Source organism: Canis lupus, chromosome X, assembly GCF_003254725.2.
Source record: "Canis lupus dingo isolate Sandy chromosome X, ASM325472v2, whole genome shotgun sequence".
Lineage (NCBI taxonomy): Eukaryota > Metazoa > Chordata > Mammalia > Carnivora > Canidae > Canis > Canis lupus.
The window spans coordinates 101,386,562-101,447,509 of NC_064281.1; the positions used below are offsets into that span (position 1 = coordinate 101,386,562).

Genomic DNA, 60,948 nt, shown 5'->3' on the forward strand with positions numbered 1-60,948 from the left:
CCAGCCGCTCTGCTTCTGTATCCGTGGTGGTGTTCACACAAGGCCATGCTTCCCCAGAGGCTATTCCTAGCCAATGGTTAAGTCTACCAGGGACACCAGTCTCAGCCTGTTCCTGCAACATGGGACTCCTCTGACAGGCAAAACTTGCTCAGGGATTTCCCATCAATCTGGCCAAGACTTTCCTCAGAACTGTGCTGCAGTCAGAGACTCATCCTACCCAGGACTCCTTCCTTGCCCCTCTCTTGTCTCAAGTGTAGTCCCACACGGTGGTAGGAAAGCTTTCCCTGCCTACCCCTGCTTCTGCCCTATACCCTTCACAGGCGTTCCCCCTTATAAATCACTTGCACCTTTAACCACATCTTGACATTTGCCTCTCAGAGGGCCCACACTGACACAAGGAAAGATTATGTCGGTGGGGACAAGTAGCCTAATAGATACATAGCCCCCCCCCCCCGCCCCCCGCAGCCCAGAAAGCCTAGGACCTGCCAGCAAGAGAGCACTGTTTTCCCAAATCTGGGGAAGGAGGATGAGCATGGGCTCCTTTCTGATGGCCTAGAAGGGATTCCAGCACTCACACAGCTAGCTATGCCCTGCTGAGGAGAACCTGTACCAGCTCTCCCTCTCAGCTGAAAGGCCTCCAATTTCCTTAAGTAGAAGTCTTGGAAAACTCACTCCCAACATGTCAAAATATTTTTTCATTTGAATTCATAAAAGAAATCCAGATGTACCTCACTTTACCCAAGAGCTGTGTCCTTAAGAAGTTGAGAGCAAATTAACTTTGGGGGAACCAGATTCCCCCATGGCTATTGTCCATGCCCCGGGAAATTCACCATTAAACAGAACTCTGCAGTACATCAAAATCAGTCAGCAGGCCACATATCTTAGTTGACAGCAAAACTGACAGTCAAGCTGACCAAGAAGGCTCTCCTTTGACCTGCCCCAGGGCATTTTCCCAAGGTGGGTAGCCTGTCGAGAAGTCGAGCAATAGTAATTGCCACAGATCCCTGGCCTTGGGGAGCCCCCAGCCCGCTGGGGAGAAAGACAGCATCCAAATGGAGAACAATAGGCCACAAAGGATGAATCTGAGTAAGATCTGCAAGGTGACACCATTGTCAGTTCCCTAGTTCTGAGAAGCAGGAGTGAATTTGGGCAAGAATAGTCAGGGAGGACCCTGAAGGTGGGCACATGGGACTGGGCTCCAGGCATCCCTACCGCCACTCTCCAGCCTTGGCCCCTTCCTGCTTCTCTCTGTCTATCCCAGTTTCTCTGGAGTCTTCCTACTCTGCTCCCTGGGCCTGGCCACATGGTTGGCTGCCTGGGGAGGCCCTGGCACGGTTCCCAGCACCAGAGGTGGGGGTGAAGATGTGTGGGCTGGTTGGAGCATGGCCAGTCCACAGGGCCCAGCTGCAGGACACGGAGCCAAGTTCACAATGCTAGCCTGGCAGAGACAGAGTGGCAACTGCTGCTGTTGCCTACAAAATAACAGTTGAGGTTTTCTGCTGCTTTAGGGTTTCGAAACTATTTCCATTTTGATTATGTCTTTGTTTGTTCTAGCTTTCCTTTTCTTTGTAATAATGTTAATGGCTGTGCCTGGAGGTGAGGCAAGGAGGGCAGGCAGGAGTCAAAAGAAGAGTGAAGGCAGGAGAATGTGTCCTGGGGCCCCACCACTTCTCTTCCAGCAACTTGTCCTCCTATCCCAAGGATCTGTGCCTCCTCATCAGGCCCTCTTGGCACTTATTCTCCATGGATGAAGACCAACAAGGCTCTTACTCTATCCTATTTTCTCTCCCATCACCACTTCCCTAGACACAACTTCCCTAGACTAGCATCTAGCCCATTGTGGCCATTGACTCTGTCCTGAACCACCTTCTCCTCTCTTTAGACATCCTCTCCCTGGACAGTCTCACCCATTCCCATGGCACAGTTATCATATATATGTCATAAACTCCAAATTTATTTCTCCAGTCCCCATCTCCTCTCTGAATCCCAGATCTACGTATCTGATACCCTCTTCACTTGGGTAGTTCATAGGCACCTCAAATTCTACATGTCCACAACTGAACTCACCATCTCCACTCCACCCATCCATCAAATAAGCAACACATCCCTCCAGAAAAGAAAAAAAAATCTCCTGCTCCAGTCTTAGTGAATGGCACTAGTATCCTTTTAGTAGTTCAAGTCAGAAAACTGGGGGGGTCATCCTGAATTCTGCCCTTTACGTCACCCACTACCCACATCTGATCTATCAAGTCTCATCAATCTCACCTCCTAAATAGCTTTCAAATGTTTTCACATCTCTCTAGTCCCACTGCCTCTCTTTTAGTTAAGACCATTATCAGCTCATTCAGAAACAACTTAAATAACCTTTTTAAAATTTATTTTTCTGCCTCAGTATTTACCTCTTGTGCATCCAAGGAATCACCAGGTGGCCATCAGCTTTTCCTTAAAAACAAATATGATCATGTCTCTCCCCTGCTTGAAAAATCTTTACTGTGACTTCTGCTTCCAACCACGTTAGAGTAAATTGTATCAGACTTTGTCTCCTGCCACCAAAAAAACCTGGAAAACTGAACAAAATATATGAAAGATATATATGAAGTTTTTAGACATTGACCAACAGTCAGTGCAGGACTGTGATCCATGAGAAAAGAGGAACAAATGAGATGAAGTTTATGATAGCTCTTAGATTTTGCCTGAGGCACTTTCCAGACCATGGTATGACACCGGGAGACTCCACAAAAGCATAGTGGTCTCCCTGAGTTAAAGAGAAAGACATTGCCAATAAAAAAATATTTTAATTAAAAAAAAGAGAAAGACATTGGAGTTTAGGGGACCTAGGTATCTGGTATTTGCAGGGCAGAGTTCTGGAAAAGAGGGAGCAACACAGAAAAAGAATTCCAGAAATCCACATAGGGATCCTCTTGATAGGATTGCTGAATACTAGGCTGTATATATGTAGGGAGAAACTCCACAAAACAGGCAAGAACTACCAAAAAACAGTAAGCTAAAGTTCCCAAAGCTCTCACAGGTTTGGGAGACCTTTAGTTTCTTAAGATCCAGAGAAACTTTATGAAAACCCAAGGCAGGGGCACCTGGGTGGCTCAGTCTGTTAAATGTCTGCCTTTGGCTCAGGCCATGGTCCCAGAGTCTGGGACATCAGGATTCCTGCTCAACAGGGAGTCTGCTTGTCCTTTTCCCTCTGCCCCTTCCCCCTCCACTCTTGCTCTCTCTCTCTCTTACAAATAAATAAAATATTTTTTTAAAACAGAAAGAAAAAAGAAAACCCAGGGAATTCAGTAGAAGCCCTGAGAAAAGTCATATCTTAGCAGTAGGGGTAAACCAGCCCTAGAATAAATGCTACTCTAGACCCGTTCTAATGAACCTTAAAAGTCTGGAAAGGCTCCTGGTGAAATGCAAGTAAAACTGTCATCCAGAACATAATTAAAGGACACTCGACAATGAAGCATCACAATATCTAGGATTCAATAAAAAATTATTAGACATATAAGGAAACAAGAAAATGTGCTTCCTATAAACAGGGAAGGGGAGAAATTAGTCAATAGTAACAGCAAGAAATGGCAGAGATGATAAATTAACAAAAAAGGATTTTATTTTTTAAAAGATTTTATTTATTTATTCATAGAGATGCAGAGAGAGAGAGAGAGAGAGAGAGAGAGAGAGAGAGAGAGGCAGAGACACAGGCAGAGGGAGAAGCAGGCTCCATGCAGAGAGCCTGACGTGGGACTAGATCCAGGGTGTCCAGGATCACGCCCTGGGCTGCCGGCGGCGCTAAACCGCTGCGCCACCGGGGCTGCCCTTAAAAGATTTTTTATTTATTTTTTTTTTAATTTTTATTTATTTATGATAGTCACACAGAGAGAGAGAGAGAGGCAGAGACATAGGCAGAGGGAGAAGCAGGCTCCATGCAGGGAGCCCGACGTGGGACTCGATCCAGGGTCTCCAGGATCACGCCCTGGGCTGCAGGCAGCACTAAACCGCTGCGCCACAGGGGCTGCCCAAAAGATTTTTTAATTTAATCATGAGAGATACAGAGAGAGAGAGGCGCAGAGGGAGAAGCGGGCTCCATGCAGGGAGCCTGACGTGGGACTCGATCCCAGGTCTCCAGGATCAGGCCCTGGGCTAAAGGCGGCGCTAAACCGCTGAGCCACCTGGGCTGCCCAACAAACAAGGACTTTTAAAACAGCTATTATAAATATTATAAATATGCTGAGAGATTTAAAGGAAAATGGGAATATAGTGAGGTACTATATATACCTAGGTATATATACATCAAATAGAATTTTTAGAGGTGGAAAATATAATATTTGAAATCAGCAATTCACAAGATGGGCATAACAGCAGATTAGGCAATGCTAGAGGAAAGGTCAGTGAATTAGAAAAAATAGCAAAAGAAGTTATTCAAAATGGCTCACAGAGGAAAAAAAAAAGGCCGATAAAAAGTAAACAAAATAAATGGGTAAGCAAAGATCAGTACACCCATACAATGGAATATTAGTTGTCCATAAAAAGTAATGAAGCACTAACGTGTGCTACCCCATGGATGAACCTGGAAATATTATGCTAAGTGAAAGAAGCCAGACACAGAAGACCAGAATCTATGATTCCACTTATGTGAAATTTCCAGAATAGGCAAAACTATAGAGACGGAAGGTAGATTAATGGTTGCTTAAGGATGGGGCAATAACTAAAGGGGGGGCTTTCTTTGGAGGTGATGAAAATATTCTAGAATTGACTGTGATGATGGTTGCACATATCTATGAATATACTAAAAGCTGTTGAATCGTGCTCATTAAATGGGCAAATTGTATGGCATGTGAATTATATCTCAATAAAACTGTTATTTAAAAAAATTAACAGAGCCTCAGTGACCTGTGATTCAATATCACACAGTATAAACATATGTATCATTAGAGTTCCAGGAGGAGTTGGAAGCAGAAAAGAATATTTGAATAAATAATGGCTAAAATTTTGACAGATCTGATGAAAACTACTAATTACAGATCCAAGAATCTCAACAAATCTCAAAAAGGGTAAAAATGAAGAAAACTAAACTGAGGCACATCAGGAGAAAGTTGCCAAAAACCACAGATAGAGAAAACACTAACACCAGCCCTAGAAAAAAGATACATTATATATGAGGGTGCCAAGAGAAAAATTATCATGGACTTCTCAACCAAAATGTTGCAAACCAGAAGAAAACAGAGCGATGTCTTTAAGGTAATCAAAGACCTATGCTACAAGAAATTTAAAGGAAGTTCTTCAAGTTGGAGGAGAATGATCCTAGATGGAAACTCAGAATGTACAAAAAGCAATGATAGACACCAGAAATGGTAAACATGTGGGTAAATACTAAAAAACTACTTTTCCATTTTAAAATTTTTCTATAGGGATCCCTGGGTGGCGCAGCGGTTTGGCGCCTGCCTTTGGCGCGGGGTGCGATCCTGGAGACTCGGGATCGAATCCCACGTCGGGCTCCCGGTGCATGGAGCCTGCTTCTCCCTCTGCCTGTGTCTCTGCCTCTCTCTCTCTCTCTCTCTCTCTGTGACTATCATAAATAAATTAAAAAAAATTTAAAAAAAAAGATAATTGACTAATGGGGTGCCTGGCTGGCTCACTTAGTGGAGTTCATGACTCTTGATCTCGAGGTTGTGAGTTTGAGTGCCACATTGGGTGTAGAACTTACTTAAAATAAAATCTGAAAAGAAAAAAAAACCAACAACAATTGAGTACTAGATGTCACTGAATCATTCACTTTAAAATGGGTAATTTTATGTTCTGTGAATTTCACCATAATAAATTATTTCAAAAAATGTAAAAGACTATTTAAAGCAAAAATAACACCAATATATTTGAGGGTTTATGATATATGTAGAAGCAAAATGTATTACAACAATATCACAAATGACAGGAACAAAATCAAAGTATGTTGTTTTAAGTTTCTTGTATATGAAGTCAAATAATTGTATTTGAAGGTAGGTTGTGATATGTTAAAAAAAGGCTTTTTAAAACCTGAGAGCAACTGCAAAAAATAATAATAATAATAACTAGCTATAGCTAAACAACTGATGTTGAAGATAGAATATTAAAAGATTTCAATTATCCCGATACTTGTCCCATTAGGAGGTGGAGCTTAATTCCTCTCCCATTGAGTGTGGACTGAATTTAGTGACTTGCACATAACAAATATAATTTGAAAAGGGAAAAACAGGAGTTTACAGTGGAGAGATCTGACAGACACCACCTCGACCAAGCAATCAAGGTTAACATCACCAGTAAGACATGTTGATGTCACATACCCCCTGATAGGATGGGGTAACAAGGACACATCACCTCAGTGGTATCCATCCCCAAAATCCACAACCACAGACTAATCAAGAGAAAACACCATACAAACATAAATTGGGACATTCTACAAATACCGACTAGTATTCCTCAAGACTGTCCAGGTTGTCAAAAACCAGAAAAGCCTGAGAAGCTGTCTCAGCTAGGGGAAATCTAAGGAGACATGATGACTAATTGAAATGTCGTATCCTGGATGAGACCCTGGAACAGAAAAAGGCATTAATGGGAAAATCCAAATGAAGTCTATAATCTAGTTTTTTTTAAGATTTTATTTTATTTATTCATGAGAGACATAGGCAGAGGGAGAAGCAGGCCCCATGCAGGGAGTCTCATGTGGGACTCGATCCCGGGACTCCAGGATCACTCCGTGGGCTGAAGGCAGCACTAAACTGCTGAGCCACTGGGCTTTTCCATATAATCTAGTTATATTATAACAATGTGAATTTCTTAGTTTTGATAAATATGCCACATTTGTGTAAGATGTTAACATTAAATAAAATTAGATAAAAAGTATATGGGAACACTCTGTACCATCTTTGTAACTCTTCTGTAAATCTAACATTATTTCAAAATAAAGTTTCTAAAGGAAATAATCCAAAAGAGGGAAGAAAAAGGAAAATTGGTGAAGTTATAGATGGGAAGAATAGAAAACAAATAGAGAAATGAATGATATAAACCCAATATCAATAACTACATTAAACGTAAATGTACTCTAAGCAGTACAATTAAAAGTAATAGATTATCCTAATGTATGAGAAACAAAATTAGCTTCAAATATTTTTTTTGCTATCTATAAGAAATATCTTTTAAGTATAAAGACACAGGTAGTTTAAAACTAAAATGATGGATAAAGATATCCCAGGGCAAGGGGCGCCAGGCTGGCCAGTTGGAAAAACGTGTGACTCTTGATCTCAAGGTCATGGGTTCAAGCACCATGTTGGAGACAGAGATTACTCAAAATAAATAAACTAAAAAAAAGATATACCAGGGATGGTTATATTAATTTTAAAGTAAGCTTCAAAAAAAAGTAAGCTTCAAGACACAGATTATTACCAAGAGTAAGGGCATTTATAATGATAAAAGAGTCACTTCTTCAGAACAATATAACAATCTTAAATGTGTATGTACCTAAAAACAAGCTCCAAAATACATAAAGCTAAAACTGACAGAACTAAAAGAAGAAATAGACAAAGTCACAATTATAGTTGAAGAGTTCAACAGTCCTCTCCCAGTAACTGATGAAACAAGTAAACAGAAAATCAATAAGACATAGGAGACTTGAACAACACTGTCAATCAACTTGATCTAATTGACATGAATAGAACATTATACCCAACATCTGCTGAAATCTTCTTAAGCACACATGGAATATTCACCAAGAGAGACCATATGCTGGGCCATAAAGCGAGGCTTAGTGGGCAGCCCGGGTGGCTCAGTGGTTTAGTGCCACCTTCAGTTCAGGGTGTGATCCTGGAGACCCAGGATCAAGTCCCATGTCAGGCTCCCTGCATGGAGCCTGCTTCTCCCTCTGCCTGCGTCTCTGCCCCCCTCTCTCTCTCTCTCTCTCTGTCTCATGAATAAATAAATATTTTTTTAAAAAGTGAAGCTTAGTAAATTTTAAAGGACTGAAATCATAGAAAATATGTTTTCTGACCTCAACAGAATTAAATTAGAAATCAACAACAAAAAGATGTTGGAGAATCCTTAAATATTTAGAAATGAAATGACACACTTCTAAAGAATCCACAGGTCAAAGAATAAATCAAAAGGGAATTAGAAAGTGGTGCCTGGGTGGCTCAGTCAGTTAAGCATCTGCCTTTGGCTCAGGTCATGATCCCAGGTCATTGAGCTCTACATCTGGCTCCCTGCTCAGTGGGAGGTCTGCTTCTCCCTCTGCCCCTCCTCCCACTCATGCTCGCGTGTTCTCTCTCTCTCAGATGAATAAATACAATCTTTTTAAAAAGGAATTGGAGGGCAGCCCGGGTAGCTCAGCAGTTTAGCGCCGCCTTCAGTCCAGGGCGTGATCCTGGAGACCCAGGATCGAGTCCCACGTTGGGCTCCCTGCATGGAGCCTGCTTCTCCCTCTGCCTCTCTTTCTCTCTCTCTGTGTCTCTCATGAATAAATAGATAACATACTTTTAAAAATAAAAAATAAAAAGGAATTGGAAAGTATATTTAAATGAAAGAAAACGGAAACAAGATATAGATATTTGTGGGATGCCTCTAAAACAGTAGTTAAGGGAAGCTTATAGCACTCAATATCTATTAGAAAACAATGGTTTCAGATCAATGGACTCAGCTTCAAATTTAAGAAGCTAGAAAAAAAAAAGCAAACTAAGGCCAAAGTAAGTAGAAAAAAGGGAATAATAAAGGTAAGAGCAGAAATCAATGAAATAGCAAAAGAGAGAGAATCAGTGAAACCAAAAGCTGGTACTTTGAAAAGACCAAACTCACTGAATTTCACACTTTCAATGGGCATATTTTATTGTCTGTAAATTATACCCAAAGAATTTCACAAGGGATGACATACAAATTGCCACTAAACACATGAAAAGATGCTTAGCATCATTAGTTGTCAGTAACATGCATATTAAAACCATCATGAGATACTAGTACACACCCACAAGAATGAAGCTGAAGCCTTTAAAAATAACAATACCAAAAAAATAAAAATAACAATACCAAGTAGATATGAAGCAATAGGAACTCTCTTACATTGCTGATCAGAGTATAAATTGGTGCAAACATTGTGGAAATCTGGCTAGTTTCTCATGAAAGTAAATATAAGCCAAAGTTTTGGCCCAGTAATTCCACTCCTAGGTATTTTTACCCAAGAGAAATTAAAGCATATGCCCACAAAAAGCTTCACACATAAATATTCAGAGCAGCTTTATTTATGAAAGCCTCACACTAGAAATGGCCCCAGTGTCCAGCAATGGGTGAATAAATAAACAAATTGTGGTGTATCTATATAATGGACTAATGGTATATTAATACAATGGTATATCAATATACATTATAATTTGTAGCAATATGCAACAAATACCATGGTATATAAGTAAAATGGACAGTCAATAACAAAAAATCTGCTAACAAAATGGAGAATCTCATAAGTTTTATGCTAATTTAAAGAAACCAGATACAAAAGGCTACATACTGTACCATTCCACTTATTTGAAATTCTAAAATACGTAAAACTAACCTAATAGTGAAAGATAGAAAGATGATAGTAGTCAATGGTGGGGAGTGGGAGTAAAATTGGTTGCAAGACTCTTCAAGGTAACCTTTTGCCATGACGAACATGGTATAAATCTTGATTGCATGGGTGGTCTTAACATATCCAGCCACTCATAGGGCTCAGAACCTGGGAAACTGCATTTTATGTGGCCCCTGCTTACAGGCACTATTTGAATCATCCAAAATCACTGTGTCAGTATCATTCTCGTGACCCAATTTCATGCAACTGTGTCAAAGAAATACTGCATTAGCTAGTGGAGCAATCCACTTGCCACACTGCCCTCTTAGAACTAGGTACCAACCAAGAGTCCCATAGGTAAGGGTCCTGGAGTTATTTGGAACACCTGATGGGCCCCAAGGAGGGTGGAGGAAGAGTCTAGAAGCTCAAAGAGTGCCTTGAAGGGAAGAAACATGAATCATGTCCCATATCAACCTGGGACCCATTCTGTACTATGGGCAGTTGGCCCTGTCTGCTCCCAAGAACTAAAAGGGAACTTTGAAAATTTTGAGGAAGGTGTTACAAAGCACAGGATACCAACCACCACCACCACCACCACTATCACAAGATGCAGGCCACAGGGCAGGAGCTCCATTTACCCAGGCCTAAGGTGATACTGATTCCATAAGTATATGTATTTGTCAAAACTCATTGAATTATACAGTTACAATGGGTGCACTTTTTTCTTTTAAAAATTTTATCCATCTGTTTGAGAGAAAGAGTGAGCAAGAGTGAGAGAAGAGGCAGAGGGAGAGGGAGAAGTAGACTCCCCACCTAGCAGAGAGTCCAACATGGGGCTTGATCCTGGAACTCCAGGATCATAACCCAAGCCAAAGGCAGACGTCTGACTGAGCCACCCAGGCGCCCCTGGGTGCATTTTTATTGTATATAAATTATACCTCAATAAAGCTGAGAATAATTACTAACAATAAAAAAAAAAAACTCTATCTCAGGACCGACTTCAGATAAAATCAGGTGGTTTTTTGTCTGGATACTCTGGGAAACCTTTATCTGTCAGTTCTCATTTCCCTATAGGATCACACCCAAGCCCTTCAGGTTGGCATACAATGCACTTCATAACTCAATCTTGACCTACACCATCAGCCTCAGCTCCTGATGCTCCTTTTTCTGTCCCGTGCTCCAGACACACTGAACTTCAAACCATTCCCTATCACTGAACTTTGAACCAATCCAAATCACTCTCCTTTGCAATCTTGTGCATATACACATTAAATTTCCCCTGCCTGAAATGTCCTTCTAGAGCCACACCTTCTCCATCCAAGGAATTCTTTCAAGGTCCATCTGGCACGTCACTTTTTTCTGTGTAGCCTTCCTTAACCCCCAGAGCTGGATGATCCCTCCCCAGTACCCCAATGAGTCTTAGGACACAGTTTTGATGACTATGATACTTGTCAACAATGGACTTTCAGTACACTTCTTGGGGTTTGTCCCATACCAAATAGCAAATTCCTCCAGGGTGGAACCATATCTTCCTCAATTTAGCACCTAGCACAGTGCCTCTCACTCAGTAGATTCAATACAAACTGCTGAATGAATGAGTGGATCAATGAGCTAATGATTGAATCTGTTCCTTTTTGGAACTCTTTAATGGGAGGTTTTGTTGGAGAGTGTCTTTGCCACAAAGAGTGACCTATAAGCAAGAAATTTTAAGAGCTGATCCAGTCCAGAGAGGAGGAGTATTTGGTCAAGGGTCCATTTTTACCGCTCAGATTATGTCAGGGATGTTTATGTCAGGTTGTCCAGGACCTGTATTTGGGAGATGGCCAGCATTCATTAGATACCCACTGTCATCACCATCATCCTCACTGTCCTTTAATGGGTCCTTGTTACATATCAGGTGCTGACACTTTTTTATATTATCTCATTTAATCTGCACAAGACTCCTGGGAGAAAGGGAGCTATTGAGTTGAACTAATATCAAATTGCCAATATTCAACCTTCTTAACTTACAAAATAACATTTTCATGTGGTTCAATCCAATATTACCATTCCTTTTTTGGAGGTGAGAAAATCAGGGTTCAAGGTGAAGTTCCTGGCACACGTTTGATTATCTAACAAGTGACTGAGCCCAGTGTTGAATGTCCATGCATTTGACTCCAGAGGCCCGGGCTATTTCCCTGACACTGCTCGCTTCCATCAGCTGTGAAATTCCTGCTTTGTCGGTGCACAGAAGCCAAGATGTCAGACTGCGGGGGCGGGGGGGGGGTGCCTGGCTAGGGTTTCAAATGCTCTTCTTCAGGGGAGATGAGCTGGCTTGGCCTGCAAATGTTAGCCTTTCAGTCAGTGGCCATGTTTCCAATTTCTTATCATTTTCTCTGTCCTCCAGAATCCATCTCCTCCACCATGTGTGCACGTGCACTCTCTCTCTCTGTCTCTCTCTCTCTGTCTTCCTATCTCCCCGTTTCTCTCTCCTTGTCTCCCTGTCTCTCTCCTGTCTTCCTGTCTCTCTCCCTGTCTCCCTCTCCTCTCTCTCTCTCTCTAGGTGAAGAGCCAAGCAGCTGACTCACACTCCACACCACAGTTGCCTTGACTTTGTTCACGTACGCTCAGCCTCTGGAGACTCCTGCCCTAGCCTCATTGCTATCATTTGGCACCCACAGAAGCCACTGTATTTTCCCCTCCACATGGAGATGACCAAGTGCTGTTGCCTTAGGGAAAAACACACACAAGAGGTTGGCAGCAGCTCAAGTCTGAAGTCAAAGGTGATACCGGCATCTGAAAAAGCATAGGCAGCAGTCGGGGAAGTCCAACCAGCTGAGACTTCGGGCCTTGGGCAAAATCGGCAGCAGGCGGTATAGACCTCAATCCCGCCAACATCTCCCCTGCTCACTTGCCAAGCCTCGTGAGCCGCCTGCTGGGACCATAGGCTTGGCAGTGGTGGGGGCTGGGGAGGGAGAAGGATGCAATGATACCCACCCACCCCCTCCAAGAGAGGCTTGCAATGATCCCAGTTCCTGATGTGATGGCAATGACAGAGCATTTCCTGGGGTGGAGTTGGGTGGAGAATGGAGACCAAGGCATTAGAGACTTGGGCAGAGCCTCAGGCATGAGGTGAGCATGAGATGCCAGGCTGGGGAACGGAGGCAGAGGCTGGGAGTTCAGGCAGATCCCCATGTTGTTCCACCTTGGAATGAATGTTGGTGGTTGGTGGGGGAAGTCAGGCTGGCTGGGAGATGATCTGGGACGACAAGCCTTGGGCCACAGGAGGAGGGAGGAAACCAGGACTACCTCCAAGAACCTTAGAAACCTCTGGCCTTTGCTGGCATAACTAGAAAGAGAAGCAGACTACCCCCAGGATCTTAAAAAAATATAGCTCAAGGCTTGACTTCCTGTTTCCTCTCTCATGTGGGGGATGCCAGAGATGCCTCAAAGTGTCCTGGGCCAACAGTTAGAGGCCTGAGTTCTAGTCCCATCCTTGCTTCCGGGAGCCTTTCCCTTTGTGGGCTTCAGTGTCTCCATCTGTATAGGGGATGGGGCAGGATGGGTAGAATGAAGTTAGACTTTTCAAACTTTTTCAGTTTGGGAGCACTTTCTTGAAACAAAATCTGATGTGGTAGCTCAGCATGAAAGGCAGATGAAAATAGAACTGCTTGAGCCCCTTCCCCTCCACAGGAGTTTCCCCAGAATCTTCACCTCAGATCCCTGGGCTAAAGGGTTTTTTAAAAAACTAAATTCAATTAATTGACACATAGTGTTTTATTAGTTTCAGAGGTAGAGTTCAGTGATTCATCAGTTGGGGTATCACACCCATTGCTTATAACAGCGTGTGCCCTCCTTAATGCCCATCACCCAGGTACCCCATCCCGCCACCCACTTCCCCTCTGGCAACCCTCAGTTTGTTTCCCAGACTTAAGAGTCTCTTATGGTTTGCCTCCCTCTCTGATTTCATCTTAAAGGGTTTTAAAGATCACCAGGTTAGAGCAGCAGTGTTGTCTTGTGCATGCACCAGCATCCCCTGGAGGGCTCGTTAAACCACAGATTATGGGGATTTCTGATTTCGTGCCTAAGGGATGCAGCTGAGAATTTGCATTTCTAAAAAGTTCCCAGGTGACGTTGATGTTACCTGTCCAGAGACCACACTGTGAGAACCACTGGGCCATATTACACCTACAGGACTTTTGATGATTTAGGCCGTATCATTCGATATTTACATTAATCTACCTCAGATGCATTTTCTATGGTATTCAAGCATGGGAGAGCACCTGGCACTGTGCCTGGCACAGAGTAAGCACTCAGTCAAAGCTGGTTGGATCTAATTCTACATGTCCTGCCTATAAGTCTCTTTAGCTATAAAGCCATGCTAGTGACTGGTCAAGGGATAGATGGAGGCAAAAGCCTTTCCTTTAACGAATTTACAGTCTGTCACAGTCCCTCTATCCTCCACAAAACAACACCCCAGCTAAATCCACCAGTAGAGGTTATTTCATGTTAAGCATTATCCTTCCAAGACATTCTCTTTTTTCCATGTAAACTCCCTGTGAAAGGACTAGCAATTTGACCCCTCAGTGTTTCAATCCTTTCTGAATTCTTCAGGGCAAGGACTTTATCTGTACCATTCTTCCCAGCATTCCCCATGGCTCCTAGCCCACTGCCTGACAGAGAGGGCCCTTGATACAAGTTTGCCAGAACAAATGGACCAGAGCCCCGACTGGACCCACCCCATGCAAGCCACACCAATTCTCTTATGGTACCTGGCTCAGAGGCCCCAGTCCCCGCCTCTGGTCAAGGCTGCTCACCTGGGGACGTGGGAAGGACATATGGATAGGGGGCTTCTTCAGCCACATTCACCTTGCATTACGGCCCCAGGGGTTTTGTGAACTGGCTCCAGGAATGTATGGGGCCTCCGATTCCCCACATCCTCCTTTTCAGCCTTGCCACTTTCTTAAATAAGTTGGCACTGACCCTGATGACAGACTTGATCATTTCCTTTTGCTTCGTGATTGTGTTAAGTGACCGCCAAAGGCCTGTTCCTGAACAGTCAGCACATTCCTCAGGACAGCGAGTGGGAGCCCATCTGCTCCCGCGCTTCCTTTCCTTTATTGTGCTATTTTAGCTTCAATTTCCCATTTGGACAGGAGTGTCTTCCAGCCACTGGGGAAGGGGAGAGGGTGGGAAGGAGAGCCACGGTTTTCCTTCATTTTTCATTCATCTTCCTGGTTTCTCTGGAAATAAATCAACAATAATCATCCTACGTGCTGGGTGCTACTTGAAGCTCTCTACAGGTGTTCACGCACTTGGTCCTGACAATATCACTGTTGAGGAAGGTCCAGATAGGACCTCCATTTCCCATGTGGGGAAACCAAGGCACAGAGAGACAAAATGACTTGCCCAAGGTCACACGATATATGCTAGAGCTGGAACTGTACCCAGGTGGGTCTGGCTCTGGAGGCTGAATTCTTCCCCATCAGCCGTACCACCTTGTAGGGCTTGGATTCTTGAGGCTCTAGACCTGGGCCCAGTGATATCTGAGGCCATGGCCTCTTTCCCTCTTCACTGTCAGCAGGACCTGAGATCACTTGGTTAAAAGTGGAATTCCTTGCATAGTAAAAGGTGTTCCCCATCCCTTGCCAATGACCCACTCATTTACTGTCTGACCTCTCAGATCCTAGGCAACAGGAGAATGAGGACTATCCTAGGGTTAGTTTCATGGGGCTAATGTAATAATGCATTTGGAATCAAGTACTCACTGTGTGCTCTCCGCCTTGTGCATGGCCTCGATGTCTCACGGGGACCCTCAAGCAGGTTTTAGGGAGGAGCTGAGGTTAAAGAGCTCCCAGCCAACCGTGGACCTACTGCTTATGCATTTCCTTGCTACATTAGATGTGAAAAAAGTAGGTAGCATTCACTGAGGGTCAAGTGGTATCTAAACATTCTCTGGCATTGATTCATTCAATCTTCACAAGAGCCCTATGAAGTGGGTACTGTGATTACCCCAATTTCCCTATTCCACGGATGAAGAAACTGGGGCATGGAGAGGTCAGGTAAGTGGCACAAGGTCACACAATAAGGAAGTGGTAGATCTGGAATTTGAACCCAGACTGCTGACTTACACTGTTGGACCTCTGAAGTATGCCCTTAACTACGACACTATGCTACCTCTTGGCATCAAAGCCACCCCAGGGCCCTTGAGGTGCTGTATTACCATACCCCCCTCCATCTCTTCTTCTCCATCTCTCCACAAGTGTATTTCCAAATAACCATAAATGGAGGCTCTGCAGTCAGACAATCTGGGGTTCACATTGCAGCTCTTCAATTCACTAGTCATGTGACCTCTCTTTCTCTCTGTGCCTCAGTTTCCTGACCTGCAAAGCAAGGATAATAATGGTAATGACCTCACAGGGTGGTTGCCAGCATTTAGGTCAAATAGGGTAGATTCTCCCATCACCACCACCACCTCCTCTTCTGTAGACCAGCTCCAGCATCCTGCAGGGGGAAGTGGTGCTTCACGCCCTCACACTTATCACTCTCACCCTCCGTGTCTGTCTCTTCCTGTCCAAAATGAAAGACAGCCTTCAGTTACAGATTCCCCAGGCTTTTCAAAACGTGTGATTACAATTCCTCCCAGGAGATCAGAGAAACCCATTTCCCTAGCATTCTAAGCAGGAATTCTATTGTCGTTTGGTAACTCAAACATGGCCAAGGAGTCCAGCCCATCTCCTTTCCTCCCCACCCTTCATATAGGCAAAGAAGAGACACTTCACTGAAACATAATCAGCAGCATGCCATGACCAGAGTCTCCCAGAGAGAAATTCACAGCAAAGAAAGACCCCCATTTCAAATATGTATTCAGAATCCAAGAATTCCTTGCCACACCAGTGACTGTGGAAGCAAGCTTCTCCTTCTTTCCACACTTTACAGAAAATGTAGAAGTACTAGGCAGGGAATACGAATTATCCAGTATCTTTCCCCACCTTCCTCAATGTCTTCATCCTAGAATTCTAGTCTTTTCTAGTTGTCAAGTGTCTTGTGCCTTTAGCTCAGTGGGTAGGGCAGAGTGGCTACCTATGAGCAGGCAAGGCAGTAAGGATTAGAAAAGGAAAGCCCCTTCACTTAGTTCTTAGTTCTGACCCTGGCCTTTGTCCTGAATCTTCTTCACAGGCTGAGTACATGATTGCAGGATGAGGTAACTCAAACCTTGAGAGAGAAAGCAACTTGGGCTGTATCACACAGAAGCAATCCTCCAACCCAGTCATATACTGACCATGAACCTTCAGCCCATGTCTTTTGGCCACAGAGGACAGACTACAAGCATGTGGATGTATCAGATGTATCAGTCTTAGGAAGCCCTAAGACTAAGGTCCCAATTCAAGGACAGGTGAGTGGACACCACATTTTTGTCTCTGAGGGAGAGCCCACTATTCTAGTTTTCTAGAGTGCTGGGGCTGTTAAAAAGAATTCTTGCCTAGGAAGGGTGATTTGAATGATGAAAGAAATCAATAAATTGTTATTGAATGTAGTCTAAGCTCACTTACTCAAACTAATGGAGGTAGCCCTTCAAATTAGTAAGCCATTTGTATCATAGGTTACTTGTAAAGAAATGAAACTTTATTGCTTTGAATAATTCACAGTTACTCCAAGTAGGCTAACAAATTGTAGCCTAATCGAGACTTACCTTAATGAAAAAAAAAGAATCCCCAGCATCAATCATTTGTATGCAAATGGTACTTCCAAAGGAGTGACAAAATTTGCTGCCTGGGGTATGGAAATACAGTATATGGAGTCTATTTATTCAGATGGCTCTTTCCGCCAAGAGTGGGCAAAGTAGTGCCAGGTAAGGCCTAAGCCTCCTCATGGTACTCATGGAGTGTCTTCTAATGAGGTTTTACTGAAAAAGGAAACGATCGGAGAGCGATCCTAGATGTAGCAGGTGCAATCTGTCCACTGATGGAATAAAAGATGGTTTTGAAATACTGTCACTTCCTTTCATTTTTTTCCCCAAGAAGACATTAGGGAAAAAAAAGTTATCAAGGCAAGTCTAGTACCTTAGTGTTTTGTCAAAACCCGGAACAAACATTAAGGGGAAAAAAATCTGAAGGTCGCGGAAGGGAAATAAACAAGAAGAGTAAGTAAAGCATGAATCATCCATTACCACCTGATGGCTCCTTAAAAATAAAAATAAAACCATGGAAGGAAATAGAGTCCATACCACAGTTTGACATTTTGCTAGAGGACCTGGCACAGACTCTGTGCCCTTTTATCACACAGAAGGAACTGGCTTTTGCCTGATGACTTGGATTGCCTTTTCCTCAAGGCCTCACAGAGCTCAGGGTTAGGTGATGCTTGCCCAGCGTGGCACCCACTTCTGTCTTGGACACTGGGAGGGAAGATAGGAGAAGTGCATTTTACTTGCATGTATTTAATTTCTTCACCTTGTTTCCCAAAAGCTTGCTAGTGGCTTACAACAATAAAATAATGATAAAATAAGAACATAAGGTCATGACCGGGAGAAATAGCAATAGAACTTTGAAAAATCAAGTGTAAAAAAACCTCAAAGGTCAGATAGAGGTGAACTACAGGGAGTTAAAAAAAACAAAAGCAGAATTGAGATTCAGCGAAGCTCAGTCTGATGGACCATCTCCTGAAAGAGCACAGACTCCTCAGATGGACCTATCTACAGGTGTGATCTTGGGCCAGATATCTAACTTCTCAGCCTCAGTTCCTCATCTAAATAATGGACCTAATATTAGATATTATCTATTCCATAGAATGTTCTGAGAATTTAATGTCTGTAAACCATTGATCTCCACTATCTGACAGAAATAGTAGTGATAGATATGGTACCAAATGGTAGACATGAAAACTGATATGAAGACAACCTTACATCATGTGATACAAAGCATTTGCCCATGATGGCATCTTGTTTGATCCTCACACCAGCCAGGATTTGGGCCCACAATCACAGGGAAGGAAGAGCGGAGGAAGGAGGCAGTCTACTGGAAAGCTTCCAGTAGGAGATGGTATTCTGAAGGACAGATAGGATTCGAGGAGATAGAACTCAAGGACAAATTAGGAAGGAGATGGCAGTGTATAGGAACAGTGAAAAGACCTTTCCTACTAGAACAGAAGGACAGGTAGGAAATAAGGGTAGAGAGGGGAAGATAGTGCAGGATGGGCTCATAGAATTGCTTGACGCTAGCCAGATGGTGAAGGAATTTGGACCTCGTTTGACAGGAAATGGAGAGTCATTGAAGGATTTTGAGCAGGTTGAGCAGGGGAAGGATGTGACATGTTGAAAGGGATGTTTTCAAAGGTGGAGTCTGTCTGTTGCTGTCTGCTATGTGCAGGCTGGGGGAGGAGTTGGGAGGAGGCAGAGACTGGCAGACCAGCCACAGTGACTCAAGGAAGAGACAGATAGTGAGAGCTCAAGCTAAGGCAAAGGGGATGGAGAAGATGGGAGATTGCCCGAAGTGGCATTCAAGAGGCAATGATTTCCTTCTAGACTCAAAATTCCCTGAAGCCAGGAACTGTGCATACCTCATTCATCTCTGTGTCCACCAGGATTTAGCATAGTGTTTGGCACATAGTAGGTGCTCAAAAAGTGCTAAGTAAATAAATGTATTCACTCATGCCTCCATGCGGACAAACATTAAATAAAAAGAATGGTTGTTTGGTCAACAAAAGCAATAGTACAGGAAAACGAGATAGAAGATTGCCCCCCCAAATCTCATTGCCTTAACTTTCTTTCATTGTCCCTGGCCCCACACTGACAGTATGGTGTATGTAGGAGGGCAGCCCAGAAAAGAGCCAGAGCAGGCTGGGAAAAGATGACCCCTAGCACAGAACACATAGGCATGAATGCTCTGTAGGAAGCTCACCAACCACACACCCCCAGATGGTTCACACAATATTGGAACATCACAAAGCAGGTAAATTATGGTTGAGAGGAGGTTCCTTTTTTTAAATGGAGGTATTTACCTTACAAAAGAATTAACTGAAAATCCATTTAAAGTAGCAAATTGCCTTGCTATTATATTTAATTTGGAACCAGGATTTGGTTTACTGACACTGTTTTTCCATCCAACACAATGTAGACTAATAAAAAAAACAAACAAACACGGTGCCTTGGTGGCTCAGTGGTTGAGTGTCTGCCTTTGGCTCAGGTCGTGTGCTCACTTCGGCAGCACATATACTTTGGCTCAGGTCATGATCCTGGGGTCCCAGATAGAGTTCTGCATCAGGTTCCCCGCAGGTAGCCTGTTTCTCCCTCCACCTATGTCTCTGCCTCTCTCTGTGTGTTTCTCATGAATAAAAAAAATCTTTAAAAAATACAGAAAATCAACCCTGATTTGTGAGTCTGGAGACCCAATCCTGGGTCTAGGCTAGTAGCAAAGAATACAGCAGTTAATAGTGCAGGCACTAGAGTCAGGCTGGTTTTACAACCTTGTGCACCTTGGACAAGTGGCTGAGCTTTTCTGAGCTGCCATTTCTTCATTCGTAAAATGTTATGATACAACATCCAATTCTGCCTCATAAGGTTATTGTGAGGGCTAAGTGGGGTATTGTATATAATGTGTTCAGCAGTACCCAGAAGGTTTCAGTAAGTGTTGACTTTTACTTTGAATCCTAACTATGTGACTTTAGGCAAGTCATTTCTCCTTCCCTCAGCCTTGGAGTCCTCATGAACCTGAGGCCTTTTGCATTCGTACCTTAGGGACATGTCCCTTACCTGTACTACAAATTCATCATCGAACATTCATAAGGGTATATGTCCACCCTTTAGGGTCCCCAGTTGATAACCCTACCCTTAGAAAGATCATTGGGACTCTGAGAAAAGAGAGAAGGCCCAAACATACATAAGGCTAGGACAGATGTGTTTTCCTAGATATACTTTCTAAATATCGCAACTCACTCAGCTATCATCCCTAAATTCTAGCCTTTCTGCTCTCCCCAAGCCTCCAAACTTCCTTAATCACCTCATCCCAGGCCCTAAGGGAGAGAAAGCCCCAAGAGTACTCCTTGCTCTGGACAGCTTCCCCAGCCGAACTTGCATTTGGAATTAGGACCCCAAGTTCATCTTGTAGATTTCTCTTCCCCACCCCACCTCACCCCCCCACACACACACCAACCCAGAGAACAGCAATCACATCAACCTCTGCTGCCCTCTGCTGTCTGGATCCAGACATGCTGGCTCCAGTTAGGTCACAGCCACTTCCCAGCACCTACCAGTTTCTCCAGCCCCTATCTGCCTCCCTGACATTGGGAATAAAATGCGATGTCTTCAGCAACACTCACACTCTCCCCTAATCAACACAAATACACACATAGTCATCCATATTCAGATCTAACATACGGAAGCCACAGCTGGTGTGGTCCATGAGCGTGGAGCTGTTGTCTTTAGCAAAGGTGAGCTGCTGGAGCCAGCCAGATTCTAAGTCTCCTTCTTCAACATTCCGCAATCATTTATTGAGCAATTGCTGTGTTCAGGGCACTATACTAAGTATTGCACGTGCATTATCTTACTGAATCCTAGCAACGACCTTACAAGTAAAGGAAATTATTATTAACTCCACTTTCCAGATGAACTGAGACTCAGAAAAGTGAATGTCTTGCCTGAGGTCACAGAGCTAATGAGTGGCAGAGATGTGATAGTTGTCACAGACCCTGGCTGGTTTGTCTGCCTCCATTCTCTGCTTACGAAACCTGCCCCCACACCATGGCCAGTGATGAAGAACACAGACTCTGGAGTTAGAGAGAGCTGGATGGCTCTAGCAGCTCAACTTCTTCAGTGAAGCCAACAGCTCCAAACTCACGGACCGCACCAGCTGTGGCTTGGATACAATGCGTCTGAATAGGAAAAACTGTGTGTGCATTTGCATTGATTAGGAGAGAATACGGATGTGGAAGATACCCATCATGATCTTCAGATGTACTTAGGAGGTGGATATGACAAAATATGGTGATCGATTGCATGTGAAGGCAGAAGAGAGAGAAGAGTCAGAAATAACTCTCAGGATTCTGGCTTGGACAACTGCATGGATAGGAATGCCAATCACTGAGATAGAACACTGGAGGTGATTGGATGAGGAACGTGATGGGCTGTGGCAGAAATGAAAAGATGAGAGATATCTTTTGGCCATGGTGGGGGTGAGATATCCAGGTGGACATGGTCAGTCAGCAATTGGTTTTATGAGTTGAGAGCTCAGGAAAGAGGTCCGGGCTGGCATCGCCTTATAGATGGGAGATTTTCCAGGGAAAGTGAGATGCAAGAGAAAGAAAGAGGGCCAAAGCCAGATCATTAATATTTAAGGAGAAGGTAGAATAAAAGGAGTGAGGGTCGAAGACTAAGAAGCAGCAGCCATGGAGAGAGGAAGAAAACCAGGAACGACTGTCAAGGAAGTCAGTGAAAGAGAAAGTTTCAAGGAGGAAACAGTTCTACCAGATTAACTACAACAGAAGGGTCAGTGCCCTCAAAATGGTCCTTTATTTTTTTATATTTTATTTATCTATTCATCACACACACACACACACACACACACACACACACACACAGAGGCAGAGACACAAGCAGAGGGAGAAGCAGGCTCCATGCAGGGAGCCCGACGCGGGACTTAACCCCGGGTCCCCAAGACCATGCCCTGGGCTGAAGGCAGGCGCTAAACCACTGAATCACCCAGGGATCCCCCAAAATGGTCCTTTAGATTTTGTCATTCAAAGACTGTTCTATTGCTATGTAATAAAAAAAAAAAATGTCACCTTAAAACTTAGGGGCTTCAAACAACAAAAATCAGTGTATTATCCTATCATCTCTCATGATTTCTATGGGTTAGGAATTTGGTGGACTAGGCAATCTGGCTCAGAGTTTCTCATGGAGTGGCAATCAGAGTGGCTGAAGCTCAAACACTATGGGGAGGGAGGTGGCTGGCACAGCTGGGAGCTGCCTGAACATCTCTCTCTCTCTCTCTCTTCATATGGTCTCAGGGGCTCTCCAAAACACCTCTCAAATGGGCTACTTTGAGCTTTCTTAGTAGCCTGGAGGTCTCCGGGTAGGCGGACTGCTTACATGGCTGCCAAAGGTTTGAAAGTGAGGATCTTATGTTTCCATACACCAACAACAAACAAGCCACTGGAGCTCCAGTTCTTTGGTTCTCTAAAGGACCATTTTGGGGCATCCCTGGGTGGCTCAGAGGTTTAGCGCCTGCCTTCGGCTCAGGGTGTGGTCCTGGAGACCTGGGATCAAGTCCTGCGTCGGGCTCCCTGCATGGAGCCTGAAAACAAATTCATTTATACTAGCATGCAAAAGAATAAGATATCTAACAATAAATATAACTAAGGAAGTGAAAGTCGTCTTATATACTGAAAGGTACAAAACTTTGCTTACCGAAACAAATTAAAAAAGACCTTGGAAAGCCATCCCTTGCTCATGGACTGGAAGACTGAACATTGTGAAGATGGCAGTATTGCTCAAAGTGAGCTAAAAATTCAATGTAATCCCTATTGAAATTCCAATGGCCTTTTTTGTGGAGACGAAGCTGAGCATCAAATTCTTGTGAAATTACAAGGTGCCTTCATGCCCAAAACAATCTTGAAAAAGAAAAATAAAGGTGTAGGATTCACACTTTCTGGTTCCAAAACTTACTACAAAGCTACAGTAACCAAAATAGTGTGGTACTGGAATAAAGACAGGCAGAAAAACAAATGGAATAGAATAGAGAGCACAGAAATAAACCTTAAATTTTTGGTCAATTGATTTCTCACAAGAGTGCTCAGGCCATTATACAAAAATTAATTCAAAATGAACCAATGACCTATATATAAGAGAAAAAAGTATAAAACCCTTAGAAGAACCCTCCATAACCTTGGAATTGGCAAAGGATTCTTATATATGACTCCAAAAGCCAAGTGACAAAAGAAAAAAAGTCGATAAACTGGATTTCATCAAAATGATAAACTTTTGTTCAACAAAGGGGATTATCAAGAAAGTGAAAAGATAACCTACAGAATGGGAGAAAATATTTGCAAACCATGTCTTTGATAAGGGCCTAGTGTCTAGGATATAAAAATAACTCTCACAAATCAACAATCAAACCAATTTTAAAATGGGCAAGGGAGCTGAATAAACATTTCTCCGAAGAAGATATACAAATGGACAAAAAGGACTTGAAAAGATGCCCACCATTATTAGTCATTAGGAAAATGCAAATCAGGGGTGCCTGGGTGGCTCAGGTCCTGGGATTGAGTCCTGCATTGGGCTCCCCACAGGGAGCCTACTTCTCCCTCTGCCTATGTCTCTGCCTCTCTAGGTGTCTCTCATGAATAAATAAAAAAATAAAATCTTTTTTAAAAAAGGAAAATGCAAATCATAACCACAAAGTACCACTTCATACCTATTATATGGCTATTGTTTTTAAAAAAGGAAAATAATAAGCATTGGCAAGGCCATGGAGAAATTGAAGCCCTTGTACTTTGTTGGTACGAATGTAAACTGGTGTGGAAAATAGTTTGGTGATTCTTCGAAAAGTTAAACACAGAATTACCCTACAACCCACCAATTCCACTTCTAGGTATATATTCCAAAGAATTGAAAACAGGTGTTAAAACAAAAACTCATACATGAATGTTCATAGCAGCACTCTTCACAATGGCCAAAAGGTAGAAACAGCCCAAATTTCCCATCAATTGACGAATGGATGAACAAATTGTGATATATCCATATAACCGCATATGATTCAGCCATAAAAAGAATGAAGTACTGACCCATGCTAAGACATGGATGAACCTTGAAGACATCACACCAGGTGAAAGAAGCCAGACACAAAAGGTCACATAGTGTATGATTCCATTTATATGAAATGTCCAGAATAGGTCATTCTACAGAGACAGAAGGTTGATTAGTAGCTGCCAGGGGCAGGAAGAAGGGGGAGGAAACAAGTATGAGGTTTCATTTTAGAGTGATAGAAATGTTTTTGTAACTAGACACGGGTGGTGGTTGCACAACACTATGAATATACTAAATGCCGCTGAATTGCTCATTTTAAAATGGTTGATTTTATATCACGTAAATTTCACCTCAATTTTTTTAAAGGGGTATTTCAGCAAGGAAGGTAGGAACTGTACCGACTTTTCTGATCTAGCCTCAGAAGCCACATGGTGTCACTTTCACCATATGTTATTGGTCAAAACAGTCACAAAAAGCCACCCAGCTTCAAAGGGAGTAGACATAGCCCCCCATTCTCAAAGGGAAAACACCTCAAAGGTCGTTGCTGATCCTAACAAGAGCACCTGCGGTGGAGTCATAGGGGCTGAAATCAGGCCACAGTGAGTGAGGATCAGGATAGAAAGTTTGACAGAAGGGCATAAAATATCTGAATCAATGAAGAGATATGATATGTTCCTGAAAAAAAAAAGACCCAGTCTTATAAAGATAGACATTCTCTCCAGATTAATTCATACATTTAATGCAATCTCAACTTGCATCAAGAACAGCATTTTGTAGAACTTGAGGAGCTGAAGAAGAAACTGCAATTTTGACAAAGAAGTATTTGGGTTTTTGTTTCATTGGTTTTTGCTTTTGTTTTACCATTTGTTTATTTCTAGAGCATGACTAGAGGCCCCCCCCTCCTTATTTTTAGAGAGAGAGAGCGGGAGGGGGGAGAGGGAAGAGAAAGAGAATCTTTCAGCAGGTTCCGTGCTCAGCACAGGACCCTGAGACCATGACTCGAGCCAAAACCAAGAGTTGCATGCTCAACTGGCTGAACCACCAAGGTGCCCCAACAAAGAAGTATTCGTAAAGGGGGAGGAAGGCTTGCACTACCAACTCTCAAAACAAAACATAGACTATAATAATTAAAACAGTGTGATGTTGCCACAAACAGATCCATTAAATAAAACAGGGTCTAGAACAGCCCCATGTAGGCATTGCAAATCAATGAGGAAAGCTATACAAGTCAATAAGTGATGTTGGGACAATTAGTTGTCCAAATTTAAAAAAGAAACCCTGGGTTGCTCAGCAGTTGAGCATCTGCCTTCAGCTCAGTGCATGATCCCGGAGTCCTGGGATCAAGTCCCATATTGGGACTTGCAGGGAGCCTGCTTCTCCTGTCTCTGCCTCTCTCTGTGTCTCTCATGAATAAGTAAATAAAATCTTTTTTAAAAATTAAAAAATCCAAAAAATTTTAAAAATAAAAAAAAGAAGTCCATTATACTGTTGGATCTGTATCTCTTACCATATCCAAATATAAATTTCAGATGAAATAATGAGCTAAACACATATTCTCTCTCTCTCTCCCTCTCTTTCACACACTCACAAATCAAAAATTCTATAAGAAAATGTGGATAATATTTCCTTTTCTTTTTTTTAAACTTATTTTTTATTTTATTTATTTATGATAGGCACACAGTGAGAGAGAGAGGCAGAGACATAGGCTGAGGGAGAAGCAAGCTCCATGCACCGGGAGCCCGACGTGGAATTCGATCTCGGGTCTCCAGGATCGCGCCCTGGGCCAAAGGAGGCGCTAAACTGCTGCGCCACCCAGGGATCCCAATATTTCCTTTTCAAGTAGGTCACAAATCCTAGAAATTATAAAATAATATCTTGATAGATTTTTTACTACATAAATTAATAAATTTTATTATTTATTAAAATTTATTTATTTATGACAAAGATAAAAGGGAGAATATATTCGTGGTATATAAATATTTGTTATAATATGTCAAATGTATAATGGAGGAATGTGTAAAATATATAAAGATCTTTTTAAATCAATAAGAAAGACAAATAACCCAACAGGAAAATGGGCTAAGGAAAGGAACAGGTATTCAGAGATGAAAAAATAAAAGGTAAATAAAATATATAGTAATGTAGTCAACCTTTAGTAACAATAGGGTAAATACAAAAAAGACAACAGGAGTGCTCGCTTCGGCAGCACATATACAAAAAAGACAAGAAGAGACCAATTTTCACCCATCAAGTTGGAAAAGAGTCTTAAAAATTGATGATATCTGTGTTGATTAGTTTGTGGAAATAGTTATTCATACCATGTTAGTATGAGTTAGAATAGCTTTTCTTAGATAGCAGTTTGGCAGAATCTACTGAAATGAGAAGTGCACACTTTGTACTTCTAGATGTGCATCCTAGAGAAATCTTCCTCTGTGCGCAAAGGTTTTCAGTGCACTTGTTTGAAATAAAGCCAAGTCAGAAACAAGTAGGAGGTCCATCGGTCATGGAATGCAGGCAGGTTAGGGGTCTGAGGACCAGGGTAAAAGCCTGGAATTGTCTACAAGGGCAGCAGAAAAGGGAGCTGACCCAGGACAAGTAAAGAGATTGCCAAGTATTATCAAGAGGCCTGCTGACATTGGGCATCATGAATTTGGAGTGACTCCAATCCACAGAGGTATGATACTTTTCTCCTGTGAGGAAGACAGAGAGTTCAAATGCCCTGGGGCTTACCCATTCATTCAACAAATAGTTACAAGTGCCTAAAGTGCCAGGCAGCTTTCTAGGCTCTGCAATACAGCAGTGAACAAAACAGAGTCCCTATTTTCATGGAGCTTGCATACTACTGAGAGATATGGACAAAAATAGGCAAATAGATAATAATGTATTATCAGGTAAATGCTCCGAAGGTACACAAAGCAGAATGAGACGATAAAGAATGACAGAGGCACAGTTCACATAACATCAGGGATAGTCTTTCTGTAGAGGTAACGTTTGAATAGAGGTCTGAATGAAGTAAAGTGAGCCATGTTGCTATCTGGAACAAGAGCATTCCTATTAGTGGGAATCATGTGTGCAAAGACCCTGAGGTAGGGATGTGCTTTACTTGAAGACAGAAATTGGCAGGATGGATGTAGCTGGAGGACAAAGGTACAGAAAAGTTAAATGTGCTAATAATAGGGAAGTTGGGGTGATGGGTTATGTTACCTGGACCAAATAGAGAGGGAAGTGAGACTGGGAATGCTGATAGAGAGGAAGAGCATAAGATCAGTGACGGGAAATTTTGGTGAGGTAAAAAAAAAAAAAAGGCATAATAGGAGTTAGGGAGAGAGAACTATCGAAAGAAGAAGGTTAAGAGGATATGGCCCAAGAATGGGAAGTTGGAGTTCAATATATCAGTGGATGGCAATCCCAAGCAATGACAAAGCCCAATATGCTGCTTTTGGTGTGGTCCAAAGTAAGTGGACTAATAGAGTGACTCAAGCTTGCAAGGGGTCAGGCAAGCTTCCCAGACGAAGTGACCCTGGAGGTGGGACTGGAAGAAGAAGGAGTTCACGGGGCAAGAGAGGAAGGAAGGGCATTCCAGGTGGAGAAGAAAGAACAAGCAAAGGCCCTGTGGCTAGCTCCGGCGTGATGAGTAAGCGAGAGTGACAGAAGGCCAGTGTGGTTGGAGTGGACAAAGGGAGGAGAGATGCATAAGCTGACGGAGAAGTAAAAAGGGAGCAGGCTACCAAAGAAGACAGATGGTTGGGAGTGTGCCCGAGGACCACCAAATAGAAGCTTCAGTGGAACCGACTGGAACCTTGGTAAGCCACAGTGGGACTCTATCCGCCTGTGGCGTGAGGCCTCTGAGGAGGTAGCACAGGTTTGTCATTGAAAATGACAAATTGTCATTGTCATTGTCATTGTCATGGGGCTGCCTGAGTTTAGCCCTTGGCTCAGGCTCAGGATCTGACTCAGTCTGTGCCCACAGAACTGAACCAAGCTCACAGAGGGCTCCAGCCGGGTGCACCTTGTCCTGTTAACAAAGTTCCCAGTCTGCAAGCACCATCTTCTTCCCTGAGGAGAAGGAGCCTCCTGTAGGAAAGGAGCTGCCTGCTGCCTCTACTCATCAGTAGCCAAGGGAGGCCCGCCGCTCACTCTGAGGAGATAATCACCCGTCCTGCCAAAGGGCGGGCTGGTGGGGGGGTGAGATTCTTGGTCTCTTCACAATCAAGACCAACCTCAGGAATCTGACTCTTGCCTCCACTGCTGTGACCACCCCCAAATTTACCCATCTGCACGCGCATACACACAACATGAGCAGAGCTGGCTTTCTGTCAAAACAGGCCATATGGGAGAGAAGGGCCACCCAACAACACCATGGCAGCCTTCTGGGGGCTAGAGAATCACCTCTGTCAATGGCATTCCTATCAGGTTCGGGATGGGAGGCTAGACCACACATCGTTGGGGTTTATTCAGCACCAACTCACCAAACTTGTATTGATCTCACTCTCCACTGGATTCTGTCCTGGATGCTGGAATTATGTGCAGTAATTCTTAAAAGCAAGCTTCTGCCCCTTAGGGATGTGTGACATGGGAGGAGAGAATCAAGAAAGCAAAGGGTTAATACAAGTGTTTGGATCTTTTTTAAAGCTTTTATTTATTTGAGAGAGAGAGAGAGCAAGCATGAGTGGGGCAGAGGCAGGGGCAGAGGGAGAGGGAGAGGGAGAAGCAGGTTCCCCGTTGAGCATGGAGCTCAACACAGGGCTCGATCCCAGGACCATAACACCATGACCTGAGCGAAAGACAGATGTTCAACCAACTGAGCCACCCAGGCACCTCAACACAAAGCTTTTTAAAGAGGCTCAAACAAAATGTTATGGGAGCCCTCACTATAGAGGGAGGAATTTGGGGTGGAAGTCAGGGTGTGGTGGATGCGGTGACTTTTGAACTAGACTCTGATGAATGGAGAAAATGTGGCCAAGAAGAGGTGGCATCCTCAAGGTTGCATCCTCTCTAGTATCTTGGGACATCCCGGCTTCAGAACTTGGCCTTTCAGCCAGGCCCAGGCCTCGGGGTGAGACAAAGCGACTCAGGCTGCCAGTGCAGGCTGCGCAGCAAGGCTCCAGCAACCAACTTAGGGTTCTTCTATACTACTCCATACAAGGACTCCTGGCCCTTCACCTTCCCCACCCTCCCTCAATCATTTCTTCCCAGGCCTTATGCCAACTTGGGTTCAAGTACCCTAAAGTGATGAGTAAAGACATTGCTTTCGAGATAAGGAGACAAGCTGAGAGTGAAAGCAGGTGAGGTCATCATTGCCACCAGGACCATGACAGGGACCCCAGGGACAGAACTGCAGGGCTGAGGACCGTGCGTGGCTTTGGTATCCTCCAAGACCATCCCTGGGCAGAGTCCAGAGGATGGGGGAGGGGTACCTGCTTGGTTTATTTGCTTCCAGGGTTGGCACTTCAGCCCAGCTGATCTTTGCTATAATATTAACTGCCATTTCAGCAGTGCTGGCTGCCAGGGGCAGAGAGAACAAGGTACAGACGACACCGGTTTTAGCTGTGGTGATGTACTCACCTTCACAAACACTGACATAGCATTTACTCCTTATGGCCTGCACATTCTGAGAGCTTCACAAACATTCACTCATTTAATCCTCATCTCATTGCTGAGAAGTTAGTCCTATTATCCCTGCATTTCACAGGTGAGGAAACTGTGAGCTCAAAGCAGTGAAGCCACTTGCCTGAGACCACGCAGTCAGTGGGTGACAGAGCTGGGACCGAAACTCCAGCAATCTGGCTCCACTGCTAAAGGCAGGGCTGTTTGTCCTAAAAGGCTGTCTCATGGGGTCCCTCCTCTGCACGGCCCCATCAAGTCTCCCTGCTTGCCCTCAGGACGGTGCACAGGGGAGGAAAGGGCCTTTGCAGGGACATTCCCCCCAATCCTCTGGTCTCTGGGAATCACATCATTTCCAGTCCTGGAACAGGGGCGGGCATGTGGGGGGGGGTGCGGAACAGGAAAAAGACAGCAGGAGCGTCAGCAGTCCCAGAACCACACAGGGTCCTCATGGTCCTTGTCCCTGGTCTGTCCTCTGAGGCTGTGGGCTCTGCCATCTGCCTTTATGCCTGGAGGTGGAGTTCACAGAACCTCCTCACTCGTTTAAATTCCCCTCCTGGGGCGCCTTGATGGCTCAGTGGTTGAGCATCTGCCTTTGCCTCAGGTTGTGATCCCGGGGTCCTGGGATTGCCCCGCAGGGAGCATGTTTCTCTCTCTCTCTCTCTCTCTCTCTCTCTCTCCCTCATGAGTAAATAAATAAAATCTTTAAAAAAATAAAAATTCCCCTTCTGGCAGGAGTCCTGTAAAGACCCTCTTTCCCTCTTCCAAACGGGTCTCTTTTATTGTATTTGGATGGGTTATTTGAAAGCCACCTTCAACTTAAACTGGTGGTGGATGGAAGCAGAGTGTAAATACATTAAAAACAAGTCGAAAAGGAGCGGGTGGTTTACTTCTGGGGCCCTCTAGACTAGGTAAGTACCTGTCTACTGGGTCAGTTTGTCTCGCGGACGTATTGCTTTCTGGCCAAGCGTTCTAGAGGCACTGATGCAGCCAGCTGCCCGAAGATGCTGGGGCCGTGGAGACAAGGCTGGCTCTGTACTCTCGCTTCCCCTGAAGGGACTCGTGCTGCTTCGGAGTGATCCATATTTCAGGGGAACCAAAGCCTCGTTCTAGAAGCTATGGCAGAAAGGGCATGTCCAGTTCCCCAGTGTTCTAGGTGCCCCCAAACTGCCCTTTTGAGTCTTCTTCCCTCTTCAGTGGCATTCCCCCAAACCCTCCAAACAGGACCTTCATTCCCTCTGACACAGGAATGGCTCCAACAGCTGAGTGGGACTCCGCCGTCCCAGCCACCACAAGAGAAAGGTGGTCCTCCTCTCTGCTGGTGGCTGGCAGCACTCTTGCCCAGCAGGCTCTACCGTGAGGACTTACCCCAACTGCAGAACGTTGCTCCCTGGCTGTAACCAACTTCCCTTAGGGGCACAGTGGGGCTTCCTAAACATGAGGGACAGAGGACACTGGCTTTTTCTGAGACAGGCCAGCTCAAAGGAGGAGGAAGGATCAACATTCATCTCTGAGCCAGAGCCTAGGGTGGGGAGCTAATGGGAAACAGCTTGCTGGAAGGAGGGGGACAGAAATCAGAATGGCTGCTGAGGCAGACTGCCGAAGAGGGGGGCAGGGAGGAGCAGGCTGATTGAGACCAGCTGCTGCTCCTCTGCCCTGGAGATCTTTGGACTCTGCACGGGGCGGGCTCAGGAGAGCCCACACTTCCCCACCCACCTGGACTCTTGACTCCCGGAGCCCTCAGATACAAGAGACCAGAGGGGGACTCTCCATCCATCTGGCCGGACGCCTCCTCCCCATCGCCGGCCCCAGCCTCCTGGCTGCTCCTGCCCTGGGAAGGCCTGGAGGAAGAGGGCAGGGAAAGAGCCCTTCCTCCTTCTCCCCCGTCCCTTCCATCCACCCAGCACCAGCATCTGGAGACCCCATGGCCTGGGCTCGCTGGGGCTGCTGCCCCTGGCTTGTCTTCCTCTGTGGTATGTGCATCCTGGTCCCTCCCTCCCACACCGCCACCGGGAGGGCAGGTCCAGCTGGAGAGCAGCTCTGGCCTCTCCCCTCTGGGCTCAGAAAGGGTTGGAGTAAGGGCTGGGGCCCAGGTTGTCCCTTTTTTTCTTGGTCCTCCTCTCTGTCTTGAGAAAGAAGAATCCCAGGGCCAGTCCTTGGGGGCCCTCCAGACTCAGGTCAAGTCTGGCTTGGTACCTTTCCATTTCTACCTGTTAAAGAAAAGATGATTCTGGCACTTGTGGAGAGTGAGGAAGACTTTATGCAAAACTATTGCAATAAGGGCATTGCAATAGGGGAAAAAGATAGAGCTCAACTCTAAACACAGCAAAGATGACTGAGGACTCCCAATCAGTGAACTGGGGTAGGGGGGTGGGGAGGGGGACAGTGGATGGAATATTACCAAGAGAAGACAGCAGGGGTGGGGGTTCTTGCTGAGGATTCTCGCTGAAGGCAGGCCAGGGTGAACAGCTATTGAAGGTGAAGAATGAGGAATGTGATCAGATAGCAAAGGTGATCAGGTATTAAGGGTGGGGGGATGGTCTCTAAACTGGCTTAGCAAGATTCTTACTGAGGACTGGCTGACGCCTTGCCCAGTAAGGACAGGATGGACACCGAAGGACATAAACAAAGTCAAGTCCAAGTAAAGAAGAGGCTCAGAGGAGCCTAGCTAAAGTTCGGTCCCTGTCACTCCTATGGTGCTGTTTGCCTCTTTGGTCACAACTAGACTCCCAGCTCGATGCCCCCCGACCCCCACTCCACCTCCAGCCTCAGAGAGGCCTCCCTTCCCTTCTTCCTCCGCTCATTCAGGCAGCACCCCATTCCTGAGCACCTCCCCGGTGCCAGGCTCTGGGCCAGGGAACACAGAGAGATTCAGCTGCAGAGCCTGCCCTTGGGAGCCATGGTCCTGGCCTCAGAGAGCAGCAATCTGGATGTCCAGAGGGACACAGGTTGGCTGAGTCTTGCTTCTTACGTTGGCACCTTAGCATCACTGTTTTGCCAACTATCTGTTCCTACAGAAATGGGATCATTTTCTTATTTCAACAGTATGGGTCTCATCTCCCCTTTGAGTTTATGAGACCAAGAGAGCCAGGCAGGGCATTTCTAGTGTTAGATGCCCAGCCACCCTCCTATCTGTAGCTCAACCCACTCAGAAGGTAAAAGCATAGTGTCTCCCCATGCCCAGGCCCCCATTACTCTCTGAGATCTCCCCTAAAGGCAGGGGCTGGAGGAAAGGACTATCAGTGACCACAGGCTTTTTAGGCTTTGAAGGCCCAGAGGCTGGAGGACTAGCCCAGTGTCTGGCACACAGTAGGTATTTAGGAAATGCTTGCCCTGTGAATATTGGGTGACTCTCCTTAGGGCACACCAAATTTGCGGCAGAGCCCAAATTGGAAACTAAGTCTTCATATGCTCTCTCCTTTCTGGGGCACCACCCTTCCGTGGTTGACTTTTTGTACTCTGATGGCCCGGGTTCAAATCTCTGCTTTACCACTGACTCACTGTGGCAAAACTTGGATGAGTTACTAAACCTATCTGGGCTTCAGCTTCCTCCCTTAGAGAAAATAGAGGGTAGGGGTGCCTGGGTGGTTCAGTCGGTTAACTGGTTAATTGTCTGCCTTCCAATCAGGTCATTATCCCAGGGTCCTGGGACAGAGCCTTCCTGATCAGCAGAGAGCCTACTTCTCCCTCTCCCTCTGCCTGCTGTTTTCTTTGCTTGTGTTCTCTCTCTCTGTCAAATAAATAAATAAAAGCTTAAAAAAGGGAAAATAAATGGTAATACCCACCTCACAGGTTTGTTGCAAGTATAGAATAAGATACTATAGATAAATTACTGAACTCAGTGTCTGGTACATAGTAGAAGACCTTTAAATGCTAAGCTACCTTTCCCCACCAGGCGACGGTGTCAGATTGGGATTGATTTGTTTTATGTATTTAAAATGGGCCTGGACTGACAGCCAGAGATTTGGATTGTAATAAATGGTACAAGTGGGCCTTGAATTTAAGTAAACCCAATATATATAAAATTAGATTTATAGAAGGGTAAAATGAAGGTGGGGTGATTATTTAGCGAGATCCTCTAGAGCATTTCAAAGAAAATTTGATTACAAAAATTTAATTTACACACAACGGTTCGGTAAACCCTGAAAAGACCCAATTAGATTAGAAGGGAAAATTGATTTAATGAGCAATAAAACCCTTGCAAAAGTGGCAATCACTTGTCGATGAAACAGGTTTCTTTGATTGTGACCCAGGGTGCCATCCCATTCCACCTAATTTCCTATGAAATGTGATTATTTTTATCCTCAAATAGAGTTGGACAGCGCTGCTTGTTTCAAAGGATGGAGGCCCGATGGGGGACAGGGAGGGCGATTTGGGGAAACACGTCCCTGTGCTCTCTAGGAGCTCACTGGTCTCCAAGTGACCCTGGATTTTTCTCCCCGGTTTCTAGCTTTGGGTGCCTGGGGCCACCCAAAAGCAGTGAACCTGACAGGAGAGGATGTGAGAAACTGTTCCATCAGCCCTCCGGTAAGGACCCACCCCGGCCCCGCCCCCCAGCTCCGATCTCCTCCCCATCCCCCATTGGCTCAGTCGTTAGTCTCTCCCTCTAACCAGGCTTTCTCCTGACTTCCGGACTCTGGGGCCCCTGTTTCTGATTAACATCCCTCCGGGCGGGCAGCACATTCTCAGGTGTCTGACACCCAACCCCCCATCCCTCCCTCCCTCCCACTCCCCCCACCACACCGCCCCCCCCCCATTCCCACAGCAGGTTATCTACTTCCGGCCTGGGCAGCCCCAGGGAAGGGGGAGGGCACCAAAGAGGGTGGAGGCCTCTAACTAGCCTTTGGCTGAGGCTAGGGAGAGGCAAGGAGGAGGATGGGAGGAAAGAAAACAAAAGTTCTAAAGGAACAAAGCGGAGGGAGGCACAGAAGAGAGAAGGAAGTAAGACAGAGGGCTAGAAAAGCCACGAAAAAAAGTATGGAAAGGACAAAAGGGAGCCCTAGGGTGTGACTAGGAAGAAGGCCCAGCATATTGGAGCTGAAAGATAGGCGGCAGCTTCCTAGCTGGAGACTAGTAGATTCTTTCCACAATCAGAAAGAGCTTCCTCGGGCAGGGGCAGGCCAGAGGTGAAACCTTGTGGCCTGCTTGCAGTTCACTAAGGCTTAGGGCCAATGGGGTGCATCTGCTTGCAATGTCAACTTTATGAGACCACTGGGGCAGGCAGGTGGGTGGGCAATCCACGTTGTTTTTATATGAAAACAAACATGGTTATATCATTGAATAGAAGGTAAAACGAAACAAAAACCCCACACAGTTTGTTTTAAAGATAAGGCAGCCTTTTAAGAAATGTCTGGCTTAGAGGGGGATCTTTCTGGACAATGCTGGGGCTACTTATTCACTCTCCTCTGCCATTTGGGACCAGTGAATGGAAACTTGAAAAATTCCCCAAGGTAAGATTGCCAGATGAAATACAGGGCACCCAGTTACATCTGAATTTCAAATAATAAATATATGTTTTAGTATAAGTATGCCCCAAATAGTGCATGGGATATACTTATACTAAAACATTATATGTTGCTTATCTGAAATTCAGATGTGACAGATGGATATTCTGAATTTTTTTTTATATTCTGTATTTTGATTAGCTAAGTTGGCAACCCTGACTCCAAGGTATCCAGAGAAAGACCGTCCCTCTAGCCTGGCCCAGTGCCAGGGCTCAGATCCCTGCAGTTCTCACCCATGCCCCCATCCCAGACTCAGATTGCATATTGCCACAAGGAATTCCTCTCCAACTTCTTCAATGCCTCCATCTCTGCTCGGCCCAGACACCTTAATGTAGACTAACCTGTGACATCAGCTGCCAACACCCCCCACCCCATTCCTCTCCAGGCTGACCCAGCCTACCTGCCCTATAACACCTGCCTAAGGAGAGACCAGTGGTACCATTGGACGCTGGGACCCAGGCACCATTCTCTCTAAGTAGTGTGTGTCTCTGTGTGTGTCTTGGTGTCTTCCTGTCATCTGTCAGTACCTTCCAGTTACTGCGGTCAATACCACAGCGCAGCTCACGGCCCTTCGCCAGCAGATGCACAACCAGAGTCTTTCTGCCTACATCATCCCCGAAACGGATGCCCACATGGTGAGGGACAGCTCCTCCCCCACCCTTGCCCTCTGCTGTCCTAGGTCAACCATCAATGGGGACAAGCCACAAACCAGAGGCCATTAAGGCTCAGAAGATGAAGGCAGACAACGGATTCAAAAGGCAAAGGGAAGGAAGTAAGGGGCTTGGACATGGGAGTTTTAGGGCAGCTGAGAGAATGTATTCCTTTACATTAGGAGAGAAGACACTACTAGATCTCCTTGACTTCAGGCAATGAAACTATCAACAAGTTCAGAATCGATTTTGATCAATTCCTAGATGGCAGATCCATAATGAAAGTTTAGAGTACTCTGGCCCTTTGAGGTTAAAGTGTGGGCTAGGAATTGGACTGGAAGCATTGTAACCTTCCCTTAACCTGGTTGGTGGAGCACTGGAATGATCCAGAGGCCCGGGCTACACGAGTTTGGGGTGTAGATTGGGGGAGGGGAGCAGATAAGAAACAAGATGGTCTGAATAAGAACTGCTTTTCCCAAAGTAGCACCCCTACCCACCCAGCCCACCCTTTCCCCACCACTGGTTCCACCTCCATCCCATCCACCTTTCCAGTACTAGCCAGTTTGGAAGAGAGGGGATTTTCAGTATTAATAAGATTGCTTGAATTTGTTTTCCCACTTTGAGTAAGTGCCTCAACTTCTCTGAGACTCAGTTTTCTCTTCTGCTAAATGGAAATATTGAGATCTGCCTCAAGGGATTATTATGATCAAAATACAATAATGTGGGAAGCCCTCTGCAGAAATTATTTATGATGTATCCAGTGTACTGTACTAGCCTGGAGAGAGGCAGGACAACCGGAGGAAAGAACCCAGAAGGACCCAAAGACATGATCCTAGACTGCACGGAGTTTACATTCTGGCCAGGGAGATAAGATTCTCTGACTGTTCTGCCCAGTGCTGGACTATAGGATTTAGACTCCAAGAAATCCAGTTGTCCAAAAGGAAGGGGAGATCCTGAGATCTGGGGGTGTGATAGAGGACTTCCTGGAAGAGGTGCCCAGTGTGCCTGGACTTGTAGGACTGGTCGAATCCATCCAGACAGAAAGAACCAGGATGCAGTGCGGGGTCTTCTGTGAGGAGAGGAATGTCTAACTCCATGAAAAAAAGCTAACGATGGTGCCATTGATTTCCTAGAGTGAGTACATCGGCAAACGTGACAAGAGGCGTGCGTGGATCACAGGCTTTACAGGGTCTGCAGGTGAGAGCCATTACCCAGCTCTTTATTGTTTCTGTTGGGAGACCCAGACATGGTCACAGAGGCTCTGATATGGCCAGTTCTCTGAAGCCAGGACCCTAGGACCTAGTGTCCAGAGGCTCTGCTTCCCCTCTACTACTCTGAAAAGGGTCACCAGGGCACACATCATAGCCCATCAGTCACACTTCTGCCTGAGGCAGATGGCCCTCCTGGCTTTGTTGCTGTGCTTGTGGCCCCTGCGGCAGCCAGGCCTAGCTTAGCACACTCTGGGCCTCAATTCCGGAACAGCTGCTACTTCCACATCTAGCAACTGGGGGCCCACTAATTCCCTTCACATGCTCTCACTTGGGGACCAAGTTTTACTTAGCTGGTCCTTTCTCAGATGTCACCTCAGTGAGCCAAATGAGACACCAAATAGAGGCCCTTTATGGGATCTCTGTTTCTGAAGAGGCCTCACACCCTGATCTTGGCCCTTGAGTGAAATCCAAGCTTCCCTCACTGGTCCTTAAACATTCCTTTCCTGGGCTCCAAGCTCCCTTGCCTTACCCATTCTGGCCACAATCACTGGGTTTGGCTTCTCTGCGTCTTCAGCTAAGCTCCTGGTTTCATGTCCCTATCGGCCACTGAGTCTTGATGCTATAGTCTAGATGGCTACCACACCATCTTTCCTGAGAGAGCCTACCTGCAGCATTGACTGCCAGAAGTGAACTCCATTTGTCCCTCCTTAGGAGAGGCCCTCAACACAAAGCAGAGATGCCCACGCTGGCTTCCCTCAATGCTCTCCTTAATGTCTCCCACCTCACTCCCTTGCAGTGAAGGAGAGCAGTTCTTTCCAAAGGCCCCTTGGGACATCCTCAGAGTCAGCACCATCTCACCTATGCAACCCCTAAAGCCACCTTCCTCACCTTCATCCATGCCTCCAAGTTTCTCTGTTCTGTCCCAGGCACAGCAGTAGTGAGCATGGGGAAAGCAGGTCTCTGGACCGACAGTCGCTACTGGACCCAGGCTGAGCGACAAATGGACTGCAACTGGGAGCTGCATAAAGAAGGTAAAAGGGGCGCACATCCCCCAAGCTCTGAAGCCTGGACTAGGTTCTAGAAGGCACAGGTAAGAGTATGCATGCAAAGCCATGGTGGGCCTCTGTGGGGGACTCTGAAAATCTGAAGCTGTCCCTAAACTTTGAAGCTAACATCAAGGAGGACAGATAAGATGGGACTGTCACAGACAGAAGTCTGACTGTAGGGCCTGGTGCTGGCCCTAGAGGTGACTCCGCATTCCTTCTTGTCTCCCTCTCAGTTGACATAACTTCCATAGTCACCTGGCTCCTCGCTGAGGTTCCCGCTGGAGGGCATGTGGGTTTCGACCCCTTTCTCTTCTCCATTGGTATGTTATTCCCTCATTCCTGTATTTGTTCACACCCATGAGGGTGACTCAGCCCCTCTGGGATGTAAAGAAGCATACCTTGGTAGAAGGAGAGGCAGGATGACCCTAAAGATAGCGTGTCTGAAGTTGTAGTTGCAGGATATTTTGCAACAAAGATTGATTCATGGATTGTGAAATGAAGATATATTTTTAAAAATGAATGCAGATTTTAAAAAAAAAAAGTCATGAGTACAGAGAGCCAACCTAGAAGACTCAGGGAATAATTAAGATCTAGCAGACAATAGACCAGGATGTTCTTGAACCCAGAACCAGCTTCTATACTCTGGGGCTCTCTGCCAGTTGTGGCTGTAGAATCATTTGGTAGCCCTCTTCTAGAAGGCAGCTTGGAAGGTCAAAGGAGACCAGTGGGTTTCTGAGCAAAGAAGCATAGTCCCCCTACCCCTGCCAAGAATACAGCTCCCTGAGCTCTGGGGCCCCAGCCAGCTGGCCAGCCTGCCCCTAAGGGTGGAGTCTTCATGAACATGAACCAAAAAACGACCCCCCCCCCGAGAACTGGCTTCTTTACCAGCCTTTCCAATGGCATGAACATCACCATTCCTTCGGGATATGGTATTGATACTCATTTAAAATGGAGAGTCCTGAGAAGAGGGCCCCCTGGCCACTGGCAATTAAAAAGATAAGCCTAGCCAGTTGGCCATGGGCAGTGTTGGGTGGGCCCCGGGGCAATCAGGCTTCAAAAGCAGAAAGAGGAGGCTGAGAGGACATACCCCAGGAGGACCAGACTGCTTGGACCTGCTCTGGGCAGCAGAAGCTGCAGGAATACAGTGGGAGGCAAGGAGACAAGGACTAATTCTGCCTGAGTCACAGTGTTTGCGGAGGTATAAACAGGCAGGGTACAAGTGACGGCTTCCTGTCTCTGCAGGTTCCTGGAAGAGTTATTACACGGCCCTCAAAAACTCTAACATACAACTGGTGTCCATCACAGACAATCTTGTGGACCTGGCATGGGGGTCAGAGAAGCCTCTGTTTCCAAGCCAGCCCATTTATGCCCTGAAGGAGGCATTCACAGGTGATTCCCTGAGCTCGTTCTTCCCAGCTTGAAGGTACACAGGTCCCCACTGCTGCTCCTTTGGCTGAAAATTTTGTCCTGGGAATTACCAGAGCAATGGTTCTCAAACCTTCCTGTGCACCCAAATAGTCTGGGATGCTTATTTAAAAAGCAGATGTCTGGGGCCCCTCATCTCAAAGAGCCTGAATCAAAGGTCCTCAGACCGTATTTAGAAAATGCTGGAATAAGTAGTGTTAGGATTTGAAGCAAGAGGGAACAGGAAGAGAGGAAACAAAGGAGTCAGAGCAAGATGAAAAGAAAAAAAAGAACCCTACCCCTTTGAAGAGAAGGAAAAAACATGATATGAATTGTCTGTCTGGTTGTTGACTTCTGGCCCTCCTGTGGTATGACTGGGGTCAGGTGAGCCAGGCTGACAAAGGAAGTATATAACTAAATTCAAGGTCAGTCCATGGTACAAATTAGGGTTCAGATTTTGGCCAGACCACAAAAGAAAGTTAACTGACCCCCCCCACCCAAAATTCTAACACCGATAATGTTCATTGATGTCATCGATACCATCTAAAAATGTCATAAAAGAACAGCATTCTCTACAATTCTGGTAAGTAGTATCTAAAATCCTGACTGGACCAGGCTACTGATGATGAATCACTGTCTTGGCCACCACCACCCCTACCTCCCTAGGATTTCTGAAAGAGCCAATGGATGTGGATTCCTAAGAATATTGGGCAATCCAAGAGGCCCGTCTCCGCACGCAGGTCCATGCACATTTCTTGTTTGAAAAGGAGTCAAGAAAGCAAGAGGGGAATTTCAAAATAGCAAGGCTGATGAAACAAGCTAAAATCGTGCCCAATTTTCTTTATCCATTCTGATATAGCTCGTAGAATCATTTGGCATCTCAAAAAAGTTTTTAAGGAAACTTGCTATCCAGGACTCTGCCATCATAAATAAAACACATCCCTCTCAGATAAAGAAGGGCGCAGTTATGTTGGGAGGGAGAGGAGATAGAGAAGGGAAAGCTTCCAGGGACCAAGGGAGAATTCACGTGGGATTCCTTATGGCCCACAAGTGATGGAATGCTGAGCCTTTATTGATGGCTAGTCTTCAAGAAAGAGCCAAAACTGGGATTGGAAGTCCAAGAAGACTTCTTGAGTCCCTAAGCTTACAGAGACAAGAGAGACATTCTCTCCAGCAACAGATAGTCTTTAAAGGGGGCAAAGGGCAAAGAGAAGACTGTGCAAAGTTAATCAAAGATATCTGTATGCATCAGACAATTTAAATTTGCCTTTGCTTGTTGTCATGCAAATGTATCACGTTCATAAAACTTGATAACATAATTCTAAGTGAAAGAAGCCAGAGGGATCCCTGGGTGGCGCAGCGGTTTAGCGCCTGCCTTTGGCCCAGGGCGCGATCCTGGAGACCCAGGATCGAATCCCACGTCGGGCTCCCGGTGCATGGAGCCTGCTTCTCCCTCTGCCTGTGTCTCTGCCTCTCTCTCTCTCTCTCTCTCTCTCTCTCTCTCTCTCTCTGTGACTATCATAAATAAATAAAAATTAAAAAAAAGAAAGAAGCCAGAAAAGGCCCCATAGTGCATGGTACCATTTGTATGAAATATCCAGTAGAGGCAAATCCATAGAGATGGAGACAGAAAGCTGACTAATGGTTTCCAAGGGTCTGAGGGGAATGGGGAATGGCTGCCTTATGACTACAGAGTTTCCTTATGGGATGATAAGAATGTTCTGGAATTAGTTCTGGAGTTAGATAGTGGTAGTGGTTGCACAATCATGTGAATGTTCTTAAAGCTACTGAATTGTGCATTTTAAAGTGATTAAAATGATACAGTTTATGGTATGTATATTTTACTACAATAAAATAAAATAATCCTTAAACAGTATCATACCCAAATCTCTGGCTCTTGTTGGATAGTTTTTACCTGTTTGCATGAAGTTTTTTTAAATAGCATTAAGTTACTCATGCCTAATCTCTGAGCCCAACCGGGATCCTTAATGTTTAGTACCTTCTGCCAGCAAATTCTGAGCCGTGCCTAGGGACAGACTCTTCATGTGCATTACAGAGAGTAGGGATAAAAGATGAAAACTAGAGCCAAGGTACAAGCATCCTGGGAAGGACAGCTCTGAGGCACAGAGTTTAAGGACAAGTCTGTGGACTGACATGTTAGCAAGATAGTCCAGGGTCCATATCAAGTAAGAGGGTGAGCTGTGTGATCAAACAGACCTGGGTAGAAATCTCAGCTCTACACTTCACTAGCTGTGAAATCCTAGACAGGTCACTTTTCCTCCCTGAAGTCTCAATATCTGTAAAATGGGTTAAATAAGGATTAAGACAATGTTCAAGGACCTGTGGTTAATTAGGCACCAGGTTATTTCAAAAAAAGAGGCTTGAACATGACCAACCCTTTGCCCTTCGACTAAGGCTGCTCTCTTGGAGCTGTGTTCTGCACACCTATTTATTGATCAGAAAGTTACAGCAGACTTACCATACACCAAGACACCATCCTATGTGCATTACAAAGAGTAATTCATTTGATCCCCATAACAACCCTATAGACATAGATACTCTTATGATAATCCATCCTCATTTTATAGGTATGCCAAATAAGACACAGAGGGGTTAAGTAATTTGTCCAAGGTCACACAACTAGTAATAGCAGGGACAGAATTTGAACCCAGACAGTAGGTTCAAAGAGTCGTGCTACACAGTCAAGAGTTTGTTTGGAGAAAGTTTTCTATTGCTTTGAAAGAAATGGAAAACGATTGCCCCCAGGGAGCACTATCAGGAACAGAGTGCCAGAGGGAAAGTCTGTCACTTATGCTTTCTTTGGGCTCCTTTACTTCTAGGGAGCACCTGGAAGGAGAAGGTATCTGACATCCGCAGCCAGATGCAGAAGCATCGCAAGGGCCCAACAGCCGTCCTTCTGTCGGCACTCGATGAGACAGCCTGTGAGTATGGACTTGTGGACACGGGTGGGCACTTGAGTTTCCCCAATCCCCAAGCCTCATGGCCCTGCAGCACAGGACTTCTCCCCTCAATCACCATATAACCATGGGGTCCGTGAATTCCATGGCCATGACCTGTGGGAACTAGGAGAATGAGGGGGCAGGAGATCATGTCTGCTGAAGAAGAAAACCAGGAGGCCCAGAGCCAGCTGGAGCCAGCCCACAGGCCATCAGAGGAATGGGCTGAGCACAGAGGCAAAGGCTCTCTCACAAAGAGAAAGAGGCCCAGCTAACACCTGCCATCAGCCTGGCCACCCAGCCAGGGCATCCATATTCTCCCGGCTTTGGCACCCAGTGCAGCCTGATTCTATCCCAATGTGGCTCAGGGCTTCTTACCTGACCCCGTTTCTGAGCTTCAGATTCCACTGGGAATCCACCGAAACTATGCTGATTGCTGGCTGGATATCTTCGTTTTTCTGGGACAAAGGGTCCACAGCTCTCATCAGTGCCTCAAAGACGCTGCCCCCCCCCCAAAAAATAAAACCTGAGAAACATTTCAAGGCAGATGTGCAGGCAGACTGCTGGGAATCTTTGGTGGGAGGGAGAGGGGGTGGGCAAAGCAAACTGTGAGACAAAGGTGTGACATATACTTGCCTCAGGCAGATCAGCCTCAAAAAGTCTCCATCAATTTTCTTTCCCAGGGCTCTTCAACCTTCGAGGCAGTGACATCCCTTATAACCCCTTCTTCTATTCCTACACACTGCTTACAGACTCCTCCATCAGGTACGGCTTTTCCTTGGCTTGCTCTCTGGGACTTCTTCCAATTGCCACCCCTCTCCTGCCACCCCACCTACCCTGCTCTAATGTGCAGCCTTCCCAAGAGCCTGCTGCCTGCCCCAACAGGATCCTCTAGGAAGCCTCCAGTCAGCTATTCCTGACCCCTTGACCTGAATTCCCACCTACTCCAAATTTGGTCTGCTTGGCTCCTTGGTGCGGTTCCTCTGACCTCCAGGAACAAAAGGACTCTTGTCCTTCGCGTTGTCCTGTCCCTCAGGACCCTCCTGGTCCTCCCTCCTCATGCAGGCTATTTGTAAACAAGGGTTGCCTTGACTCCGAGACCCTGAAGTACCTGAACTCCAGCTGCTCGGGCTCCATGTGTGTGCAAATTGAAAATTACAGCCAAGTCCGTGGCAGTGTCCAGACCTATGCCTCTGGAGACGTGAAGATCTGGATCGGGACCAGCTATACTACATATGGGCTCTATGAAGTGATACCTCTGGTCGGTTTGCTGAGCTCACCCCCTGTCTCCCACTCCAGCCCTGATAATTCTCAACCTAAAGTGGGGCCACAGCCTCCCAGCCATTGAGGCAGTTGCTCAGTCCCCTTGCTAGGGCTCCCTGGGAACGGATGGAAAGAGAGGGAGCAGATGTCTATCCACAGAAAGATTACCGAGGAGACTAGACGGAGTACAGCCTGGTAGAGCAGAGGCTTTGAGGTCACCAAACCTGAGACTGAATCCTGGTTCTGTCCTGAACTATGTAATGAACTTGGACGAGTGACTTAGCCAGTCTGGACCTCTGTTTCCTCATCTGTAAAATGGTCATAAGAGTCCTGACCTCAGAGGAGTTGCTCCAAAGATATTAGAGGAGATAGTACATGTAAAGCCCAGTGTCTAGCACACAGCAGGCACTCAGTAAATGTGTATTTGTTGTGATACACATGCACAAAACTCGCATTGTTAGAATAGCCCATTGACTAGCAGAGGCTAGGCTCTGATCCATCCCAGAGCGCTACCAGGATCCAGGGGCAGGGAGGCAGGGAGGGAAGGTTAAGCTGGACACAGAAGACTGGGAGAGACCTAGGGAGCCAGAAAGCACAGGAAAGAAAAGTTACTGGCAATCTAGGGAATGGCAAGTCTCCCCTTAGCTGGGCTTTCCTGCCAAACCTTTCCAAACCCCACTGTACTCTGGAGATGCTCCCAGATCTCTTCCTCTCTGCCCATGACAGGAGAAACTCATAGAAGATACCTACTCCCCAGTGATGGTGACCAAGGCAGTGAAAAACAGCAAGGAGCAGGCCCTCCTCAGGGCCAGCCACGTAAGTCACAGGCAGGCAGTCCAGCCTTTTGGGAACTCCTTGCCTGATGAGTTAGGAAGGAGACCCTGCCAACAAACCTGAAGAAGCTCAATGAAACATAAAAGTGGACACCAGGCTCCTGGACACCCACCTGTGCTTCACTCCCTTATTCCAAGCCTGGTACTGTGGTCTAGAGCCTGGGCCCTGGGGCTAGAGGTCTGAGTTCAAATCCCAGCTCATCTACCCACCTCCTGGCTAGTTACTTTACCTCTCTGGGCATCAGTTACTTCATCTGCGAAATGAATATCATAACAAAAATCTACAGCATAGGGTTGTGGTGAGGATTAAATAGACAAATTAACATATATGTTATATAATAGATAATATATATAAATTATACAAGTAAAATGTAATTAACATTTTAATTATAATATATAATTTATAATCAGATATAAATATGTGTACATATATACATTCACATACATATAATAAGTATAGACATATAAATAGAAATGTGGACTTATATAAATGTATAGTGAGTATATAAATTATATAAATATATGAGGGTATTATACTGAGTGAAATAAGTCAATCGGAGAAGGACAAACATTATATGGTCTCATTCATTTGGGGAATATAAAAAATAGTGAAAGGAAATAAAGGGGAAAGGAGAGAAAATGAGTGGGAAATATCAGAGAGGGAGACAGAACATGAGAGACTCCTAACTCTGGGAAATGAACAAGGGGTGGTGGAAAGGGAGGTGGGCGGGGGATGGGGGTGACTGGGTGACTGGCACTGAGGGGGTACTTGATGGGATGAGCACTGGGTGTTATGCTATATGTTGGCAAATTGAACTCCAATAAAAAAATAAAAAATAAATAAATAAATTATAAAAATAAATAAATGATTATACACATATAAACAGAATTATATAATTATATCAATAACATATAATAAATATAATTATACTGAATCATAGGTAGATAGATAGATAGATCTTTGATCACTGCCTGGCACATTCCCAAATGTTAAATTAAGTGTTAGCTATCCTGATTTCCCCACCAGGGCAAGAGGATGGCTTTTGGATATTTCTGTTCAAATGAGAAGAAATCGCCTAATTTTACAAAACTTTTTCTTAGAGAAAATTTTAAGCATATACAAAAATAGAGAAAATAGCATGATAACCGCCAGCCACCCTCCCTTGGCTTCAACACTTTGCAGCTTGTGGCCATTTAGTTTACTACACTGCATTCCTTGCCTACGCACTCCTACCCTCTGCCACTGGCTGGTTTTATTTATTATTTTTTTAGATGATTTTATTTATCTATTCACAAGAGACAGAGAGAGGGAGGCAGAATAATGCCCTCAAGGTCCATCCATATTGCCTATTTCATGATGGCTTATTTATTTATTTATTTATTTATTTAAAGATTTTATTTATTCGAGAGAGATGCAGAGACACAGGCAGAGGGAGAAGCAGGCTCCCTGCTGGGAGCCTGATGTGGAACTGGATCCCAGGACCCTGGGATCACGTCCTGAGCCAAAGGCGGAAGCTCAACCACTGAGCCACCCAAGCATCCCCACTGGCTGGTTTTAAAGCAAATCCCAGATACCATACAGTTTCTTCTGTCAACACTAGTATCTCTAAATGATAGCACTTCAGTAAGTATCTCTGAAAGATAAGAACTCTTTTCAAAACATAACCACACTATGATCATATATAAATTTTAACAAAAATCCTTTAATATTATCAAATAGTCAGGGAAAGCCTCACGTGTGTAGAGCTCAGCTCCCAGGGCAGCCACCTGATCTCCTGCTCCCAGAGCCCCGGCTGCGAGCACTTGTCAGCCGGCTTCTCTGCTTGCTGCCCCAGGTGCGGGATGCCGTGGCTGTGATCCGTTACCTGGTCTGGCTGGAGAAGAATGTGCCCAAAGGCACGGTGGATGAGTTCTCAGGGGCAGAGCTGCTGGACAAGTTCCGCGGGTGAAGAACCACCTCCGACCTTCCGGATGGACTATCTTTAAGTGTGGGGGGTGGGGGCAAGGAGGAGGACTTGGTCTCCTTACTTCGGGGGGAAGTCAGGCACTCCTTGTATTTGGGGGCCTCTCTGGAACAAGGAGTTGAGCTGGGCAGGGCCTGTTTGATGACAGTCCCCAGGCCCAGCTTAAAGCGGGACAACTTGAAGGGCCACCACCCATCAGTTGCCCCCTAGTGTCTGCTTCGGGCACAGACCCTCTCCCCCAGACCCCAGGAGTAAGGCTAGGGAGGGTGGAGGCTGGGTCAGGCCAGGTGGGGCTCCTGGACCACTTGAAAATATCCAGTTGGGGAGTGAAGTCCCCTAAGGGCATGCTTGGCCCAGGCTGTAAGCAAACTGTAGGTTTGAGGTGCAGGATGCTGCTCTGGGGCTGGGGAAGCTTTCAGACATAAGGAGCTAGGTTTCTTCTTCATTCTTGCTTTACCACAAACTCACTGTGGGACAACGGGCCTTGATTGTCCCATCTGTAAAATGGAGGTGGAGGGGGAATAATTAATGCCTACAATCCCTCCTTGTCTGACCGTGAATGCTCTGTAGCTGACAGACTGGAGCCTGGGAAGATGGTGCCAGGAGGTGGGGCTAGGAGAGCCAAATGGAGTCTGGCTGAGGAAGAGGCAGCCATGCATCATTTGCCCTGATCAGATACCCTGGGCCCAGCCTAGTTTCTGAACCCGTCTGTTGACCATTCCCGCCGTGTACTTTGCAGAGAGGAAGACTTCTCCTCTGGACCCAGTTTCGAAACCATCTCTGCTAGTGGCCTGAATGCTGCCTTGGCTCACTACAGGTACTTCAGAAGCAATTTTCTAGAGCTTGTGCGGTGGGATCCTGGGGGGCTGGGGGGCGGTGTGAAGGACGGAGTGCTCTGGGACCCAGGTCCACATTTACGGTTTGAGGCCATGGGTATTGTGGAGGCTCCGGGTGGGCAGCGGAGCTCAGTCAGAGACCCAGAGTCTTCTTGAAATTGAAAGGCCAAACGGTTGTTCACCACAAAAGACTGAGACTTTGTGAGCACACAGTGCTGAGGGATCTGGAAGGGAGTTAGGGCTGCTGCTGAATGCTTTTCCTTGGCTTCCTGTGAGTTATTTATATTAGCTAATTCTTAAAGCTCTCAAATACACAGGCAAAAAGGCCTGTTTACTCAGCCTGAGCCAACGAAGGTGGGCCCAGAGGCAGGCTAACCAGATGTTTAGCTCCATAGAAAACAGACACCTGCAGGACTGCCTCATGGAATTTGGGGGCCCAAGCAGACCAGAATGCCTTAGCCTGGCACGGGCACAGCAGGAAGAGATCAGATGCCCTCCATGGGCCAGTCTGCTCTATCCTAGAATTCCCTCCCTGGAGTCTCCCAAGCCTGCAGCTGCCTTGGCCCAGCCCCTTCTCCTCCACTAGAGAGTAACAGGGGAGGAACTCCTTGGCCCTACCAATTCTTGCTCTCCAGCCCCACCCTCGAGGACCCCCACCCCCACCCCGTCCTGTGTCTTGGCTTCTTAGGGCCCTCTGCTCCCAGAGGCTGCAGAAAGTTAGAGGAAGAGAGAGAGAAAGAGAGAAACAGAGAGAATGGGGCTAAGCATCTGGGTCCAGTCCCAGCTCCTTCTCAGCTTTAGCCACATGGCCTCCTGCAAGCCCCTGAGACTCTGCAGGCCTGTGTCCCTTGTGTAGAAGGAGATGGCGGCACTGGATGCTCTCCGAAGCTCTCTAGGCTCCCGCATTCTGGGCTCTTTCCTGGGGACCAGGACCTTAATTGGTGAGGTACCAGATCAACAGATGTGCACTGAGGACATTAGTGGCATCCATCAAACACTCCCCCAGGGCCCGTGGGGAAGTAAGGGGTGAGGGGGTGCCCCTGCTTCCACTCAGGACCCCCACCCTGCCCAGTGCAGGCTTAGGCTGCTCACTTCTCAGTGGTTCTCCCTTTCCTAGTCCGACCAAGGAGCAGCACCGGAAGCTGTCTTCAGATGAGATGTACCTGCTGGATTCCGGGGGGCAATACTGGTATGTATTCCCCACACTGCCCTGGCCAACTACCTCAGCTTAGGCACCCAAGGCCCCCCAAGAGCCGGCTGCAGCTTTCCCTTCCCAAGTGTGAGTCCTCTGAGAAAAAGGAGAGCCCTGGATTGAATGATTGAATGAGCCTGAGCATCATTCCCATCTTCACACTTGGGGACCCCTGCACAGTGGGAAACACACACAAGCCAAAACAGTGGGGCTGCCCACGCAGCACCTCTGTGAGAATCAGAAAACATCTCTCCTTGCTCAAGTAAAATGTTTTTGAAGCCAGCATATTATGACACAGTCTGAACAGCCATGCTTAGCAGCCCTGCCTGGCTGCACAAACACCGCACCCATATTCTCACCTACTTGTGCACACCCCAGACACAGGCCCCATGCCACCAGCAGCATGCATTCTCCTCAGTCACTTCTCCCCACACTGCACAGATGAGGTAACCATGTCTGGCTGGAGTGGGGGGGGTGAGATTAGGCCTCCAAGAGCAGCAGGCAGGTAAGAAGAGCAATTTCAGGGAATGCCTGGAGCACAGGAAACAGGGCACACTTATCAGCATGGGTATGTGTGTGCGAGTAGATATGTGTGAGTGCTCTTCTGAGTGTGCACATGACCATGCAGAACTACGTAGGAGGACCCTGTCCCCCTGCTCCAGCATTCCACAATCTGTATATCCACCTGTGTGCTCTCATTGAAATTCGTATATAACCATAAAGTGCCTGGGACCCAACTTTAGATGTGTTACCCTTGTACAATGAACAACCTGAACACCCAGACAGAACAACCATGCAAAATAGACTAACCCCAGTTTTCCCAAAAGTGTGACCAATCATTCACACAGAAGTTGAGATAAGATGAACCAATAGATTATTTTCCCCTTTCTCATCTAGGAAGCAAGTGGATTATGGAAAGCTTGGACAGGGTTGGTGCAGGGAGGAAGGAGTGTACTGAACTGATGGAGGACCAAGGAGTCATTTCAAACTGATTCCCATTCTCTATCCTGTGGAAATGGTGAATGTGCTAATGAGAATGGCTCTTGTTCTGAGCACAGCGTCACCAGCTTGGCATTGCATGTACTATGTACTTGAGACGGCCAACGTGCAAAGAGGAAGTGGATTTGTGGGGCGTTGCTGGATTGGGGCATGCTCAGATCAGGGTGAGGCTGGGGAACTGGTCACCTCACTTCCTCTTCTCTCCTTCTAAAGAAGTCTGCCACGCCTTGTGACCTGCTCCCAAGGAGGAATCCCCAGGGCCCTGGGGCCATATTTCCCCTCCCCTTCCCTGGTGGTGGCCACAGGGGCCATCTGAGGGCACAGCTGCCGCTGGTGGTTGAAAGTCAGACTTTTTGGTTTCTGGCTTCAGTTCCCTGGGACTCTAAGCAAGTCCTTGGATCAGATCCATGTTTACAAGGAGAGGACTGTGTAGAGAGTCAGCATTTGTTCCAGGCCTGGCTTCACTGAGGTTCAGGAAAGGAGATGGCTCATGGCCTCGATTGCCTCATCTGGGAAATAAGGATAACGCGGCCTGCTCTGCTACCCTTCCCAGGGAGCTGCAGGAGTGTTCTAGAAATGGTAAATAACCGTGCGAATGTGTAAGAAAGAATATAATGATCTCTCTGAACCTCAGTTTCTCCGCTGGTAAAAATGGGACTTCCCCTCCCTCCTGCCTCTCTGAAAGCCTAGAAGAAAGATTCCTTTGAAAGCCAGACTGACACTCAGCAGTTGAGGGTCTGTCTTTGGCTCAGGGCATGATCCCTTGTCCCAAGATTGAGTCCCACATCAGGCTCCCTGCATGGAGCCTGCTTCTCCCTCTGCCTATGTCTCTGCCTCTCTCTGTGTCTCTCATGAATAAACAAAATCTTTAAAAAAATAAATAAATAAAGCCAGACTGACCCAAGAAACTCTGCTTTATAAAATGGCCAAAATAGGTTTGGGGGCAGATTATGTATGTTGCAGATCAGGATTTTCAGACAACATAGCAATTTTGAACTTAATAGCTGTGCAGAGTCCCTTTATGCACAGATGCTGAAGATGGGAGCTTGAGAATGGCATCTGTGTTCTTCCTTTATCCCTAACTCACCTCCCCCCAACTCCACTCCTGCCACTTGAACCGCAGTGGAAAACACATGGGAAGCACAGGACCACAATCCCTACCCTCAAGTGTTCAGCAGAGCTATATATGTTGATTTTTCCTTCTCTGCAGGGATGGAACCACAGACATCACCAGAACAGTCCACTGGGGGACCCCCTCGGCTTTCCAAAAGGTAAGCATTGGACCCAGAATTCCCCTACCCACCTTTCCCCAAGGGACATCCAAGCAATCACTCCAGCAAGAGCCCTTCATTTTACAGAGGCTGAAACTGAGGCCCAGAGAGGTTAAGTAGTTTGCCCGGGGTCACACAGCAAGTTAGAACCAGAAAACCCAGGGCTCCTAGCTACTTACCCATAGATAGTTCAAGCCACCAGCAGGGCCTCAGCCCCAGTTCATCATCATTCCATTTCAGTAAATCAGTGAACAAATATTTACTTAGTGCTGTCTGTGTGCCTAGCCCTGTACGCAGCAGAAAGGAGGGGGAAAAGGCATTCCAGGCACTGAGAAATAGCACAGGCAGTCTCAGAGGTGGAGGTAGAAAGAGGCTGGAGGTTTTCAGAAAGCAGTGAGGGCTGGCCCACCTGGAGCAGAGGCTGGGACATCCTCTATGTGCCCCGGGGACCTTTGGGTGGGTGGGGAACAGGGGGCCACATTCGTGCATTCAGCAAGCAGACTGTGGCTCAGACATGGTGCTGGCAAGAGAGAAAAAAACCAGAGCTGGCCAGGCCTCAAGGAGCTCACAGTTTAGTGGGTTGCGTCCACTGCCCCAGGCTGTTGTACACAAGATGACAAGCCTGTGTGTGTGTGTGTGTGTGTGTGTGTGTGTGTGTGTGGTGAAAGGGATTTATCACATTGCCCCGAGGAGCAAAGAGGTCACTGGCAGCCCACTTCCCTCCCCTTATCCACAAGGTAAACCAGCCCAGCCAAGCAAGGCTGACCTGCCAGATTATGAAGCCCCAACCCAAACATAAGGCCTTAAGCAAACCAAAGGGTAATCATAATAGTGATAATAGCTCTGACCCGTATTTGAACATTTACTCTATTTGAAGCACCTTGTATGCCATGAGTCTACCTAACTCCTCTCAACAACCTCATGAGCTGGTACTGTGATCATTCTGTTACAAATAAGGAAACTTGCCCAAGGTCTCAGAGTTTGTGAGCGGCCAAGTCAGGATTCTAGCTTGGGGAGTTTGGCTCTCAGTCCACCACCATTTATAAGCGTCCCTTGGGAACCAGCCAAAGAGAATCATATGGACCAAGCTCCAGCTTTTTGATGGGTTCCCCTCAGCTGCCTCTGGCTATTTTCCAGAACCGGGGTGACCACACGTGAGCCTGCACCTCCCCCAACACAGCCCCCCCGTAGGCCTAGGCCCACACATAGCTGGAAACTCCCAGGATTCTCCTCTTACGCACCACGTTACCTCTCTCTCTCCTCATCAGGAGGCATACACCCGCGTGTTGATAGGAAATATCGATCTGTCCAGACTCGTCTTTCCTGCTAGTACATCAGGTGGGTTTTGGAAACCAGGCTGGACCCAGAGACTCACACCCTGATTTCACTGGACCCAGACTGCCACCTGGGAAGGCTAGCATGGCAGGAATTTTATTATCATTGCATCCATTGTATAGATGAGAAAATCCAGCCCAGAGAGTGAAAGTAACTTGTCTAAGGTCACACAGAGGGTTGTTGTTGGGAGAGCCACGTCTTGAACCCAGGCATATGGCCTCCTCAGAGGGGAGGGAGAGGTCACTGTGGGTTACAACAGTCATGGAAGGATTCTTAGAGGAAGCAGATTTCTTGATAGATGGGGAGAAACTCTAGTAGAGTCATCAGTCCAGGTAATTAGGTACAATGTAGGATGTGCTGGAAAAAGCACATGCTAAACTGCCTCCCAGGAGTGATTCTCCAAAAGTACCATCTTGGTAGTTAGCTCTGGGACAAGAGAGCAGGAAAGGGCAAAGCAGATAGTCTAGGGTTCAGCCAACTGACTGGGGCCATCTCTCTTCCAGGGCGAATGATGGAGATATTTGCCCGAAGAGCTTTGTGGGATGTTGGGCTTAATTATGGTCATGGAACAGGCCATGGCATTGGCAACTTCCTGTGTGTGCACGAGTGTAGGTGTCTCTTCTACGCTTCTCTGGGTCCCCCCCCCCATGAAGGACGTAGAACATTTCACAGGTATGGTAATGACTAAGACCCACAAAGATGCAGTGACTCACCCAGGGTTATCCAGCTGGTAGGAGGTGATGCTCCACAGGGTAAGTGAGAAATGGTAGCAACTGGCCCTTCCTGCTGCCTGCTTGGTATCCAGGAGGGCCTCAGATAGGAGTGGCAGGTCAAGGCCTAGGGGCTAGCTGGCATAGATGGCAGAGAAATAAAAAGCAGAGCCAGTCTGGTCCCCATAGCAGCCCCAGGTAGACAATGACGTGGTGGACAAGTGCTGCTAGAGATGCCCTAGGGTTCCCCAGTTATCTGGTCCTCCCCAGAGCCTGCTAGTTTCCAAGCTGGTGAGTATGGGAGAATTGATACCATGCTTACATCTCCTTTTCCAGGGCCAGTGGGATTCCAGTCTGGCAACATCCCCATGGCCAAGGGCATGTTCACTTCCATTGGTACGGCTCTTGGGTTCTTCTACCCCCTCTCCACCCTAAGACTGGCCCAGAACTGCAGTCTAGGGAGCACCAGCCTTCAGGGAGCTTGCCAAGCATGGACCCCTCTGGGGTCCAGCACTCCCAGCCCCAAGCACATTGTCCCACCCAAACCCTAAAACCCTTCAGCTCAAACACCTTATTTTGCCCTTGGGAGTTGGTTCCTGGCAGTCCAAACTCTGGAGTCTCCAGTCAAATGCTGGGGTAACAGGACAGTAGCACACCAGGAGATGGGAGTGCCTCGACAATTGAAGTAAGCTCTTAAGTCTTCCCTGCTGGGCTACAAGGCCTAGCAAGTTACCTCCGCGTGGTCCGTGGTGGGCCTGCCTGAGCCAGGGGCAGCCAGGCAGCTGGGTCCTCCAGCCACTCCTCGATTGGTACAGGAAACACGGGCTTGAATCCCCCTCCTGCTTAATACCACCAACATCTCTGTGTCTCTTAGAACCTGGCTACTATCAGGATGGAGAATTTGGGATACGTATTGAAGATGTGGCTGTCGTGGTAGAAGCAAAGACCAAGGTAAAGTGCTTCTGAGACAGGCTAGAGCTGTAGACATGGCAGTGACTGCATGGCAGTGACTTTGGAAGGTCAAAGGAAAGAGGCATTTTATTGATGGACATGAATTTATTTGGAGTTTCCTCCACTCCAGAAAAACCCCATAACTCAGAGTTTTTCAAACCTGTTTGTACATTATAATATCAGCATCAGCGGAAGAGCTTTTTGGTTTTAATGCCAATGCCCAGGTCCCACTCTAGACCAAATGAATCAGTATCCCTGCCCTAAGTCATTGGTTCTCAAGGTGCAGAGTAATCACCAGAAGAGCTTGTTAGATATAAAGATGCCCTATATTAGCAACCAACAGGATAAAATATCTGCATATAAACTTTAAAAGACTTATGTGGAGAAAATTGCTACAGAGGGGTATAAAAAAGATTTAAGTAAATGGTGCTCTCTGGAAGAGACACCTCAATATTATGGAGATGTCATTTCTCCCAAAATTAATCTGTAAATTCAAGACAACCTCAATTTCAGTGCTAAATGGATGCTTTTGTAATTTCACAAAATGATGGCAAAGTTTACTTGCAAAAATAAGCATGCAAAAATAGCTAGGTAGTTATGAAAACTCTGCAAAAGAAGATCAATAAGGGAAACTAGCCTTTTCAGATATCACCCCACACTTTGAAGCTGCTGTAACAAAAACAGTATGGCACTAGAGATGGGAGAGACGGATATAACAGTGGAACAGAATAGCTAATCCAGAAATACATCCTCTAATTTCTTTTTTTAAGAGGTGACAGAGGGGCAGAGGGAGAGGAAAAAAGAGAATCCTATCCAGGCTCCACACTGAAGGTGGAGCCTGATGCAGGGCTTGATCCCACAGCCCTGAGATCGTGACCTGAGCCCAAATCAAGAGTTGGATGCTTAGCCAACTGAGCCACCCAGGCACCTCCCCAATTTCTATAAACAAAATGGGAATTTAATTCATAATAAAGTTGGTGTTTCAAAACAGTGAAGACAAGAAAGATTAATAAATGGGCAGGGGGAACAAATGGCCAATCGTTGGGGGGGGGCTACTAAAGTGAAAAATAAATAAATAAAGTGAAGAACCTGACTGGTACCCCAAAATAAAATTCTAAATAGATCAAGATTTAAAGGTAAAACCATCAAAGATCTGGAAGAAAATCTATATTAATTCATTTATAATCGCAGGGTGGAAATGGGCCTTTCTATCCAAACCCCAGAAGCCGTGAAGAAAAAGATTAATAAATTAAATGCGAAACTGTCTATATAGAAGGGCGCCTGGGTGGCTCAGTCAGTTAAGCGTCTGCCTTCAGCTCAGGTCATGATCCCGGGGTCCTGAGATGGAGTCCTTCGTGGGGTTCCCTGCTCAGCGGGGAGTCTGCTTCTCCCTCTCCCTCTGCTGCTTCCTCCTCCACTCATGTGCGCAGGCTCTCTTTCTCTCAAATAAATAAAGTAAAATCTTTTTTTTTTAAAGATTTATTTATTTATTTATGATAGACATAGAGAGAGAGACAGAGAGGCGCAGAGACACAGGAGGAGGGAGAAGCAGGCTCCATGCCGGGAGCCCGATGTGGGACTCGATCCCGGGACTCCAGGATCGCGTCCTGGGCCAAAGGCAGGCGCCAAACCGCTGAGCCACCCAGGGATCCCCAGTAAAATCTTTTTTAAAAAATGTTTACATGGAAGCTATACCACAAACAAAGTCAAAAGATGTATGACAAATAGAGCATGCACAACAGGGAAAACATGCATTTCCTTCTTTTACCATGAGCTTTTTACAAATCAGTAAGACAAAAGCAGGGAAAACAGAATTAGAAACAGGCAAAGGACATGAAGAGGCAACTCACTAAGATCAATACAAGTGACCCATAAGCATGCAAAGATGCTCGACTTTATTCTTAAAGAAACACAAATCAAGTCAACAATAGATGACCATGTTTCACCTGATTGGCAAACAATGAGAGATTTTGATGATTCCCAAGACTGGTGAATCTATGAGGAAACAGGCCCTCTCACCCTCTCACCGTACTGCTGGAGGAAGTACAAATTGATACAATCTTTCTAGAGGGCAATTTGACAACATCCATCAAAATATCTATTTAAAATGCCTGCACCTTTCGTCCCAACAATCCCTCTGCCAGATATGTGTCTTCTGGATCTAGTCCCAGAAGGTCCCATCAAGATACATTGATGTGGATTGTAGCATCGATGGTCATAGTAAAAAATGAAGTGGAAACAGCTTAAGTATCCACCACTGATGAAATAAATCATCATCTGCATACTATGGGCCCTTACGCAGCCCTTAAAAAAAAAGAGTGAAGTAGGGACGCCTGGGTGGCTCTGCGGTTGAGCCGTTGAGCCTCTGCCTTCGGCTCAGGGTATGATCCTGGAGTCCTGGGATCGAGTCCCGCATTGGGCTCCCCACAGGGAACCTGCTTTTCCTTCTGCCTATGTCTCTGCCTCTCTCTCTCTCTGCGTCTCTCATGAATACATAAATAAAATCCTAAAGAAAAAAGAGTGAGGTAGCTATCCCTGTGCTAATATGCAGCGCTCTCCTACATTTACTATTAACAGGGTGTAGAGAAGGTGCAGAAAAGCATGTGGTAGGATCCGTTTTGTGTGGATTGAAACAGTTAATTAATGGTTAATTACCACATATGTCTTAAATGTTTTCAGGAAGGAAACCGGGCAGGGAGGGGACTTGCCATTTTTATTGGGTATCTTTTTGTAGTTTGAACTTTCAAAGCACAAACATGCAAGGGATCTCTGGGAAATGGGAATTATGGCCTATTCTTCTTTATACTTCTCTCTATAGATACATCAGTTGACAGACACAAAGCAGTTTGGATAGAGAGAGAGAAATAGATAAGGACATAGGTTAAATGGATATGAAAACCTAATAACTTATCTTTTAAATGTAGGTCCCCAGGCCTGTACTAGAAGGTTGTCATTCCAGTGGTCTGGGGGGGTGGACCCTGTAATCTCTGTATTTAACAAACCCCTGTGGTGCTATACACGCACACACTTAGAGATAGACAAGCCTAAAAAGCACCAGAGGTGAGGTGCTGAGTGGCAGACCCGGGTGGGGGGAGGTGGATGAGGGGATGGTAGGTTCAGACCTACCTGGAGTCTCAGGCTTGACAAGGGTCAGTTCCCTGTGCCCATGGCTTCTGAGTGGAGCACTCCCTCCTTCCCTTCAGCCAAGCATGTTCTACTCACTCAGTCTCCTGCTTTGCCACCTCCCCTGTGGCACCCCAGTATCCAGGGTCCTACCTGACCTTTGAAGTGGTGTCTTTGGTGCCCTATGACCGGAACCTCATTGATATCAGCCTGCTGTCTCCCGAGCACGTAAGTGACATTCAGCACTGGCCGTCTTTCAGCCCATAAGCTCCTGACTGCCTTCTTCCCAACCCTGCACCTCTCTTGCCTCTGCTCCCTCTACCCCAAGACTTTCTGCCACTTCTCCTCCCCTGGGAGGATCCACACTGTTGGCACACACTGAGTCATCCCTCCTCTACCCACCAGAGACCCCAAAGCTTCTAGAACTCTCTGGTCATACCAACCTGCCAGGTGGTGAACTCCTGGGGAATCTGAGACTGAATCTCTGGACTCTGCCTCCTCAAGTCCTAAAATAAGCCTTGGTCCCTTCTTCTGTAAAATGGAATTAATAATGCTTGCCCAACTTTCATTCCTGGGCCTGAAAGTCACTCCCACCCACACCCACACCACGAGGGTCACTGTGACACTAAACAGCCACTGTGGTGAATTGCCTCTGAAAAGCCCCAGAGAATGCCTGTGACCTGACGACGGCTGGTGACCCATGGTGATCTGTGCACTCCCTGTGGGCACCTGGGCCAGGGTGGGCAGCCGGAGAACCATAGGGCAGGACTGGCTGGCACCAAGACCTCATCTCTTGGCAGCTCGGCCTGGGGAGGCCCTCACCCCTCCTTCCCTTTGCAGCTCCAGTACCTGAACCACTATTACCAGACCATCCGCGAGAAGGTGGGCCCAGAGCTGCAGCGGCGCCAGCTGCAGGAGGAGTTCCAGTGGTTGCAGCGACACACGGAGCCCCTGTCTGCCAGGGCCCTGCGCACTACCTCTTTGGCTCCTCTGTTGGTGGTCTCCTCTCTTATCATCCTCGGCTGGAGTGTCTAGAGGCTCAGACTGGCTGGCCAAACCTCTAGCTCAGCAACCCTCAGCCAGCACCACTCACGCCCCAAGAGCCCCCACCAGCCCATTGCCCAGGAAACCACTGCCTTCAGCCTCCTTTTCCGGAACTAAGCCCCAGGGACACAGGGCTTCTTGGCCCCAGGCAAGCCCCCTCCAGGCTTGTACACCTCACCCTGGGCTCCCGACCCCCAGCCCTGGGATAGGAGAGCCGGCTAGTTGCTTTCCTCCTGTGAGCCCAGTAAGCCCAACCTATAACCTAGCAGAGGGTCTTACCACCACCCCCACGCAAAACCAATCTAAGGCAGTACCCTACTCTCAGGGACTCCATGGCCTTGAAGAGCCCCACCCTATCGCCACCTGCTGGATATAGTCAGAGCTATTCCTACCCCTACCGGCTCCCGACTTGCTGGTCTTTCCACACCCTTGAAGCTGCTTCTGACCATCCCAACCTGCCCTTGGCCCTCCAGTGCCCTCCTGGCTGCAGTCCACAGGCTGAAAGAGCAAGGGCTGCCTTTAGGCTCCTTGCTGTGACTGGAGAGGGAGAGGAAGGGAAGGTGGCTGAGTCTTCTAGTTGCATACTGCCACCAGGAAGGCCAGCCAGACAAGGGGCATGGACAGCAACCTGCCCTACATGTGAGCTCATCACTTCTAAACCCTGGGTGGGCTCCATGCCAATTGACAGGACAGGGAGTGAAACCATAACAATTTGGCCATGGGGTAGGAGGGAGTATGGGGAGGATTCTGGAACATGACCCTACCCAAAGTTGATAACAACCTCAGCAGCAGGGCCCAGTCACTATCCCTGACTTGCCAGCACATGCGGAACTCTTTTAAGTATCCAAAATGCAGCTAACAGTGACAAGGCTGTCAAATCCTCCAGCATCCTTGGATGGTCTTGAACCTGTGTGGGCTGGCTGAACCTGTGTGAGTCTGCTTTCCCCATTTTCCAGAAAGACTTTCCCCATTTTCCAGGAAGACTGAGCTCCAGATGGGTGGGACGTCTCCAAGGACACACAGTATTTGGTTGGGACCTGGTGGAGCACCATGTAAAATCCTTTAGCATACCTCCCAGCCCTTCCCAAAGTCACTGAGCCTGCTGTTGGGGGCAGGGCAGAGGGGAGGGAGGGAGAGTTTTCTTTGGTCAGCCCTGCCGTTAGCCACCTGGGCTCACATCCTGCTAGATGCTTAAAACAGCATGGCAACGAAGCCTGCCTCTGGGTTTTGCATTGCGTCTTCTGTATTGCTGGGGACTGCTGTTACCTGTGGCTTTTGTGGTGGGGGAGGAAGGGGAGGGGATGAGGTTGGGGGAGGGATGTGAGGCTCCAAGAAGCTCAGCTGGAGAGCATGTGCTTGAGAATGTGTGTGTGAGCATGCGTGCACATACGTGTGTGAACACTCATTAGCATGCATGCCACGCCCAGCCAACCACCTCCCATGCTAAAAGTCACAGCCTTCTGGAGAGGCTGGAAGGGGGCCTCATGCTGTGAGTCTTGTCAAATGTAGTCCAGGAAAGTTGGATGCAGCACCCATGCTCCACTGGGCACCATCAGGGGGAGGAGAGAATCAAGTATCCAGGGCTGAGTGCCGGGTAAAGGTGCCAGGCAGAGGAGGCCCCCACCTGGGGCCACTAGGCCTAGTTTGCTGAGTGAGGGTGACCTGTGACTGTTATCACCATGGATGCTTATATCCAAAGGTCCCATCTGGGAGCCATCCTCACTGAGACCCTACAGCACCCAACAGTGGGCCTCAACTTGCTGATTCATTTACTCTCCCACTGGTCACCACACAAAGACAGTTACTAATAATAAAAATTAAAGTTATCACCACCATGATCATGATCATCATCAATGCTACCATTCACTGAGTGTTTCGTTTATACGAGACACAGTGCTGTATACGCACTTTAAATTCTTTTTAAATTTTATTGTGATAAGAACAGTAAACATGAGATCTATCCTCTTAATACATCGTTAAGTGTCCAATACATTATTGTATTTTCCCACTCAATCTCCACAACCTCTGAGAAGGTACTTTTACTGTTCCCATTTTACAAGTGAAGAAAATGAGTAAGGCTCATAGAGATTAACCAACTCGTTCCAGGTCACTCTGCAAGAAAATGATAAAAGCAGGACTCACACCAGTCAAATGACTCCAGAACCCACTCTCTCAGAAAAGGCCAGGTGATATGGCATTCACATGCCTCAGAAAACTGAGGCTCAGCCAGGACCACACAGCCGGTGAGTTGGGATTCAGACCCAACTGTTGTTCTGCATACCATCCTGCCTCCCCAGGGCCTGCCCACCCAGATCTTTCCCTTTGATCCCTGATACCCGCTCCTGGGCTTCAGGCGGGCCATAGACAGCAGGTGGCCCAGGGACCCACTCACATGCTCTCAGCCCAGGGTAGCTCACGTACTCCCCTTTCCTCCCTTCAGTGCAAAACTCAGCATTCTGTGACATCTCTCCCCTTAACCACCCCTTCCAATTCACCGTCATGAGGTTAGGAGCCCTGGCATCAGAAGCACGACGGCAGAGGGGGCTGCTGCCACCCCAGCTCCTCCCTCCCTGGACCCCAGATGGCCAGCACACTGAGCAGCCTGCTGGGAGGGCTTCCCTCGGCACCAGGCAGGGACACATTCAGGACGCATACAGCAAGGCTAATGCCCACAGGAGCACTTGAGACATCATTGGGAATTGAAGATAAATAAATGCCCCCCTCAGAAAAGCCCCTTCACCTCTCTGGTCTTCAGTCATCTCTTCTGTAAACTACC

The 60,948-nt window shown here is 46.5% G+C and overlaps 1 protein-coding gene across 1 annotated transcript; it reads left to right on the top strand.

Moving 5' to 3' along the window:
* Positions 1-31,580: 31,580 nt before the first annotated feature.
* Positions 31,581-59,384, top strand: XPNPEP2 (X-prolyl aminopeptidase 2). The gene is made up of 21 exons (XM_025431540.3): positions 31,581-31,852; positions 34,330-34,406; positions 35,908-36,018; positions 37,167-37,230; positions 38,171-38,275; positions 38,524-38,610; positions 39,533-39,679; positions 42,535-42,636; positions 43,335-43,416; positions 43,717-43,912; positions 44,641-44,730; positions 46,583-46,692; positions 47,451-47,528; positions 48,665-48,736; positions 50,949-51,009; positions 52,278-52,347; positions 52,848-52,952; positions 53,391-53,450; positions 53,929-54,005; positions 57,267-57,356; positions 57,969-59,384. The coding sequence occupies exons 1-21, from the start codon at positions 31,804-31,806 to the stop codon at positions 58,161-58,163; spliced, it is 2,028 nt and encodes a 675-aa protein (XP_025287325.1). The 5' UTR covers positions 31,581-31,803; the 3' UTR covers positions 58,164-59,384.
* Positions 59,385-60,948: the final 1,564 nt, after the last annotated feature.

Bases quoted from the DNA above. Each gene is read 5' to 3' on its own strand.
- XPNPEP2 (XM_025431540.3), top strand. From the start codon at position 31,804: ATGGCCTGGGCTCGCTGGGGCTGCTGCCCCTGGCTTGTCTTCCTCTGT. The intron at 36,019-37,166 runs GTGAGGGACAGC...TTGATTTCCTAG, and splicing joins CCGAAACGGATGCCCACATG to AGTGAGTACATCGGCAAACG. The intron at 52,953-53,390 runs GTAGGTGTCTCT...CTCCTTTTCCAG, and splicing joins CTTCCTGTGTGTGCACGAGT to GGCCAGTGGGATTCCAGTCT.